General features: G+C 31.6%; 3 protein-coding genes across 5 annotated transcripts in view; all 3 read left to right on the plus strand.

Annotated features, from left to right (window-relative positions):
- Positions 1-12,397, plus strand: part of LOC147810643 (putative inorganic phosphate cotransporter) — a 13,077-nt gene extending 680 nt beyond the window's left edge. The window contains exons 2-9 of the mRNA XM_087160350.1: positions 651-884; positions 2,138-2,321; positions 2,400-2,527; positions 3,865-4,014; positions 5,594-5,726; positions 7,497-7,652; positions 7,834-7,919; positions 11,955-12,397. Coding sequence (XP_087016476.1) covers positions 651-884; positions 2,138-2,321; positions 2,400-2,527; positions 3,865-4,014; positions 5,594-5,726; positions 7,497-7,652; positions 7,834-7,919; positions 11,955-12,170 — 1,287 coding nt within the window. The 3' untranslated portion in view covers positions 12,171-12,397. The remainder of the gene's footprint in view (positions 1-650; positions 885-2,137; positions 2,322-2,399; positions 2,528-3,864; positions 4,015-5,593; positions 5,727-7,496; positions 7,653-7,833; positions 7,920-11,954) is intronic.
- A 29,750-nt stretch (positions 12,398-42,147) lies between these two features.
- LOC107441704 (uncharacterized) lies at positions 42,148-60,150 on the plus strand. Of its 2 annotated transcripts, XM_087160631.1 has the most exons (6): positions 42,148-42,282; positions 50,266-50,505; positions 53,864-54,106; positions 56,705-56,926; positions 58,281-58,520; positions 59,943-60,150. In XM_087160631.1, exons 2-6 carry the CDS (start codon positions 50,368-50,370, stop codon positions 59,949-59,951), a joined length of 852 nt encoding a protein of 283 aa, XP_087016757.1. In that variant the 5' UTR covers positions 42,148-42,282; positions 50,266-50,367; the 3' UTR covers positions 59,952-60,150. The 2 variants fall into 2 exon arrangements, with proteins under 2 accessions (XP_087016757.1, XP_087016756.1); XM_087160630.1 differs by lacking the exon at positions 42,148-42,282 and having other exon boundaries at positions 50,272-50,505.
- Positions 60,151-62,352: 2,202 nt separating this feature from the next.
- The window catches only part of LOC147810644 (uncharacterized), a 15,033-nt gene continuing 5,296 nt past the window's right edge, over positions 62,353-72,089 (plus strand). Inside the window, exons 1-3 of one of the 2 annotated variants that reach the window (XM_087160629.1) lie at positions 62,353-62,505; positions 68,167-68,508; positions 69,489-69,731. In XM_087160629.1, the coding sequence (XP_087016755.1) occupies positions 62,448-62,505; positions 68,167-68,508; positions 69,489-69,731 (643 nt within the window). In that variant the 5' untranslated portion in view covers positions 62,353-62,447. The remainder of the gene's footprint in view (positions 62,506-68,166; positions 68,509-69,488; positions 69,732-72,089) is intronic. The other variant, XM_087160628.1, reaches the window with a different exon arrangement.

Raw genomic sequence — 72,089 nt, forward strand, 5'->3', positions numbered from 1 at the left:
ATACCTCATAGTTTCGTATGGAGCATAGTGCATTTTCACGACTCTCCATCTCAACGTGTTGGTGGCCAAACACTTTATTTCTCTCTATGTTTTGTCCATTTTATTCAATTTGGAAACCGTCGTTGAACAGTCGACCCAATTTTGGGATTACGACTGCTAATGAACTTCTTACTAACTAACGCAGATACTTTTTTACGTCGCACAAGACGTAAATAAAATTCGTCTAGTCGTCAATATAGTCAATGCACAATGCTGCACAATAGGCTATCGCAGGCGGTTTGGCAAGCCTCCCTGAGGATGATCCGAAAACATACTTTTGAAGCTTTGCAGAGGGAATGGCTTCCTCGCTATGGTACCCCGAAGACCTGTGTGCAAAATATACTTTAAGGTAAAACAGTTTAACGAGGACTTATGCCGCTCACTTTCGGTACCTAGTCAGGCTGATCAAAGTAGTCACCCACCCCGCTAATTGACCTAAGTCAGTAATGCTTGAGTTCTTTGTTCTACAAGAACTGTGTCTTTACAATCAGTCCACAGCAGACGAAAGTACATTCATTACTTGCTAATTAATAACTTGATCACAATTTATATTGTCTTGGCAGTAGATATTTTGTTGCATTATTAAAAACAAGAATACATTTTCTTTCCAGGGAGACAAATACAACTGGAATTCTAGAACTCAAGGTGTCATTCTAGGTGCATATTATCATGGATACGTTGTTACTCAGTTACCAGGTGGCATTCTGGCTGAAAAGTTTGGCGCTAAATGGGTGTTTGGCGGTGGTGTGCTGGCAACATCAATATTTTCCTTGTTAACTCCGTTAGCTGTCAGTTGGGGTACAACTGCTTTTATTTGTGTTCGAGTGCTTCAAGGTTTTGCTGACGTAAACATACTCATCATTAAATTTTCAATCCTTACCCATCTGCATTTTGCGCAAAATTTAATTTCTACATCTAAAGAATTTGAATGATTTTTATAATCCATAGTTTATGAAATACTGCATGAAACACCTTAGCCTATTTCTTGAGTTAGAGGTATAATCGTCCAAGTACACTTCCAAATAGTAATTCTTCAAATTTGTGCTAAGAGATTAGTGCTAAGAGAAACAGTTATTCCTCTTTGAAATTTATTTAAACTAGTGGGCTGCTCCCCGTGCTCGCTAACGCTCGCCAACCCCCGAAAATTGCTACGCAATCTTATATGGTTTGCTTCGTAAACCAAGCTCGCTTCTAACTTAGGTACATTGCAAATGCATAAAATTCTAAGAATTCAAAACAATAATTCAAATCCTTATAACAACTTTTTTTTAGAAAAATTACATCTTTTTAGTAAAAACTAAGTGATTAAATTAAATTTGAATTCAAATAAATGGGATATTAATACAAATATAATTGCGATAATATATATCAGATATTTTAATAACTATTTGATTTTATTATTATTACAAAAATATCAAAATATATTTTACTTGTTATTAGAGAGTCAGAAAAAATATATAAGAAAGACGTCGGCATCCCATCTGCATCAAGGATGAAAAGGAAATGTAATTCGATTCTAGGAGGTCAAAACTTTTAAGCTGAAACCCTAAAATCAGAGTAAAATTAACCATTTGGACTCCGATGCCCTCTTTAATAGATGTTGCCAACGGATATTATTAATTGCAGCTCGATTTGAGAATCACGTAAAACAAATATATATAAATATTTTTAGGCCTAATATGACGCTATATCACCATTTAAAATTAAAATAAAGCTAAAACTAGAAACCTTCATGCAAATTCAACTAGAAATTTTCTGCAACTGTTTTTTGTTTTAAAATATTTTTGTAGCTTATCTCAGTGTCTCCGGGCCTAAGCCTTTGAAAAATAAAATTGTGGAAATAAAATTTTAGTTAAAATTTGTGTATAGTACCATGTTTTACAAATTACAGGGGATCTATCCCCATTTTCGGCTTGAAACTTACTTTAAATCGATGAGTACTCACAACGGGCGTCATAAAATAATAAAAAAACGAAGGAATTTCTCCTCAATTTTTTATAAACAAGCAATAATAAGAGAGACTTAAAGTAAACAAACAAGTTTCCAAATATTTACTTAACTATCCGAGACCTGAACTAAGTTTCCTTGTTCTTTACAGGGTGTAACAGCACCTTCAATTCAAATCGCCATAAGCAAGTGGTCGCCAAAAATGGAACGTAGTCGAGTTTCAACAATTATTTTCTCAGGAGTCATGGCTGGTGAAGTTATAGCGATGACACTTTCAGGGTTGCTATGCAGCTTAGATACGTTTGGCGGATGGTCATCTGTTTTTTATTTGTTTGGTAAGCATATAAAAATACTGATAAACTCTGATAGAAGTTACCTTATTAAAATAATTACAAACTTATCTTGTATTTCAGGGGGGATTGGTGTTGCATGGTGCATGTGTTGGTTTCTCTTTATGTATGAAACACCAGGTATGCATCCAAGTATCTCCAAAGAAGAGTTACTTTATATTGAACAAAACCAAGATGAACCATCAGAAAAGGTTTTAGTGTTTATAATATGTATCTTTAAACATAAATTTTCAAAAGTGCTTATGTTAGAAAGCAAAAGATATTGTGACGTTTATAGTCACTCAAAATTAAAATCACGAGAAAGGGCTACAATTAGAGTTCTAGAACATCACAAAGTCTTAAGTGACCTCAAAAAATGTTTGAGGTTACTCCCTCGAACCATTAAGAATGAGACGTAGTAAGTGAAGATCCGACCATAAGATCAAAAATTATTCAGAGAGTTGTTAGTTTTTTTTTTTTTTTTTTTTTTGCTCGCGGCAAAAAATTTGGTTTTGAAAGTTTCAAAACCAAGTTTTACTCACTGTTTGAAATCAATAATTCAAACATATATTTACAAAATTTCCTTTTTAGACACTTATCCTTTGAAGTAAACCATCGGTGAGCCATTTTTATTCTGAATACAGCTTCAAATGCGATTTTTAGAAAATGGACACAGCTCAGAAAATGCCTCTTTTCAATATTAAACCCAAATTTAACAACTATTTCAATCTAAATCCAAATAATTGTTTTAATCCAAATTTCACAAAGAGTAAACTTTCGTACACGCTTTTTCAGACACTAAACATAATCAATATGGGGTAAAACTTCAGCCTACGGGATCAGGAGGGTTCATACGTATCTTTTCAAGAATCTCTTCGTACTCAGAATCGTAAACGATTAAGTGATTTATGAAAAAATATTTAAATTTGTACAACGGCAATTTAATAACACTATTATGAATAAGATTCTTTTCAACCTTTCAAGAACTCCTGACTTTTTATATCTTTTCAACAGAAACTAATTTTAAAATGATGTTTAGATAAATGAGAAACATCAACTTACGAATTCATTTAGATTTACTCTATAATAAAAGAGCAATCTTCATACGAGAATTTATATATATATATTTTGAACAGCAGACCCAATTTTAGGTTTACGACTACCGATGTCCAATTCCGCAGCCTTGTAATTTTGAACCCAATCCAAGAGACAAGGGAACTCCTGGAACTATTGGGAGAAAATTTCCTTCGTAGAGGATTTTTTGATGAAACTTACCCGCATTTGCGTTACATTAAGAGGAAAACCACGAAAACCTCCCATGGTTCGCATGAAGACAACCCGTAAATCCTATATTCACATTTTTAACACGCATTTTGAACTGTGTTCATTTTTTTAAAGGCTCATTTCAGCTTTTTCTAGCAAAAAAAAAAGTTCTCCGTCGAAATTATTCTTTCTCTGATATTTTTTATTTATTTATGAATTTATGGACTCTTTCCCAATAACCGTACTAAGCTGGAAGCTTTGTAATTATTTAATTTTAATATTTTAGAAAATCCCAATCCCTTGGAAAGAAATAATAATGTCCGCACCTGTATGGGCTTTTACCTTTGCTATGATAGGACACAGTTTCGGCTACCTCATGTTGATGACAGAGTTACCAACTTATCTAACCACAATTCTTCATTATGATTTGGCAGCGGTAAGTGATTTTAACATGTAAAAGATCCTTCTCTTCAAAATACGAAATAAGTTTTCTTTACATTTACAGGGCTGCCAACTTCTTAAGCTTTTTGTAAAAAACAATTTTCAAGTGATATCTAAGTTTATGCTTTAATTCATTATATTTTTCTTAAACTAACTTATTTTCCGGACCACTACGTATAAATGATTTAAAGGTTCATATACAACGCCACTTAGAGTACGAGCCTTTAATTTGTTAGGAAAATTACCAAACATTTTGGAAGATTTGGTTATTAAATGTCTACTACTCTATAAAATATTTTGCTGAAAATGTAGTAGTTTGCAGGCATGCATTTAAACTTGCTTTACGGAATGATCATCATTTTTATCTCCTTTAATAATTATTTTGATTAAAATTAATTTTTATTTCCATTAAAAAATTTTCATAGTTTTAAATAGTTTTTCTTATTTGTTTAACAAATTTTATTTAAGGTTACTTTTAATAAAATAATTCTGCTTTTTTTTATTTTCCAATGTTCTAATGTGGAAAGTTAAGTCGAGGTAAATTACGCAGAAAATAAGTTACTTTCATTATAGGTTGACAGAAAAACAACAACTTGATCACATATAATACAAAATTACTATACATAAGACAAATTTAAATATCTATAGCCCATTGTGAAACTCTAGTGTGACGTTAATAAAGTACATACCTTCTTACAAACGTATTTGGATTCATAATCCTCAAATAGGTGGGAAGTAGCCACAATCTGGAAAGCATAATCCTTATACTTTCTAGCTTCCTTATACTTTATAGTTTAAGCAGGAGTGCTGTCCTTTATTGTTAATCACATAGTTGAATTCATTGATCTCTATTTTTGAGAAACTATTTAACCGATTCTTTTCAAATTTGGATTTAATCATTTAAAATTGTGTAGGTTTAACTGGTGTAAGAATTTACTTATCTTCATTTAAAAACTTTTATCACCCTTAGTAAATTAAATAATACAAAAAATATTTCTTCATGAAATTATATTTGGGTAATCGAGTTTTATGTTCGACGTCAAAATATATCAATTGGCTATAATAACTCCTTATGAATGTTGAAATAAGGAGAAACTATAATCAACATCTAGAGATCTAAAGTTTCGGTGGTGTTGAAATATGCCGAAAGTGTAATCAACATTAGGAGATATAAAGTTTAGATGTTGAAACACGTAGAAAGTGTAATCAACATTAAGAAAGCCAAAAATTCTATTTGAAATACGCAGAAGTTGTAATAAACATCTAGAGATCCAAAGTTTTGACCACCCTCATGCCTAAATTATGGGTACCCTATTTTCCAGAAAACGACTACCCTTCCTCTAACAGTTCAAAGGTCAAGTATACAAATCCATCGAGAAAAATGTAAATTTAATCAGAGAAGGTTTGTTTTTTGAGTCTGATTCTTCAACTTAAAAGTTAACACAAATTAATTCGCATATTTGAGGTTAGGTTCTTGAATCATTATCACTGAGTTCCAACACGTGAAACTCCGATCACTAGATCGTAAGTTATTTAGGGTGTATATTTATGAGCATTTGTATTCAATTCTTTAGAATGGGTTCCTGTCTGCAATTCCTTTTATTCTACAATTGTTTGTTTCATGGATTGCATCATGGGCTGCTGATAAACTAAGGAAGGCCAACAAGTTTTCCATCACATTCATTCGAAAATTGTTCAATACTATAGGTGAGAATTCAGTATTTTATTTTATTTTAATTTTTTATTAATAGTACAGAACACAGTTCGTAACACTTTTACACTCATTATCTCCTCTACATGTAAGGCTACAAAACTTCAAAAAAATCGCTCTAAATTAACCCTTTGCAATCGGGGGAACCTCTCCGATGCCTTAACTCCACTCTGAATGTTATAATTTATATATTTTATTGTTTAGTTGTTGTTGCTATTGTTGTCTGTCATTAAGGCAGAGGGGGTGCGATTATTCTTTTTTTCTGTGGCGCCATCTATGGGCAAGAATGCGTCTTCTGCCACACCCGTTAATAGGGCAAACCTATTTATACATTCATTCATTCGTCCACAGATTATAATTTGACCTGAACTAGAGAACGATTAATTTCCAATTCAGTACCCCCAGAGGTATTGGTTTGTAATGAGAAGATGTAGAAATTTGTAACCCGACAGATTTAACGTGCACCAGTCACTATTTACTATACAGGGAGTATTCAGCAGGCTGGATTCGAACGCCAGTTCTCACAAACAGGAATGTAGGTCTCTGCCAACCAGGCTGTTCCGACCCTTATCATTTAGTAACTAAATTATTTCATGGTGTTATATGATGATTATACTATCTGCAGATTTTGTCTTGTAAGCTCTTCATAGTTACATCCATTTTTATAATTGTATATGGAATCTCAAAACGGTTGAATGTGATTAGTAAGGGTGCATAGCCCTTATGTAGAATTAGGCTTTTTTAGGTACATATATAATCCGTACGCTTACCCTTCTTTTGACGGAAATGGGGATGATTTGAGGGGAGATAAATGAAGTGAAACTTCTAATGCGACTTCCAACAAGGTTGCGTTAAATGTTTAACGCTACCATGGCAACGAGCGGCCTGTGATTCTTGCAGGAAATTTTAATGTGAATTTCTCGCTACCTGAAGCTGAAACATTATTAACCTTCCTTAAAGACAAATTTGGATTGGAAATGATAAATGGTGGGAATGATCCAGCAACCAAAGGGGGAACTACCATTGATGCAGTTTTTGCAAGAAATATTCAAAAAATAGAACTCAAATATTTCGTATCTTACTTTAGTTATCATAATCCCATTGTAAATGTTATAGATTTGGATATTTCTCCACTCGAAAATGATAATGATCGCATCTTTTAGATGCGATCAATTGCGAATTGTAAGCAATGTTAATAAAGTTTGTCTTAAAGAAACAATATGATATCACTAAAAATCAATTTCTACCCCTTCCTATTTTCATTTCCACATTACGAAGTTTCACTTCTTCCGGGCTGAGAGACTCCACGCACAATTTTTGATTTAACGTTTCTGATGTATTTTTTCACGATGAATTGAATAAGAGAATCCCGTAATGATCAAACTAATAGTTTAAAAGTTATAAACGTTTCACGTACTAAAAGCAATATACAAAAATAATCAAATAAGCAACCAAACAATTTTTTATTTGTTTACGAACCTGTCATTATAATTAAAACAAGTGAGGCTTTGCTTCCTTTGCCTTTTTTATCACTGAATTAAATGAGACTATACACAAGTCAATAGAAACAAATAGTTGTAGTAAGAGATTTAATGTATAAAAAATACTATTTTGGCACTAACTTTACTGTATTAATTATAGTTAATTTTTTTATATACTAAACATTATTGATTAATAGGAATTGATTGATTTAGGAACTATTTGTAAAGAAAACATTTTGTAGTTCAGAATGTTCAAATTAGGTTATTATAATTAATTTTTCTTAGGTATGACGGCGCCAGCTATTTGTTTATTGGCTATAACACAATCTGGTTGTCGTCCCGAACTCATAGTTGCCTTACTGTCCATTGGATTAGGAATTGATGGTTGTGTATTTTCAGGATATAACATTACCACTGTGGATATGACGCCTAACTTTTCTGGTAAGTTCAAGATAAATGAAGCATTTTAAAAAGGAAATTTGCATGGGATGTTATAATGGAAAAATTTAAACTTATATGTTAGTTTGTTTTTCCTACTATTTTAGATTATAAACTTCATGTCTTGTTTCAAGTTAGTATTACTTTTAAAAACTTTATCAAATATATTGTTTAATCGCTTTAGGAACTATTTATGGCATAGCAAACACAATCGCTAGCTTGTCTGGTGTTATAGCGCCAATGGCGGTAGCGTATTTCCTACATAGTGGAGTAAGTTGGATTTCTCTTATATTATCAATGCTAAGAAAAATAATAAAATACGGGGTAGAGCGGCTGTAGTTCAGGGATGGAGAGTTTGCCTCCCAAAGAAGTGACCCAGGTTCGAATACCAACAGGGACTGGCTGATACGAATTCTGCTCTCGACTGGCACTGGCTAACGTGAAATATCCTCAGTGGTAGCAGGATCATGGGTTAAGGTTTCGTTGTTCTCCTCTTCATTTAACGCAAAAGAGGGTTAGTTCCATCAAAAAGTCCTCCGTGAAAGCTAGTCTGTCCCAATCTTGATCCAAGAGTTCCCTCGTCTTTTGTTTTGGGTTGAAAATTATAAGGCTATAAAGTTGATCATTGATAGTCGTAAACTCAGAATTGGGTCTGCTCTTCAACCCAGGTTAAATAAAAAAGTTAATAATTATGGGTATGACAGGGATGTAAATAATAGAAAGTTAGCTATTGTAGATTAAAAGAAGAATAAAAAAAATTGATTTTATTAAAATTGTTTCGGTCAATAATTATGAAAACAAAAAACAATTTGCACAATTAAACAAAATGCGAAACAAATTACACTATTTAAATATTTGGAACAAATATATTTTTTAAAATTTATTTCCTTAACTGTTACGTTTAAGTCCTGCAGTGGATTGATCGTAAAGACATGAATTCCCTTTTGAGCATCAAAGTCAAGCAACGCTGGCTGCTGTCAGTAAGCTAGTGGGAGACTTTGATCAGTCTGCCGTAAGAACTGAGGGTGCGTGGTATTGGTCCACGTTAAACTGTTCTACCGTAAAGTGCTCGACTTCGCGCGCTGGTCGTCGGACTACCAAAGCAAGAAGGCCATCAAAATTGTGATGGCATGTGATAGCAATCTCTGTGATGTTTTCCAAGCCGTCGCCAATAACCCATTGTGTAGCTCTAGTGAAATATAAATAAAGTACCTACCTACCTGTTACGTTAAAATACGAAATATAGTTATTAAAAATGCCTTTTAATTTTAACGTACATAAAAAATAAAATAGAAAAAAGATAAGCTCTGCTAATGTTCTTTAATATTTCTTTTTTCATGCGAAAAATAGTCAATATCAGTCAATTTTATACTATGCATTAAAAATTAATTAAAAACAATCACATAAATTTATTATTCATGATTATAAAAAATGCACTAGATTTATTTTTACTTTTTTCTACAATGCTATAAACTAAATATGAACTAAATTTGAAAAATAAAATAAAATATAAAGGAAACTCGTCTGATTTCCGTTAATTTCTGTTTAATATTCGCCATGTTTTCTCGCAATTAGTTATTTTCTCTCTAAATTATTAGTAACACTCCATAAGTTAAGTTTGGAAATGCTTTTTTAAGTATTTTTGTAGCAATAAACTTACAAAACAATACACTTACAAAGCACACTAAGCTCATTTAAGCTACACTAAAAGTGGCATAGTTTCAATATAGGTCACTGGAATATTATCCAGTGGAAGTTTGGAGTAAATTCGACTGGTTAGAAAACAATATCACGCTGGCTCCAGCTAAAAACAGAGCATTCACACAAAGGTCATAGCATGGATACCAGCTTAGTACGCCACTCGTACACACAAGTCATCGCGTGGATGCCGTCTTAGTACGGCACTCGTACTCACGAGTCATTGCGTGTAGGACTGCTTTGTATGGTTCTCGTACGCACAGATCATCGCATGAACGCCGGCTTTGTATGGTTCTCGTACGCACAAGCATATATGGCAGTACTTTTACTTTCGTTACTTGTACCGCCGGTACAAGTAAAAAGTACGTACTTTTACTTGTACTTCGTTACTTTTTAAATATAGTACTTTTACTTGTACTTTCGTTACTTTTTTAGGGAAAAAGTACAAGTATTTGTAACGGAAATCTCGAATGAAATCGTTACTTTTTTCTAAAACTCGGTAAACTTTCCAAAAAATTTTAATATCTAATTATTCATAAAAATGTTATACTTCATATAAATTTTAATATCTAATTGTTTTCTATTTATAAAATAGCATTTTATATTTATTTGAAAAATTTTTCATTCATTAAAATATGTTAATTAAAAATTTTGTTAACAATGTGTGCGCATTGGATGCTTTTATAAATAATTTAAATAACTAATTTCATATTACTATTACAAAAAATTTTGGCGCAAGTTTTACATTTTTTAACATTAAAGTATTAAATTATAAAAACAATGCTTTATTTAATGGAAATATATTATGCATTAAAAAAAATCGAAAATATTATAATTTTTTTTATTTTGCAACAAAATATTTTTTTTGGAATTATATTTAACGTAACATATATACTATTACGTAAACGCATTAGTTATTCATATCATAAAATTTTAAAATCAAACTTTTGTTCATAATTTTTGATTATGAGTGGATTTAGTATTGCACATCGTTATTACAAATCCAAAAATTGCAGTTATGAAATTATATTTGAAAACAAAATGCAATTTGTAGTTTATTGGATTTATAGGGGTTTCCTGTATATGAATGCATTTTTTTTTAAATTTATTTTCTAACATAAGTTATAATGCTTATTAAATTTATCGAACAAATTAATTTATTTATTAAATAAAGTTTCCGAAAATAAAAACAAAATTTAAAAAAAAAATTTTATGGTTCAAAAATTAACATAAATGTAAGCTCCTTTTTATATGTTAACAGATAATTTTGATTTCTGGTTTGGTTGCTGGGTATTTTAAATGTTCACTATTGAAGGAACTTTGTAACATTCGAATTAGATTTTGTTCCGTAATAATATGATTTCTACCACTTTTATCTTTCTTTTTAAAATTTAAATAAATTAACAAATATTTATTTTGAATTAGCAAAGATAAATTTTTATTTAAATTGAAAAAAGACTCTCTTTAATTTAATATAAACTAGGGAATAGTTAATAAGACTAGGAAAAGAATAATGAACAGTAGTTTCCGTAAATTTTGATATACATTTCTCATTAATCAACTATATTGAGGTTTATGAATTATAATTGTGTACTATAGGTCGCGCCAACGATATTTTAAAGTTAGAGGGACTTGCTTGCTCGTAAAAATTTAACCAGTTTATTTCTTTTCTTTGAAGCAGTTTTCAAATTTTAGATAAAATTTCTTTTTCGTGCAAATCCATAAAAAGTTTGATACTAAAATTATATTTGATTTTAAAATTATATTATACGATTATATAATAAAATTATATGATAATATTCTTCCGAATTTAAAAATAAATTATTGTCCATAACTTTCAAAATTAAAAATAATTAAATAAATAACAACAATTTTTCAAAAACATTAAAGAACATAAGAATATTATTCAATAAAATTTCAGGTCATTTTGAATTTTCGATTTCCTAGAAATGTACTTTTAAATCGTTGCTTTTTTGTTTAGTACTTGTACTTTTACTTGTACTTTTTACTCGTTACTTTTTAAAATAAGAACTTTTTACTTTTTACTCATTACTTTTTTTAAAAATACTTGTACTTTTACTCGTTACTTTTTAAAAGTAACGTTGCCATGCATGCGCACAAGTCATCACGTGGACGCTGGCTAAATACGGCGCACGTACACATAGATCATCGCGAGGATGGTGACTTAGTACGGGGCAAATACTCAAAAGTCATCACGTGAATGCCTGCTTAGTACGGCACTCGTACAGGCAGTTTAGCGAGTGGACGTCGATTTCGTCCGGTACAAATACATGACGTGGACGCCGGTTTAGTACAGCAAACAGGTCATCGAGTAGATGTCGACTAAATAAAGTGGGCGTAACGAATAGGTTAAATGTCGATATTTTTGCTCTGCATCGCAAAATATAAAAACCGCTCTTATTGGCTGTAGGGATCATAGATCGTATTGGCGACAACTCGGAACAACAATCGCCAACACATGTTCCCTTTAACCAATAAAAGTCAGTTTTTTTTCTTCTTAAAAATTCTTTTCTTTTCGGCTAAAAACATGTTTTAACCACTTTTTTGCAAAAACAAGTAATTTATTAACATTAATTTCCTCTTCAGACCACAATAGAAAACTGGAGTAAAGTATTCTACACAACTGTGGCTATTTATTTCATTTGTTCTGTCACATTCATTGTTTTTGGATCTGCTGAACTGCAACAGTGGAATTCTGAAAAAATAAAGGAAAAGAAGATAAAGGACAACACTACGTGCGTCACGAATCCTACTTGTGTTCTAAATCACAGAGCATCATCTCTGGAAACATTTAGGTGCTGATGACGAAGCAATGAACCTTGGTTGAATTGTCTACTTCTAAATCACAGCTTTAGTAGCATAGCTGTCCACCCAGAAGAAACAGAACATTTTAAGTGGTAGCCAAATGACAATAAAGCTAAACTGAATTACTATTGCCTATCCTGAAAAACTTCTCAATATAATAAGTTGTGTATCTGTGTTTAAAGTATTTGTATGTAGTGATGGAAAAAATCATTCTAACTTTAATTTAATAAAGCAGTTATAAAGTATTAAATCGTAAAATTTTAATAAACATTTGTAATGAACTTTCATGAAGGGGTGTTAAAAAATTTTGACTTGCAATGTGGACGTTGAGATTAAAAGGGGTTGTGGAACCTATGCAGGGATGTCTACTGCTCCGCTTTTTGACACAGTTTTAATAAACTGGTAGCGAATTCTACAGTAAAATTTGCAGAATACAGGACTAAATATTTACGAAGTTTTTATTTCCATATTCGGAAATATAAGTGATTTCAATTTCATTAATTCAGATTGACATTTTATTTTAGAACGTGTGGTAAAACAACTAACGTCAGCAACATCGATGTCTGTGTAAAGTGTATTAGATTTGAGGACAAGGCGAAAAGATTTTAATCCTGGATGATGATCACTGGAAAAAAAAGTGACGAATTATTGGGTGAAAAAATACCCCTGTTCCATCGCATACAGTATTTTTAATATCTTTAAATTTGATGCTAATTGAAAACCTACAGCTAAATCATACGAAGAAATGAGCAAGTAATAAGCGATAAATAACAGAGTGTACAGTCTTAAGTTTTGTTGCTCATTTCTAACAGTTTTTCATACAGATACATATATCTGCATGTAAAACCAAGAAAACCTAAGAAACCAACCTAAGAAAACCAAACTTTTTCAATTTGTTTTAATGACATAACGATTTTTCTTCTATAATTAAACCTTTTAAATGCAAATAGAGTTCGGGTAAATCTCTCGATTTTAGTTTATTTTGAGAGGGAAGATCTATCGTTAGGGATTCCAGGGCTACCAACTTTCTACGTTTTCTGCAAAAATTTATTCTAGTGGTATCTAAGTTAATGTTTTAATGCTTTACTTTTCATTCATTTATAGTTATTTTCCACGCCACTACATATAAATGATATAAAAATTCATATGCAACCCCACTTTATTGAAGCTTTATCGAATAAAGCTACCATAATGTTGCTCAACACAAAATGTTTTCATGCAATGATTATAAATTATTTATCACGATGTAGGGTTAGGGGCCGCTGCGTCGCCCAGGCACCCAATCTTTTCGTAAATAAATAAAGAAAGAGGCTCTATCGCAATGAAAATTTTAAAATGCTGGAAAAATTACCAATACTTTTGGAAGCTTCGGTACATAATTGTCTCATCATCATCATCATTGTTGGCCAGGCAGCCCAATGTGAGTTAAAGCCTTCCTCTGAAGATTTTTCCATGACGACTTCCGATATATTTTAGATCTCCAATTTTTTTTCATTAATTGCGAGAAAACCAAACTGCACTGAGTCAGCCCATCTCAATCGCGGCCTTCCCCGCTTTCTTTTTCCAGTGGGTCCAAAAAGCAGTATCTTTTTTATTGTGTTGTCGTCACGCATTCGAATAACGTGGGCGATCCAATTCATTCTATTTATTTTTATGTATTTAATAATATCAAGTTGTTTATAAATTTTGTACACATCAATGTTAAATCTCCTTCTCCAGTTAATGTTTTCATTTAAACCACCGTGTATACCCTGCAAAATCTTTCCCTCAAATATTGCGATACAGTTTTCATCCTGTTTTAACATTATCCAAGCTTCAGAGGCGTGTGTCAAAACCGGCCGGACAAGAGTTTTGCAGGTTAAGAACTTTGTTTTTCTAGAAAGAAACCTAGATTTAAGACGTTCACGCCGCAGCGGGTCACCGGTGGCCCGCGCTAGATTGTTTCAACGGGCGGCGCGTACCACAGGTGGCGCACCGGAGTAAAAACTGGTAACAAATAAATTTCATTCTTTAGTTTTTTTCCGGGAATAATTAAAATCCATAACTACCAATTGTTTTTAACGGATGCAATTTTTTAATTGAATTGCTTCTTCGCCGTGATAAATTTCCTTACAGTGAATTGTTGTTGTTGAGAACAGATTAACTCCTCCCGAATATTATCTAATATTGAAATAGTTCTTCTACCAGTATTTTTCTCTTTTCCGTCCCGCTTTCAGGCGCAACACCCGGCGTGAACGTGTTAATAAATCTTCTCAGCCCATAATTGTCTACCACTCTATAAAATCTTTTACAAACATAACATTAACGCAACTTTGTTAATTCTTTTTCTTGAAAATGGGGGAAGGTCCAAAATTTATTTTACTTTTTTGTGTGTTAGCAGATACATTTACCTGTAACGTGGAACAGTTAGTTTTTCAGAGCAACAATGCTGTTTTAAAAGAAGCTAAATTTTAAATAAAAGGAAAATTTTGCATTGTTTGAATGGCTACTAACAGCTTGAATAACCCAAGAAAATGCTGGATTACAGTACCTGTTCTAATAGTGAATTTTAATAAATAGTAATAACGAAAAGAATCGGAACTTGTTGTTTAACTTAGACTTTCAGATCAGAAATACCCCCAAATACTGCATTTTTCACTAACTTTGAGCATAACTCCAAAAGGCAACAATTTTCCAAGGTACACAGAAATTCCAAGGTACATGTCCATAACTAGGCAGCGATATATTAGCATTACGGAAAACAAAATTTTGGGACATTGTTGCTTTCTTATAAAACGTAAAAAAAATACAGAATGAAGGATATTGCTGGCAGGCAGACAACAACATGTTTTTTTTAAAATTTCAAATACAACAACCTTGGTGATTCTTGCTTGCGCAAAAAGAGTTACATAATGCTTTAAGCCAGCGGTTCTTAACCTATGGGTCGCGACCCAAAATTGGGTCGCGAAGCATATTTTTTGGGTCGCGCTGAGTCGAACCAAAAAAGTTAGTAATACGCCAAATAATAAGGCTTTGATCGATATTTCCCTGCAGACAATGTTTTCAAATATAATTGGGTTCGAATGCCATTTAATTTTGGTGTAAGTGATTTGCATGAGGAATTTGTTAATATTAATCAATTTCAAGAACAATTAATAGAAATACAAAGTGACCAAGCACTTCGATACAATTTCTACAAAAACACTGAATCTTTATGTGCTTTCTGGTTAAAATTAAAAACCGAAAAGCCAATAGTAATTGTTAAAGAAGCCCTAAAAGTATTATTGCCCTTTTCAACAACATATATGTGTGAGGCTGGTTTTTCGACTCTGTGTGTAATCAAAAACAATTACCGGAACAAGTTAAATCCTGAAATAGATATAAGGTGCTCCTTGACAAGTATTCAACCGAGGTTTGAAGATCTTTCAAAATGTATTCAAGCACAAGGTTCTTATTAAAACTGTATGACTTGCATTTAAAATTCAAATTTAAAAGATTTCACATATGTATTGATATTTCTTTTTTTTTCAGGATTAAGTTAAAATGTCAATTATTTTCAAAAAGTTATAATCATATTTTAATTTGGTCAATAAAAATTATTAAAAACACTAGATTATTAATTAAATTTTCCTTGGATCGAAAAGTACTTTTGTTTATCTTTATTATTAAAAAAATAAATAATAAATTTGTAAGTTAAAAAAATCATCATCAAAGGATTGAAATTTTTTTAAAAACACGATCTAAAATAAAGCAATGAAAAAATTTTGACTTTTTTTTGGGTCGCGACATGAACATATTTCTCAAATTTGGGTCACGGCTTAAAAAGGTTAAGAACCACTGCTTTAAGCGACCCGTGATGGCTCACGGGACAGAAAGTTCGCGTTCCAACGAGGTGGTAATTATTATTAAATAATTGTTTCACCATGCGAAAAGTTTAAAAAAAGAAATTGAATGCAACAAAATGGTTAAAATATTAAATCTGAAAATCTTAAGGGTTTCCTAATTTTCCTTTGAAAATTATTTCGCGCTTTAAAAGGAAGGAACTAACAAATGGTAACTTATTTCTCATTGGCTGAGAATGATGATTTCGTGTGCAAAGGGGAGTAGCTATCGCTATGACGCAAAATGGGCGGAGCGAGGGGACTTTGGATCTGATTCTTTAACGACGACGACCTGCTCCTTTCTTTCTCGGATAAAGTTAGATAAGGGTTGTGACGTAGTCAAAGGAAAACAAATATATGAAAATACAACTCCTATTTTTTCTGATAGATGGCAGCACTAAATTAAAAATAATTTCTAGGTAATTGAAATTTTTGTTGCCCTTAGAATAAATGTTTTTTTCCTCGTATATTTTTTATTTATTCAAATATAAAAGTATTTAAAATTTCTTTTCATTTAGGAAAGCAATATGATTAACATTATGTAAAAAAGAAATGTTTTCGAGTTGTTAACTGCGGTTAACAAGATTCTGAAATGCATTAATAAAGATAACGGTTTTCCACATTTCTTTTTTCCTCAGATTTATACATAAATAGAGGTGGAGGGAAATTTAAATATCATTATTTCTCTGTTGTGCTCTTGGCGGTTGCTCATAAAATTATTCTTCAGGCTTCCATTCAAAATGCAAGAAACGTTTGGAATAAACTACGAGGAGGTTTTCGTTTTGTAAAATACGAGCCATGTTGACGATGACGACAAGAACATATGACTAAAATAATTGCAACTGGAATAATACATCTTATTTTCGAGTGATAATTATTATCTAATCTTTTCACGTGTGCTAATTAATAATGGCAGATAAAAAGCCAACTTGATAAAACTGGACGAGAAACTGTTGCTTTCCGAATAATATTATGCCATAAAATATACAACCTTTAAAAATTTCAGTATCATTAACAAATGTGTTGTGCATAAAAAAGAAGATATCAGCATAATTATGATGTCAATAAAATATACTATTTTAAGTGAAAATTTCCTTTTAGGGTAGTATATTCAACCAGTGTTTTCATATGACCTCAGAAATCAAGACATGATAGGTCGGGTGACCGAGGAGGCCATATAATTTTTTCAATGTATTATGTATATAAATATATATAAATATCATATATATATATATATATATATATATATATATAAACTCAGCGGCGCGACAGCCCAAAGAGGTCAAAGGCCAACTGTGCCCAGCTCAGTTCTCTTGACCTTTGGGTTAAGGGGTGCAGGAGCATATGTTCCGGTCAGGTGGTCAGTCAAACGCGGAACCTCCAGTGTTAGTTCCCAAGCATGCTTGGTACTCATTTTATCGACCCACTGAAGGGATGAAAGGCTGAGTCGGCCTTGCCCGGCCCAAGGATCGAACCAAGGACCTGTGGCACGACAGCGCGAAGCGCTACCGCTCAGCCACCGGGCATATATATATATATATATATATATATATATATATATATATATATATATATATATATATATATATATATATATATATATATATATATATATATATATATATATATATATATATATATATATATATATATATATATATATATATATATATATATATATATATATATATATATATATATATATATATATATATATATATATATATATATATATATATATATGAAATGGTAATATAGTGAACGAAATGTTCGGTCCCGTGCTTTGCTATACATGGTTAATGTTATTTTTTGTGGATATAGTGCACCAAAAAAGTGAAGAAATTGCATATAAAGAACTTTTTTCTGTCTTCAACTGAATTTTTTTGTAATAATTTTGAAATTTCTACTTAAAAAAAAATACATATGCCGATTTTCAAAACCATTTATAGTGGGGAACGTGCATTTTTTCTTGTTTGCTTCTTTTATCTCACTTTCCCATCCCTAAACAAACAAAGCAGATGTTTCCAACCCAGGTTGGATCAATATGCATTTTCTGTCAGAGGGAATGAGCAATTATTCATTATTGGTCAAAGGGTTGGACACTAATATGTGTTGATAAGGCCCTCATTTCAACTTCTTTTTGCTCTCAGTTCAGTTTAAAAAATCATGCAAACAAGTGTCTCAAATTTAACTATGGCGAACAGTAAACGTAAAACGTTCGCCATTGATGATAAATTGGGCAAAATCAGAAAATTAAAAATGGATGCAATCAAGCTGATATTTGCAGGGAACCAGACTATGCCGGCGGCTCTATTTTCGCCAAATTACAGTCCCTGGCCATATTATTAGAAGCACTGTCGGATTTTATGTCAAATTATAATTATCGGTCGATGTTATACAGCTGTATAATCTTTACTCGAATGAAGCCGGTTTAAACATGGAGGACTTAGTGACTCGACAGACATAACGTGATTCGGTCACCATTTACTCCACGGGGAACCTTCAGTTGGTGGGGATCGAATCCACGACCTCTTGCACATTATTAGAGTTAAAACCTAATGCCCGAGAAAAAGTTTTACTAAGTTTAAAGGTATAACATGAAGAACCTATTTAAACTTTACATTCCATAGTTTTAAGAATCATATTACTTCAAACATTAAAATTAGCAAAAAGTATATATAAGCCTCATAATTTTATATAATTTAATTAAGTAAAAAAAGTTTTTTGACAACAGTTTTTATCAAAAAATTTTAAGTTTCAATAAAGATCCTTAGTTAGAAATTAAACAACGTAAGATAAAGAATACTTACAAAAAAAATTTTTTAAAAATTCTTCTCATTAGAATAAAAAACTTTCATGCTTTTATTTTTTTTTAAATATATAATTGGACCTAGAAAACCATTCTATAGAAAATTATAATTAAATAAGAAAAAAAAATTACAAGTAATATTCTTTATTTTTTAAATTATAACACTTACCTGCTTTATAAATAGAATTCCAAAATGATATGTTCTTCATTTGAAAACTTTATTCTCAAATAATATATACACAGATTAACTTTCAGATGACATACCACACAATAAAATTTTGTAATTGCAAGATCTCGATATGAATTCCAATATGTAACTTAAAAGCAGAACAGCTAAATTCTCGTTGAATTTTTGGCATAACACCAGAGCAGCAGAAGTTGCTCTAATGCGCCAATAAAGAGAAATCCTGTTGTTTGCACACAGTTATCTTTTGGATTCCTTGTTGCCTTGTTTTCTGATTTTTAGGGCTACGAAAAAGCGTCTTTGGGATTTGCCAAAAACAGAACAAGAGGCAAATTTATTTTTTCAGGAGCGAAATATTTTACCAAATTCCCATGACATGAAACTTTATCTTGGTAAAAAAAGTTTTGGAAATGTTATTTCATTTGGAATCCTATTTATTAGAGTTCATATGGCGACAGCATCAGGTGAAAGAAAATAGAGATTGTTTTGAGTCTATATTAAACTCTATATCGGCCCATTGTCCACCGAAATCCGATTGACTACTTTGATTTAAAATAAAGTGTTTTATTTTATGATTTGTAGCAAAAATTTTAGGCGTAGATTGGCGGCACTTAAAAACCGCCAACTGTATAGCTACGGTAGCTTTAATACGTACGTATCGAATTTTTATTTCATACTTTTCTGAATCATATTACTTCAAACATTAAAATATACAAGAAGTATACACAAACACATGATGTCATACGATTTAATTTTTCAAAAAAATATTTTGACAACAATTTTTATTGAAAAATTATAAACTAAAAAACGTAAAATAAGGAATTCTTAGGATAAAAAAACGATTTTATAAATTCCTCATATTAAAATAAAAAAAACTGTCATATTGTTTCTTTTTTTTATTCTTATAGTTCTAAAGGCCTGGTTTCTTAGGACAGGACGCCGTCAGCTGGAAATCAGCGCTAACCTTTGATTGGTCCATTTGTGAGCTTGATAGTATACGTCATCGAACGCTCATCTTGAACTACAATTGCCGTCCAACTCAACTGCAGTTGGATTACAACGTGACGTTAACCACAGAAGCAATGGTGGACAACATCCAACAGCACATTGAAATCAGCCAAGATTTTGATTTTGATATTAAACATAGCTTCTTCATTAAACATAGCACTCTTCATTTAGCTCAGCTATAATGTGTTTTTTCTTGGACAAAGTCATTATTTACTCTCTAAAACACTGGTCGACAATAACAAAATCAATATAAATTCAAAATAAATATTTGTTTACGTTATTAACGCATGCGCAATAAGAGATAATGTCTGCGTTGGACCAACTGCTCACGCTGAGCTAACAAAAAAGTATTTTTTTGGCGTCAGCTCTACGTCAACTTTCCGCTGACGCCCAGATAAGGCGCTAGTTCTAAGAAACCAGGCCTTGAGCTAACAAACCAGTATTTTGTTGGCGTCAGCGGGACGTTGACGTCACGCCGACGCCCAGATAAGGCGCTTGTCCTAAGAAACCAGACCTCAGACATATAAAACCATTCTGTAGAGAACTATCATCAAATAAGAAAAAATATTATTCACAAAAATAATTTTTATTATAAAAATCAGAACACTTACTTGCTTTATAAATCCGCAGAATTCCAAATGAAATGTTCTTCGTTTGAAAATTTTATTTTCAAATAATAATATATATATACATAGATTATCCCTTCATTACTTTTAGATAACATACCACACAGCAAAAGGTCATAATTGTAAGATCCCGATATGAACTTTAACATGTAACTTAAAAACAGAATAGCTGAATTCTAGTTGAAATTATTCTTTCAAAAGTAACACATACTTACCAAGAAAACAATAAAAATTTATTAATAATCAGCATAAATGATAGTATTTCAAGTAATTCGGATGATTTTTAATTGTTGTTTTCCGAAACATATAGATACAGAAATATATACTATTCTATAAAGAAGAAGAATATTCTATAACTATTACAGTTCTATACTCTCTGAATTCACATTCATTCATTGGAATGACGAGAGCAATGTTGACTTCGCTTTAATTTGTAATGAATTGAAGACAGAAAAAACTGTATTTTACCGTAATACACACATCTGTAACATTATGCGATCCCGCAATCGGAAGCTATCAGTTGCATGTTTTTTGATAAGGGAAATTAAAAATTATTGAGGAATTTTTCTTCAAATGTTCGGTGTGTTCTGTTTCTGATAGAGTTACCAATGTCTTGGAGACTTTTTTCAAGTTCTTTGGCCTTTTTCTGCAAAAATTTATTCTAGTGGTATCTAAGTTAATGTTTTAATGCTTTACTTTTCATTCATTTATAGTTATTTTCCACGCCACTACATATAAATGATATAAAAATTCATATGCAACCCCACTTTATTGAAGCTTTATCGAATAAAGCTACCATAATGTTGCTCAACACAAAATGTTTTCATGCAATGATTATAAATTATTTATCACGATGTAGGGTTAGGGGCCGCTGCGTCGCCCAGGCACCCAATCTTTTCGTAAATAAATAAAGAAAGAGGCTCTATCGCAATGAAAATTTTAAAATGCTGGAAAAATTACCAATACTTTTGGAAGCTTCGGTACATAATTGTCTCATCATCATCATCATTGTTGGCCAGGCAGCCCAATGTGAGTTAAAGCCTTCCTCTGAAGATTTTTCCATGACGACTTCCGATATATTTTAGATCTCCAATTTTTTTTCATTAATTGCGAGAAAACCAAACTGCACTGAGTCAGCCCATCTCAATCGCGGCCTTCCCCGCTTTCTTTTTCCAGTGGGTCCAAAAAGCAGTATCTTTTTTATTGTGTTGTCGTCACGCATTCGAATAACGTGGGCGATCCAATTCATTCTATTTATTTTTATGTATTTAATAATATCAAGTTGTTTATAAATTTTGTACACATCAATGTTAAATCTCCTTCTCCAGTTAATGTTTTCATTTAAACCACCGTGTATACCCTGCAAAATCTTTCCCTCAAATATTGCGATACAGTTTTCATCCTGTTTTAACATTATCCAAGCTTCAGAGGCGTGTGTCAAAACCGGCCGGACAAGAGTTTTGCAGGTTAAGAACTTTGTTTTTCTAGAAAGAAACCTAGATTTAAGACGTTCACGCCGCAGCGGGTCACCGGTGGCCCGCGCTAGATTGTTTCAACGGGCGGCGCGTACCACAGGTGGCGCACCGGAGTAAAAACTGGTAACAAATAAATTTCATTCTTTAGTTTTTTTCCGGGAATAATTAAAATCCATAACTACCAATTGTTTTTAACGGATGCAATTTTTTAATTGAATTGCTTCTTCGCCGTGATAAATTTCCTTACAGTGAATTGTTGTTGTTGAGAACAGATTAACTCCTCCCGAATATTATCTAATATTGAAATAGTTCTTCTACCAGTATTTTTCTCTTTTCCGTCCCGCTTTCAGGCGCAACACCCGGCGTGAACGTGTTAATAAATCTTCTCAGCCCATAATTGTCTACCACTCTATAAAATCTTTTACAAACATAACATTAACGCAACTTTGTTAATTCTTTTTCTTGAAAATGGGGGAAGGTCCAAAATTTATTTTACTTTTTTGTGTGTTAGCAGATACATTTACCTGTAACGTGGAACAGTTAGTTTTTCAGAGCAACAATGCTGTTTTAAAAGAAGCTAAATTTTAAATAAAAGGAAAATTTTGCATTGTTTGAATGGCTACTAACAGCTTGAATAACCCAAGAAAATGCTGGATTACAGTACCTGTTCTAATAGTGAATTTTAATAAATAGTAATAACGAAAAGAATCGGAACTTGTTGTTTAACTTAGACTTTCAGATCAGAAATACCCCCAAATACTGCATTTTTCACTAACTTTGAGCATAACTCCAAAAGGCAACAATTTTCCAAGGTACACAGAAATTCCAAGGTACATGTCCATAACTAGGCAGCGATATATTAGCATTACGGAAAACAAAATTTTGGGACATTGTTGCTTTCTTATAAAACGTAAAAAAAATACAGAATGAAGGATATTGCTGGCAGGCAGACAACAACATGTTTTTTTTAAAATTTCAAATACAACAACCTTGGTGATTCTTGCTTGCGCAAAAAGAGTTACATAATGCTTTAAGCCAGCGGTTCTTAACCTATGGGTCGCGACCCAAAATTGGGTCGCGAAGCATATTTTTTGGGTCGCGCTGAGTCGAACCAAAAAAGTTAGTAATACGCCAAATAATAAGGCTTTGATCGATATTTCCCTGCAGACAATGTTTTCAAATATAATTGGGTTCGAATGCCATTTAATTTTGGTGTAAGTGATTTGCATGAGGAATTTGTTAATATTAATCAATTTCAAGAACAATTAATAGAAATACAAAGTGACCAAGCACTTCGATACAATTTCTACAAAAACACTGAATCTTTATGTGCTTTCTGGTTAAAATTAAAAACCGAAAAGCCAATAGTAATTGTTAAAGAAGCCCTAAAAGTATTATTGCCCTTTTCAACAACATATATGTGTGAGGCTGGTTTTTCGACTCTGTGTGTAATCAAAAACAATTACCGGAACAAGTTAAATCCTGAAATAGATATAAGGTGCTCCTTGACAAGTATTCAACCGAGGTTTGAAGATCTTTCAAAATGTATTCAAGCACAAGGTTCTTATTAAAACTGTATGACTTGCATTTAAAATTCAAATTTAAAAGATTTCACATATGTATTGATATTTCTTTTTTTTTCAGGATTAAGTTAAAATGTCAATTATTTTCAAAAAGTTATAATCATATTTTAATTTGGTCAATAAAAATTATTAAAAACACTAGATTATTAATTAAATTTTCCTTGGATCGAAAAGTACTTTTGTTTATCTTTATTATTAAAAAAATAAATAATAAATTTGTAAGTTAAAAAAATCATCATCAAAGGATTGAAATTTTTTTAAAAACACGATCTAAAATAAAGCAATGAAAAAATTTTGACTTTTTTTTGGGTCGCGACATGAACATATTTCTCAAATTTGGGTCACGGCTTAAAAAGGTTAAGAACCACTGCTTTAAGCGACCCGTGATGGCTCACGGGACAGAAAGTTCGCGTTCCAACGAGGTGGTAATTATTATTAAATAATTGTTTCACCATGCGAAAAGTTTAAAAAAAGAAATTGAATGCAACAAAATGGTTAAAATATTAAATCTGAAAATCTTAAGGGTTTCCTAATTTTCCTTTGAAAATTATTTCGCGCTTTAAAAGGAAGGAACTAACAAATGGTAACTTATTTCTCATTGGCTGAGAATGATGATTTCGTGTGCAAAGGGGAGTAGCTATCGCTATGACGCAAAATGGGCGGAGCGAGGGGACTTTGGATCTGATTCTTTAACGACGACGACCTGCTCCTTTCTTTCTCGGATAAAGTTAGATAAGGGTTGTGACGTAGTCAAAGGAAAACAAATATATGAAAATACAACTCCTATTTTTTCTGATAGATGGCAGCACTAAATTAAAAATAATTTCTAGGTAATTGAAATTTTTGTTGCCCTTAGAATAAATGTTTTTTTCCTCGTATATTTTTTATTTATTCAAATATAAAAGTATTTAAAATTTCTTTTCATTTAGGAAAGCAATATGATTAACATTATGTAAAAAAGAAATGTTTTCGAGTTGTTAACTGCGGTTAACAAGATTCTGAAATGCATTAATAAAGATAACGGTTTTCCACATTTCTTTTTTCCTCAGATTTATACATAAATAGAGGTGGAGGGAAATTTAAATATCATTATTTCTCTGTTGTGCTCTTGGCGGTTGCTCATAAAATTATTCTTCAGGCTTCCATTCAAAATGCAAGAAACGTTTGGAATAAACTACGAGGAGGTTTTCGTTTTGTAAAATACGAGCCATGTTGACGATGACGACAAGAACATATGACTAAAATAATTGCAACTGGAATAATACATCTTATTTTCGAGTGATAATTATTATCTAATCTTTTCACGTGTGCTAATTAATAATGGCAGATAAAAAGCCAACTTGATAAAACTGGACGAGAAACTGTTGCTTTCCGAATAATATTATGCCATAAAATATACAACCTTTAAAAATTTCAGTATCATTAACAAATGTGTTGTGCATAAAAAAGAAGATATCAGCATAATTATGATGTCAATAAAATATACTATTTTAAGTGAAAATTTCCTTTTAGGGTAGTATATTCAACCAGTGTTTTCATATGACCTCAGAAATCAAGACATGATAGGTCGGGTGACCGAGGAGGCCATATAATTTTTTCAATGTATTATGTATATAAATATATATAAATATCATATATATATATATATATATATATATATATATATATATATATATATATATATATATATATATATATATATATATATATAAACTCAGCGGCGCGACAGCCCAAAGAGGTCCAAGGCCAACTGTGCCCAGCTCAGTTCTCTTGACCTTTGGGTTAAGGGGTGCAGGAGCATATGTTCCGGTCAGGTGGTCAGTCAAACGCGGAACCTCCAGTGTTAGTTCCCAAGCATGCTTGGTACTCATTTTATCGACCCACTGAAGGGATGAAAGGCTGAGTCGGCCTTGCCCGGCCCAAGGATCGAACCAAGGACCTGTGGCACGACAGCGCGAAGCGCTACCGCTCAGCCACCGGGCATATATATATATATATATATATATATATATATATATATATATATATATATATATATATATATATATATATATATATATATATATATATATATATATATATATATATATATATATATATATATATATATATATATATATATATATATATATATATATATATATATATATATATATATATATATATATATATATATATATATATATATATATATATATATATATATGAAATGGTAATATAGTGAACGAAATGTTCGGTCCCGTGCTTTGCTATACATGGTTAATGTTATTTTTTGTGGATATAGTGCACCAAAAAAGTGAAGAAATTGCATATAAAGAACTTTTTTCTGTCTTCAACTGAATTTTTTTGTAATAATTTTGAAATTTCTACTTAAAAAAAAATACATATGCCGATTTTCAAAACCATTTATAGTGGGGAACGTGCATTTTTTCTTGTTTGCTTCTTTTATCTCACTTTCCCATCCCTAAACAAACAAAGCAGATGTTTCCAACCCAGGTTGGATCAATATGCATTTTCTGTCAGAGGGAATGAGCAATTATTCATTATTGGTCAAAGGGTTGGACACTAATATGTGTTGATAAGGCCCTCATTTCAACTTCTTTTTGCTCTCAGTTCAGTTTAAAAAATCATGCAAACAAGTGTCTCAAATTTAACTATGGCGAACAGTAAACGTAAAACGTTCGCCATTGATGATAAATTGGGCAAAATCAGAAAATTAAAAATGGATGCAATCAAGCTGATATTTGCAGGGAACCAGACTATGCCGGCGGCTCTATTTTCGCCAAATTACAGTCCCTGGCCATATTATTAGAAGCACTGTCGGATTTTATGTCAAATTATAATTATCGGTCGATGTTATACAGCTGTATAATCTTTACTCGAATGAAGCCGGTTTAAACATGGAGGACTTAGTGACTCGACAGACATAACGTGATTCGGTCACCATTTACTCCACGGGGAACCTTCAGTTGGTGGGGATCGAATCCACGACCTCTTGCACATTATTAGAGTTAAAACCTAATGCCCGAGAAAAAGTTTTACTAAGTTTAAAGGTATAACATGAAGAACCTATTTAAACTTTACATTCCATAGTTTTAAGAATCATATTACTTCAAACATTAAAATTAGCAAAAAGTATATATAAGCCTCATAATTTTATATAATTTAATTAAGTAAAAAAAGTTTTTTGACAACAGTTTTTATCAAAAAATTTTAAGTTTCAATAAAGATCCTTAGTTAGAAATTAAACAACGTAAGATAAAGAATACTTACAAAAAAAAATTTTTAAAAATTCTTCTCATTAGAATAAAAAACTTTCATGCTTTTATTTTTTTTAAATATATAATTGGACCTAGAAAACCATTCTATAGAAAATTATAATTAAATAAGAAAAAAAAATTACAAGTAATATTCTTTATTTTTTAAATTATAACACTTACCTGCTTTATAAATAGAATTCCAAAATGATATGTTCTTCATTTGAAAACTTTATTCTCAAATAATATATACACAGATTAACTTTCAGATGACATACCACACAATAAAATTTTGTAATTGCAAGATCTCGATATGAATTCCAATATGTAACTTAAAAGCAGAACAGCTAAATTCTCGTTGAATTTTTGGCATAACACCAGAGCAGCAGAAGTTGCTCTAATGCGCCAATAAAGAGAAATCCTGTTGTTTGCACACAGTTATCTTTTGGATTCCTTGTTGCCTTGTTTTCTGATTTTTAGGGCTACGAAAAAGCGTCTTTGGGATTTGCCAAAAACAGAACAAGAGGCAAATTTATTTTTTCAGGAGCGAAATATTTTACCAAATTCCCATGACATGAAACTTTATCTTGGTAAAAAAAGTTTTGGAAATGTTATTTCATTTGGAATCCTATTTATTAGAGTTCATATGGCGACAGCATCAGGTGAAAGAAAATAGAGATTGTTTTGAGTCTATATTAAACTCTATATCGGCCCATTGTCCACCGAAATCCGATTGACTACTTTGATTTAAAATAAAGTGTTTTATTTTATGATTTGTAGCAAAAATTTTAGGCGTAGATTGGCGGCACTTAAAAACCGCCAACTGTATAGCTACGGTAGCTTTAATACGTACGTATCGAATTTTTATTTCATACTTTTCTGAATCATATTACTTCAAACATTAAAATATACAAGAAGTATACACAAACACATGATGTCATACGATTTAATTTTTCAAAAAAATATTTTGACAACAATTTTTATTGAAAAATTATAAACTAAAAAACGTAAAATAAGGAATTCTTAGGATAAAAAAACGATTTTATAAATTCCTCATATTAAAATAAAAAAAACTGTCATATTGTTTCTTTTTTTTATTCTTATAGTTCTAAAGGCCTGGTTTCTTAGGACAGGACGCCGTCAGCTGGAAATCAGCGCTAACCTTTGATTGGTCCATTTGTGAGCTTGATAGTATACGTCATCGAACGCTCATCTTGAACTACAATTGCCGTCCAACTCAACTGCAGTTGGATTACAACGTGACGTTAACCACAGAAGCAATGGTGGACAACATCCAACAGCACATTGAAATCAGCCAAGATTTTGATTTTGATATTAAACATAGCTTCTTCATTAAACATAGCACTCTTCATTTAGCTCAGCTATAATGTGTTTTTTCTTGGACAAAGTCATTATTTACTCTCTAAAACACTGGTCGACAATAACAAAATCAATATAAATTCAAAATAAATATTTGTTTACGTTATTAACGCATGCGCAATAAGAGATAATGTCTGCGTTGGACCAACTGCTCACGCTGAGCTAACAAAAAAGTATTTTTTTGGCGTCAGCTCTACGTCAACTTTCCGCTGACGCCCAGATAAGGCGCTAGTTCTAAGAAACCAGGCCTTGAGCTAACAAACCAGTATTTTGTTGGCGTCAGCGGGACGTTGACGTCACGCCGACGCCCAGATAAGGCGCTTGTCCTAAGAAACCAGACCTCAGACATAAAAAACCATTCTGTAGAGAACTATCATCAAATAAGAAAAAATATTATTCACAAAAATAATTTTTATTATAAAAATCAGAACACTTACTTGCTTTATAAATCCGCAGAATTCCAAATGAAATGTTCTTCGTTTGAAAATTTTATTTTCAAATAATAATATATATATACATAGATTATCCCTTCATTACTTTTAGATAACATACCACACAGCAAAAGGTCATAATTGTAAGATCCCGATATGAACTTTAACATGTAACTTAAAAACAGAATAGCTGAATTCTAGTTGAAATTATTCTTTCAAAAGTAACACATACTTACCAAGAAAACAATAAAAATTTATTAATAATCAGCATAAATGATAGTATTTCAAGTAATTCGGATGATTTTTAATTGTTGTTTTCCGAAACATATAGATACAGAAATATATACTATTCTATAAAGAAGAAGAATATTCTATAACTATTACAGTTCTATACTCTCTGAATTCACATTCATTCATTGGAATGACGAGAGCAATGTTGACTTCGCTTTAATTTGTAATGAATTGAAGACAGAAAAAACTGTATTTTACCGTAATACACACATCTGTAACATTATGCGATCCCGCAATCGGAAGCTATCAGTTGCATGTTTTTTGATAAGGGAAATTAAAAATTATTGAGGAATTTTTCTTCAAATGTTCGGTGTGTTCTGTTTCTGATAGAGTTACCAATGTCTTGGAGACTTTTTTCAAGTTCTTTGGCCTTTTCCGTTGAGAAATTTTGCTTCTTATTTCCTGCTTATAAAATGACGTCTGACTCGGCCAATGATTCTGATGGAACTAAATGAAATCTCAATAAATAAATGCCTGATATTTTCAGGCTCCAGGGAGAGGGCGAACTCAAGCATTACGATCGCGAATATAAAATAAATAAATATTTAAATGTGCGCAATAAACTATTTTTTTGTTCAAATAGAGCTATAGGTAATTATCACTAATGTTATTTTTAAAATAAGTGAAAAACTGAATCGCTTTTAGTAAAATTTTAAACAATGACTAACGCTTGACCCACCAGAAAATTCCATTTCGTTTTTCGCTCATCCCTATTTAAACGAATGAATGTTTGAAAAAAACTGCACTAACATCAAATGTCATCGACTTCAAGTTTTAAAAAAATGTATTCGAATTTGAGTGGAAGAAAAAGAAGTATTTTTAATAATGATGGAAAATATGAAAAAGATATAGGGAGATGATGAACTAATAGTAGGAATTTAAAAATAACAATGTTTTGATAAAAAAGTGTTAAATTTTTTTTAAAATTTAAATTTATTATTTTTTTGAAAACATAATTTTAAAAAAATTGGAAATGAATATTTATTGGAGGATGGAATTCAGTCCACTGATTTTTTCTCAGGATTGAAGAGTGGCACTCATGTTGTATATAGTTTGTCTAAAGGTAAGAACTCCCTTATCCAGAACTCCTCCTATGGCTAGTGTGACGTCAGCCTAAACGCCATTATGAACTTAAGTGGCCATTTTGCCTATATAGGTGACAATACTTTTTAAAAATTAATTTTTAATCTTTTTAGGATGAAAGGTTTGAAACCGCAATTTTGTTTTTTTGCTCCATTGAAAAATGGTGTCACAAACATTTTCGTGAGAATAAAAATAAAATTATGACACAAGGTTGACAAGACAAAATATGAATGCAACGGGAATTTCATACATGATATATAACAGTTGGGTAGTTCTTAAAGAATTGTTGATGCAATCAGTGTCTTGAGATTTCAGACAAAGAGAAATCTTATACATTATGAACCGTTTTATTTTGCACGTTTTTCTAAATGTAATTCAAAACAATAGTTAGTATGATCATATCATTTCTTACAATTTCACAAGAAAAATATTTATTTCAAAATTGTAAAGTAATTTATTAAGTTAATTATTTAATTAATTTGAGCTAATATTTAAGGACCGTGCTAAATTATTTCAGAAATAGTGCATAATCCAAACGTCTGTCAATCTGAAGTGGTGTCTGCATCGGTAAACTTTTTACTAAAATGGCGGCTGAAAAAAAAAACTTGTTTTAACTTTATTTCATAAGAGACACATTAAAAATTATTCTAACTATTTTTTATATTTTTAAGTTGCTGACATTTTCTACGAGTGTCCTTTTTGAATAAACAGTCAAACCCCGCTATAGTGAACCCTCAAGGGACCGAAATTTTCGTTCACTATATCCGTTAGGCAGGCAATTTAACTAATGGTTCCCAAATTCCTCCCTTTTATTACACGTTATTCAAATAAATGACTGAAAAATATTATGTAGTAGCAAAAATTTGTTATTTTTTATTACTCTTCGTCCTGCGTAAAAAAAAAAAATTTGTAATCTTCAGCTGTTGACCAACCTCAACATCAGATAGGGAAACATTTCCCGACTCTCAGATAATTTTTCCTGAATTTCTGTTAGTCCACTTTTTAAACTTGTCTAATCTGCCATTCGAGCACATAAAAGTAATCTCATAAAATCGCTTAGCAAATTCATCGACATTTGTCCAGATACTGGAAGATTGCGTCTTCTTTGAATGATGAACCACTTCAGTAATGCTTCTTCAATATCCTTGTGATCTGCTTTTCTCAATTTTTTTCTGCCATTTAAATTTTTTTCATGGGCAGAAATTGTTAATTGCCCATTTTTCCATATGTTACGAACTGTAGATTTGGATAGTTTATATTCCCTGCAAATATCAGCTTGATTACATCCATTTTCAATTTTTCTGATTATGCCCATTTTATCATCAATAGAGAACTTTTTACTTTTACTGCTCGCCATAGTTAAATTTGAGACACTTGTTTGCAGGCTTTTTTTTAACTGCACTGAGAGCAAAAAGGAATTGAAATGAGGGCCTTATCAACACATATTAGTGTCCAACTCTTTGACCAATAATGAATAATTACTCATTCCCTCTAACAGAAGATGCATATTGATTCCACTGACACTTAACAGGGGCATCGTCTGCCTGGGTTAGAAACATCTATTTGATTTGTTTAGGGATAGGAAAGTAAGAAAAAAAAGCAAAGAAGAAAAAAATAATTATGATGGTTTAAAAAATCAGTATATGTATTTATTTTGAAGTAGAAAGTTCAATATTATAACAAAAGAATGAAGAAAAAAATCAGTCGAAGACAGAAAAAAGTTCATTATATCCAACTTCATCACTTTTTTGGTTCACATATCCACAAGAAATAACATTATACGGGTATAGCAAGGCACGGGACCGAACATTTCGTTCACTATATCCGAGAGTTCACTATAAACCGTGTTCACTATAGCGGGGTTTATCTGTATATTCTATCACTTTACATTCGAGTAAAATAATAATCTAAATAGTAAAAATTGCAGTAAAATGATAATTTTTTTATTTTTATTAATAGTAACTTTATAGTTATAGTGTGTAATAATAGTTTTTTGTTATTGTTATTAAAAGGTGTTACAAAATTTTTTGCTTCAAGAGATTCTCTAGAATTTAAATTTATGAATTGGCAATATAAAATCATCTTTTTCTGAACTGCCTGCATCTATCTATGGTACAGTATATTTTGCATTACAGAACTATTAGAATATAATGATATTCAAAAATTGTATACTTTATCTAATATGTTGCTTTAAACTTTACATGGAGCAGTTTAAAAATAATTTTAAAATGCTTTTCAAGTGAAACCCACGCAATTGGTACATGAAAAATTTCTCCCCATTTTCTAACTTTCAATAAAAAAAATAAGTACAGTTTGATATTAATGATACTTTTTTTTAAATATTTATCATGTGATTTAGTCTTTATTAACACTAGAAAGACTGAAACTTAATATATCCCTATATTGCCCAAAAGCAATCAAAATGACTGATTTGTGAAGGAACAACTAATGTGTAAAAAAAGAATTCAAATTACTTTTTAATATTTTTTTATATTATTTACAGTTATATAACAACTTATTAGTAAATATAAACAATAAAAAAATTACTTCGCTGGAAAAAAAAATTGCATTACTATTTGTACATTTTTTGCAAATGAAAAAGCAGATAAAATGACTTCCTTCGGCAATCTAGTGTTATAAACTCCCTATCACTCGACTTGCTGTAGAAAAAAATAGAATTTTGGTGAGATTAGACGTATAAGTAGTTAAACTTTTCTTTGTTTGTTTTTATCAAAACATTTTAATTAATTTCCGGTTCCTGATATAATCCGTAGTTGGACTTCCTCATTTAATGCTTGTTAAGGAAAATCATTATTTGCTATTTTTAAAATATTAACTCAATTGTAATTATATTGTCCGATCAATTATATACAATGATTCCACACATAATAATTGCTTTGTTAATCTTCGTTGTAGTTTCATCAGCGCAAAGTAAGCTACTTTCACGTTTGATTTATATTTAAATATTAAAATATATGTTTTAAAAATGTTTTTGAAGCGAAAATGAAATAATTTTTTGCTGTTTAAAAATGAATAGCGTATGCCCCATACAGGGGCCAATCAAAACAAATTCAGGACCAATGCCTACCAAATTTTCCGGGCCGCTTACGAAATATTTTGAAATTAATTTTTTAAAGAGTAGTCCTAATAATAAAAAATAATCTATTCAACTGCATGATTCAAGAGAAACATTCTAAAAAATTTTTAAAGCAGACGATTGAAGATCATTTTTCTAAGATAAAGTTCTCGTATCTATATATTGAAGCAAAATATAAAACAACAAAACAATGTTATGCCAAAACAAAAATAGATTGGTGACCACAGACAGTTGAAAATCAGTGATTTTTGCTAAAAGTAGAATTATTTTTTATAGTTAGCTGTAATTATTTTTTTTATTTAGTACTTAAACCAACACAAAGCTAGCCGACTTTTCATTAGATTTAACGATACGTTCTGCATGTATGCTAAAGTATTAAGGTTATTATTTATAATTTTTATTAAAAAATGCACACAAAAAATATTCTAAAGAGCCAAATTTGTAGTAGTCATAGAAAATATAAAACACATTTAAATAACAGTTTATTTAAATATAACACTTTTAAAAAATTTAAATGCATATTCAGTACATTTACTTTAGCTGTTGACGTAAAAATTGCACCAATTCAATTTCAGCTGCACTTTCGAATTCGATTAGTGTCATGTTGACACGAGTTTGGTTTATCACAGTAGAGAAAAAAATTTTTTAAATAAAATTGCATAAAAAAGTGAAAAACGGTTTCTTTCATTTTTTTAAAAAAAAATAGAAATATTGTAAAGTTTTACTAATATTTGAGGCCCCCCAGAAAGTGTGGGTCCTTGACCCATACCTATTGGGCCTAGACTGCCCTGGTCCCATCACTTATGAAAGACATGGAGGAGTTTTCAGAAGTGATAGACCTGAGATCCAATAATCCTTTATACTGCCATCTTTTTTTCCAAATTTATACTATGATTAAATATTTTTGGGATTGTGATTGATTTATTAAATAAATATCATTTAGTTTATTACCCAAAAGCAAATTTGATTTTTTAAAATATTTTTAGGGGTGGATGGAATTTAAAACTATTCCGATTAAAAAGTGTTGGTAGTAAATTTGGATGTAGAAATAACGGCAATTAACGAACAAGAGAAAGTAGCTCTCTAGTGTTGACCTCTTGATCACACTCTAACCTTTATTGTTACCCGCATTTATGTAAAAGAAAAACCTTCTTTGTATTCCCTGAATTTATCTGTGGATGGTCGAACAAATCTTGGTTTCTCATTTTTATTTAAAATTTGAAGTTAATATACTGACCACAGCCTTATAAAGGGCTAAATAGGAAAAGGCGATTTTTACTTAAATAGAGGAGAGTGGGGTCAATTGTAACAGGGTACGATTGTAACAGAGCAAAAATTTCGAGTGTCGGGTTCAAGATTTGGTTTCTAGGTGGCGCACAAGGTCTATTTAAAAAATCTACATGAACATCCCTGCTGGCAACCATTTTTATGTACTTTTGAAAGAGTTACATCACAAAAGGTATTTTCACGCTACGTAAGTACTTTTTTTGCTATTAGAATAATATATTGTAACAAAGTAATTTTGTTTAAACAAATAAAAATTATTAACCGAATATGTAAGTGGACACCTTAATTAACATTTCAAAAAAAAGATTAGTTTTAACAAATGAAGCTAACTAGCATTGTTTTTAACAAATGAAGCTGAAATAGCGCCTTAGGACGATTGTAACAATAAGTAAAGGGACGATTGTAACAGCTGAAAATAAATAATCCTATGTTTACAAACCATTACTTAAGTCTTTAAGAACCACCAATAGTTTCCTATATCATTTATATTATGTTCCATATGCATTATTTTATTTGTCACCTTTCACAGCATAAATTAAAATTTTTAACCCCTTAAAGTTAAAAGCTTAACCCTTTAGGTCACTGCTCATTATTATTTTTACTTCTAAAATATCACTACTATTTCGATTAATAAAAAAATATATCACATCTATGATAATATGTATAATTAACTATGTTTTAGTTGAATTTATGAACTGTTGCAATTGACCCCGTTAGTGAGGAAAATTGTAACAATTGATCCCGTAAGTGGGGAAAATTGTAACAATTGCACGACTGTCAAAAATTGTTAATAACTAATATAATGACATTTAAAATAAGGTATTTATTTTTTTTCTAGTAGAGGATAGTCTACTTTACTCGTCTGTCAATTAATACTAATAAAGTAAAAAATTTTAGAATTGAGCCCACTCTCAGGCAATTAAACTCATAAATGCGATGAAAGTTTTTTTTAATTCAAAATTTTAACTTCCTTTTTTTTAGTCATGTTTAATTATTACATAAAAATGATTCATTTTAGTTTTTAGAACTTTTGTGCCCAATATCGGATATTTTTCTTCACATTTTGATTGTGAAGCTCAAATCATAAGTAAGGTGCTTGCATGTCATCAAACTGCTCGAAAGATTGCTTGAATAGTATCTTTTTATTTTTCTTATAATTTTTCTTTGTCATTAGAAATCCTGACCAACGAAGGTAAATTGAAATAAATTTTTATATAGTGTAAAGACATACAAACATAAAAAATGTCTTAAAATATGTTTCCTCTTTTTTTTTCCTTGTCTTTTACGTTATAAAATTAACCAATTTTATCAAGTTACAATTTATTGGACGCGTTGTCTCACGCGGCTATTATGAAACTGCACTGAACTTTTTTCTTTTTCTGTCTGTTAAAAATATATTTATTTTCCTTTTTTAGGCTTTTAGAAAAATGTATTTTAATTTTTTACGTTCTTTTCTTTTCCTTCTTCTTTTCTTTTCTTTCTTTTTAGTCTTTTTAGAAGAATGAGTTTTAAATTTTTACTTTCTTTTCTTCTTCCTTTTCTTTCTTTTTCTTTCTTTTTTTCTTTTCTTTCCCTTTAGTTTCGTGTCTGTTTAAGTAACCGATTGCCGACAAAGCAAAAACTGTCAAAGTTTTGATTGGTGATAAAAAGGCTGGAAAGTTCGCTTGTATAATTTAGGAAAGAAATGCAACTAGCATCGGCTTCATGATCAGTTCGAAATTTAAGTACTCTCGCTAGAAAATTTTGTCGAAATTAAGATTGACGATAAATAATAAAAAATCATAGAACTTTATTTAAAAAAAATCAAAAGTTTTAGTTCTAATACCTATTATTAGCCTACAGTTCTGTAACTGAAATCGATATTTAATTTAAAGAATTTATTTTTTTTTATTTTTTTTGTTACAGAATGTTCGTTGTTCGAATTTCAATGCGACGATGGAAATTGTATTAGTGATGAGCATGTTTGCGACGGAGAGGAAGATTGCGAAGATAACAGTGACGAACGCGATTGTCATTCCAGAGTTTGTGACTCAGAACACTACTTTCGATGTAGAAGCGGGCAATGCATCTCTAAATTCTATGTATGTGATGGAATGTATGACTGTGCAGATTACAGTGACGAAAGCGATTGCCGTGCATGTGACTTAGAAACCGACTTTCGATGTAGAAGCGGGCAATGCATCTCTAAATTAAATGTATGTGATGGATTGTATGACTGTGCAGATGGCAGTGACGAAAGCGATTGCCGTGCATGTGACTTAGAAACCGATTTTCGATGTAGAAGCGGGCAATGCATCTCTAAATTAAATGTATGTGATAGATTGTATGACTGTGCAGATGGCAGTGACGAAAGCGATTGCCGTGCATGTGACTTAGAAACCGACTTTCGATGTAGAAGCGGGCAATGCATCTCTAAATTCTATGTATGTCATGGAATGTATGACTGTGCAGATGGCAGTGACGAAAGCGATTGCCGTGCATGTGACTTAGAAACCGACTTTCGATGTAGAAGCGGGCAATGCATCTCTAAATTAAATGTATGTGATGGATTGTATGACTGTGCAGATGGCAGTGACGAAAGCGATTGCCGTGCATGTGACTTAGAAACCGATTTTCGATGTAGAAGCGGGCAATGCATCTCTAAATTAAATGTATGTGATGGATTGTATGACTGTGCAGATGGCAGTGACGAAAGCGATTGCCGTGCATGTGACTTAGAAACCGACTTTCGATGTAGAAGCGGGCAATGCATCTCTAAATTCTATGTATGTGATGGAATGTATGACTGTGCAGATGGCAGTGACGAAAGCGATTGCCGTGCATGTGACTTAGAAACCGACTTTCGATGTAGAAGCGGGCAATGCATCTCTAAATTAAATGTATGTGATGGATTGTATGACTGTGCAGATGGCAGTGACGAAAGCGATTGCCGTGCATGTGACTTAGAAACCGACTTTCGATGTAGAAGCGGGCAATGCATCTCTAAATTAAATGTATGTGATGGATTGTATGACTGTGCAGATGGCAGTGACGAAAGCGATTGCCGTGCATGTGACTTAGAAACCGACTTTCGATGTAGAAGCGGGCAATGCATCTCTAAATTAAATGTATGTGATGGATTGTATGACTGTGCAGATGGCAGTGACGAAAGCGATTGCCATGCATGTGACTTAGAAACCGACTTTCGATGTAGAAGCGGGCAATGCATCTCTAAATTAAATGTATGTGATGGATTGTATGACTGTGCAGATGGCAGTGACGAAAGCGATTGCCGTGCATGTGACTTAGAAACCGATTTTCGATGTAGAAGCGGGAAATGCATCCCGAAATCACAAGTATGTAATGGAAGAACTAACTGTAGAGATAAGAGTGACGAATCAAATTGCGGTAAATAAAACTTTATCTGTAGTTTAAAATATTTGACAGCTCCGAATCTGTTCATTACTTCGCTCCCGAACATTCCAGATAGCAAAATAAGGTTCATTTTCACTCACCAAAACCCTTTTAATGTAAACCTAAAAAGGTTTGTTAGGTGGTTTACTAGTAAGCCTTGTATTCTTAAGACGAGATCAGAGACCATCTGGTCTGTTCCACGCACATTACCCTAATCCGAAACCTTGTAAAACATTCTTCGATATAAAAACCTTAAAGCTAGGTTGACCTAATGTTTTCTAGCTTGAAAACATCCTTTAATAAAACTAGTCTTAAGGTGAAAATAATATTAAATCTAGGTCATTACAAAGTTTCGTTTTGCAAAGTCTTTTATGCTCAGCTGGAATCCACCCTGCCATGAAATTTTAATGGACAATGCAATTTCATCCTTTCGCTAGTGTGATGTCAGCTAAAGTGTTATGATGGACCTAAGATTTAAAAAAAACTTTAAAAAATATTATTCTTAATCCTGAAGGGCTTGAAACTGCAATATTTTTTGTTTTATTGAAAAAAGGTTTTTAATACAATCATTTTCGTGACATTTAGATGAAAATTCCACCACAAGATTGCCGTAAGGTTACTTGTCCTCTGGGTACTGACATTATTTATCTAGTAAAGGATTATGTCGACAGGCTCTCGCTAAAGTTTCTGCAAATGAGCTAGAGTGCTGCTCTTACTGCTTTTGCAGTCACATTTATATGTCAGTTTGGACGATGAATAAGAAATAGAAACGAAAATCAGATAGTTATAAGTGGCTTTTAGATTTGCGAGAGCAGACCCTTGACACAGATCAAATACCGGAAACCCTCATTTATACGTATATATTTTTTTTTCATACGCTCTAATTAATTTTCAAAATTAAATTTTCGACTAAAATATGTGTAGGCAGTTTTAATATAGCCCAAATTAAGTATTCATAATCATTCCAAACATTGAAATTTACTTTTTGTACAGACAAATAGTAAAGTCAATGTAGGAAAAAATATGTTAAAATTTTTTTTAATGTAACTTTTAAATTTATATTTCAGAAATATATCTATAAGAATTTCACCTTACTCTTACATTTTTATCAGACTTAAAGGCTTGAAATTATAGTAAAAATTTTCAATTTGTTGGATTAGTCAGTACTCTTGACAAACTAAGAGCTTATATCTTATCATTTGACATTTCTCAATGTTTGAATAACTTTCAAAACTTAGTTCGTTCCAAAAAGTTTCACAAGGTAATTAGCTAAACTTTTTGTTGTTGTCTTCTTTGATGTTTCTTCTTTCGAAAAAACCAGCCCCATTTTGCTCATACTGCAAAGGTGAACTAAATATACAGAAAAACAAAAATTATGTTTTTTTTTCATGTTTTCGCGTTATTTTGTAATATTACTTCGGAAATATAATTTGTTTTTCATTTTTAATATAAAATTACGAAAGTTATAATATTTTCATTGCTATATTTAATTATTTAAACTTGCTATATTATTTATTTTCATTTTTGCTCGCCATATTTCAGTCGCCATTTTATTTTTGTTGGTATTTTTAGTGTATTTCAAAATTTCAACTGTGAATTCAATTTACCTGCACAAAAAAGCCCCAAATTTTGAAACAAATTTCATCGAATTGCTACTTTTGGCCACGAAACCTTGGATGCTGGCCTACTGTTCTGATGTTAGTTTAGATCCCTTCTTTTTTTAGTATATAAAAATACTACAGAAATCATTTGATACAAAAGAGAAAGTTTATACGAAATATGATTTATGAAATTTCATATAAACAATATGAAAGGATAAATTTATCAATAATTAAGGAAGAATTGAAAACGAGTAAAATAAAGATCAAAATGTCATTTTTTAAAGCAATTTTTTTTTTTAAATAGCTCGATATTAGTAAAAAATATTTCCTGCATGAAATGAAGTTAGTACAGTTTCATACAAAAAAATGATATGAAAACCTTTTTTTTCTACTCAAGGGAGTAAGATCGAAAGTTTATAGTTTAAATAATCCTATTTATGTGGCAAGACAATCCCTTCTGAAAATGTACCATACACATATGGCAAATGTAAAAATGTTTTGGAAAATTTGCCATAGGTTTTCCATAAAAAAATGCCATAGGATATTCCTATGGGGTTTTGTCAATGGTAAAATTTCGCCATATACATGTGGCAAAATTTTTCTATACATGTATGACAAGTATTTGCCATACGTATATGGCAAAAGCGCATGGCAAACTTTTTCCATTGGCAAAACCGCATAGGAAACGGCACTTTTTATGGAAAACCTAAGGCAAATTTTTCTAGGGGATAAATGGGAAGAGAAAAACGAAAAAGAACTATAAGGAAAGAGAAGCAGGCTGTTATACTTCCAGAGAAAATAAATAAATAAAAAAAATCATAGAATATTATATAAAAAAAATCAATAGTTATGGTGTTCTTACCTATTATTAGAATAGCTTTTTGTTCCTGGAATCGATATTTATTTTCAATAATTTATTCTTTTTCGTTACAGATTGTCCACACCGATTTCAGTGCCACGATTCAAGATATTGTGTCAATAATTGGCAAGTTTGCAACGGGGAGAAAGATTGCGAAGATAACAGTGACGAACTCGATTGCCATTCCAGAGTTTGTGACTTGGAATTCAACTTTCGATGTGGTAGCGGAAGATGCATCCCGAAAGCATACGTATGTAATGGAAGATATGACTGTGAAGATAACAGTGACGAATCAAATTGCAGTAAATAAAACTTTATCTGCAGTTTAAAATATTTGGAAGCTCCGAATCTGTTTATTACTTCGCTCCCGAACATCCCAGACCCAGATAGCAAATTAAGGTTTATTTTCACTCACCAAAACCCTTTTAATGCAAACCTAAAAAAGTTTGTTATGTGGTTTTCTAGTAAGCTTTCTGACCCTAAAACGAGTTCTGCGAACATCTGTTCTATTCTTCGCACAGTACCCTAAACCAAAACCTTGAAAAACAACCTTCTGTATAAAAACCTTAAACTGAAATTGACTTAGGGTTTTCAAGCATAAAAAAATCCTTTAATAAAGCTAGTCTTAGGGTAAAAATAATCTTAAATTTAGGTAATTATAAAGTTTCTTTTCGCGAAGTCTTGTACGCTCGGCTAAAATCTACCTTTGTCATGAAATTTCAATGGACAATGCAATTTGATCCTATCTCTAATGTGACGTCAACTAAAATGTCCTTATGGACCTAAAGGTCTGGTTTTTTAGGACAAGCGCCTTATCTGGGCGTCAGCGGAACGTCAACGTCCCGCTGACGCCAACAAAATACTGGTTTGTTAGCTCAAGGCCTGGTTTCTTAGAACTAGCGCCTTATCTAGGCGTCAGCGGAAAGTTGACGCAGAGCTGACGCCAAAAAAATACTTTTTTGTTAGCTCAGCGTGAGCAGTCGGTCCAACGCAGACATTATCTCTCATTGCGCATGCGTTAATAACGTAAACAAATACTTATTTTGAATTTGTATTTATTTTTTTATTGTCGTCCAGTGTTTTAGAGAACAAATAATGACTTCGTCCAAGAAAAAACACATCATAGCTGAGCTAAATGAAGATTGCTTTTGTGGTTAACGTCACGTTGTAATCCAACTGCAGTTGAGTTGGACGGCAATTGTAGTTCAAGATGACCGTTGGATGACGTATACTATCAAACTCACAAATGGACCAATAAGAGGTTAGCGCTGATTTCCAGCTGACGGCGTCCTGTCCTAAGAAACCAGGCCTTTAGTGACAATTTTACCCAAGTGATAATCCTTTTAAAAGAAAAAAGCTTTAAAAAATATTTTTTAATCCTTTTAGGATGAAAGGTTTGAAACTGCAGTATTTTTACTTTATTGATAAAAGGTGTTTAGTTTAAACATTTTCGTGACAATAAGATGAAATTCCGATAACTATTTTACTTCCAGTAAAAATAAATAAATAAAAAAAAATCATAGATAATTATTAAAAAAAATCAAAAGTTTTGGCCCTCTTGCCTATTATTAGCCTACCTTTTTGTAACTGGAATCAATATTTATTTTAAAGAATTTATTTATTTATTCATTTTTTTTTGTTGCAGATTGCCTATACCAATTTAAGTGCGGCGATGGAAATTGTATCAGTGATTTGAATGTTTGCGACGGAAAAAAAGATTGTGAAGATAAGAGTGACGAACGCCTTTGCTATTCCAGAGTTTGTAACTTGGAATCCTACTTTCGATGTGAAAGGTTTACACATGGGCTTCTTGAATGCATCCCGAAATCAAAAGTATGCGATGGAAGACCTGACTGTAGATATGGCATTGACGAATCAAATTGCAGTAAATAAAACTTTATCTGTAGTTTAAAATATTTGGAAGCTCCAAATCTGCTCGCTTCGCGCGTGGACTCCCCAGTGTAACTTCGCTGTTATCTTAGTTTTTTCCTCATAAAAGTCTATACTTTACAGGGGGGAAAAAAGATCGTCTCGTGTATAAATACATAAATATTATAATCAATTGTAAGAACATTTTCTTAATTTGCTAATCGTAACAAAATGAACGATTAGTTGCATTAGAAAAAAAAAATCAATTGCAGTTGAAGAAAAAATAATAAATAAATAAAACTTGAAACTTAAGATTATAGAATGCGTGACGCATTAAGAAGTAATAAATGAAATATAAATTCCCCGCTAACAGTCTATAAAGATATGACCTTATCTTGCATAACAGTTCTATTTGCAAATGATATTTTTGCAATCGAGACATTTATATTTTTTGAAATTTTGATAATCATGATCTAGCAACATCTGATTGCTTTTCATCATTTCTTTTCCCTCTTTCATCCATCTTGTTTTGTTAATTTTGACATTAAATAAAACGCGAGGTTACAAAATAATGATTTCTGATTTCGATAATTGAAAACGGCCCATTCAGCATATCAAATCTCTGTCATTGCATTTTAGTGGGAAGTAGATCGGTCAAGATAGTTTTTTTTTCTTTTGACTTCAAGTTCTGTCTTAACATAGTTTATATAAACATTTTTTATTTCCAATGAGCTGCACAATAGGTCTTGCCGATGAGCAGACCTAGTGCGCACTCCAGAGGTGGTATCCACTCTTTCAGAACCACCACAATGGGTGAGATACCGTTGGTCATGTTGATTTGAACGTCTAGTTTCTGCCACCCAAGATGGCAGCATCGAGACTCTATTTTGGATGCTAAAGTTTATACAAACATAACATAGCTGATAAGTCTCAATCGAATAATGTTTTTAAGTCTTATATATCGTGCGCAGCAAAACAAAATGGTTGTTGCACCCGAAACAGCGGCCCTTACGATAATTAATAATTATCTAAACTTAGTTAGAAACTTTGGGAACGCTTTGAACCACACTATCGTGCAAACTGGCTTCAACTCTAATGCGAGGTTTGGTGAACCATATTGTTGTGCGAACTTAAACATCTTATGCATGATCGCAGAAAATTAAAATTGAACAGCGAAGCATGGTTCATTTTTACATATTATTAACAAATTGCAATGAGTTTGCTCCGTATTATGGTTCCATTGACTTAGATTAAGATTTTACGCTGAACCAATTTTTTGAGGGTACATTTACAAGGCTGCGTCTATTGTTTGCCATAGAGGTATTTCGGCTATTTTGTTTCATCTTTGATGGTATAAGTTTCTGAAGCATTCGATGTCGTATTTGCAATAAATCTTTTTAATTTGGTGCTATAAATTATCGTGTTAGTTTATAATTGACCTAGTTAAAGTTTTTTTCCCATTTAATGAAGGATAAAAGAATTTAAAATGCGATAAGAACTTTCAGTAATTTAATTACGTCCGTTTATTAACTTCGGAAATGAGTATGCCCTTGTTTTAAAACGGATACTGCTTCCTATTTCGAAATTATCATTTATTTTTATTTTATCGTGCTTAGCGATATGAAAGGTCCAGAGATATTCCAAATTAAGTAATAACTGAGTAATGTTGTTAAATCAATTGTTTTATTTATCCTATGCACTGATTCCTACGAAACAAGAAAAAAGCGCCGGAAAGCTATGTAGATAACTTTTTTTCTTCTTCTAAATTTGTAATTTAAACAAATAAAACAGAATCAACGCAGCTCACCTAAAATACGAGGAAGTTATGTACAATGTATGTATATAATATATATATATATATATATATATATATATATATATATATATATATATATATATATATATATATATATATACAGTCAAACCCCGCTATAGTGAACTCCCGGATATAGTGAACCAAAAAAGTGATGATGTTGGATATAATCAACTTTTTTCTGCCTTCGACTGATTTTTTTCTTTATTCTTTTGTAATAATATTGAACTTTCTACTTCAAAATAAATACATATAGCGATTTTTTAAACCATCATAATTATTTTTTTCTTGTTTGCTTCTTTTATCTTACTTTCCCCTCCCTAAACAAATCAAGTAGATGTTTCCAACCCAGGCAGATGATGCACCTGTTAGGTGTCAGTGGGATCAATATGCATTTTCTGTCATAGGGAATAAGTAATTATTCATTATTGGTCAAAGAGTTGGACACTAATATGTGTTGATAAGGCCCTCATTTCAATTCCTTTTTTCTCTCAGTGCAGTTAAGAAAAGCCTGCAACCAAGTGTCTCAAATTTAACTATGGCGAGCAGTAAAAGTAAAATGTTCTCCATTGATGATAAAATGGGCATAATCAAAAAAATTGAAAATGGATGTAATCAAGCTGATATTTGCAGGGAATTTAAACTATCCAAATCTACAGCACGTAACATATGGAAAAATGGGCAATTAACAATTTCTGCTCATAAAAAAAATTTAAAGGGCAGAAAAAAGTTGAGAAAAGCAGATCACAAGGATATTGAAGAAGCATTACTGAAGTGGTTCATCATTCAAAGAAGCCGCAATCTTCCAGTATCTGGACAAATGTCGATGAATTTGCTAAGCGATTTTATGAGATTACTTTTATGTGCTCGAATGGCAGATTAGACAAGTTTAAAAAGTGGACTAACAGAAATTCAGGAAAAATTATCTGAGAGTCGGGAAATGTTTCCATATCTGATGTTGAGGACTGCTCGACAGCTAAAGATTACAAATTTTTCTTTTTTTTTTTTGTACGCAGGACGAAGAGTAATAAAAAATAAAAAATTTTTTGCTACTACATAATATTTTTCAGTCATTTATTTGAATAACGTGTAATAAAAGGGAGGAATTTGGGAACCATTAGTTAAATTGCCCGCATAGCGGATATAGTGAACTCCCGGTTATAGTGAGCGAAAATTTCGGTCCCTTGAGGGATCACTATAGCGGGGTTTGACTATATATATTTTACATATTTGGAATCCTTGAAATAGGGGGTCAGACAAAATTTTGAAAAAAATTGATCGAAAATTGGGTCCCAATAAAGGTTTATATAGGGCGGAAGAAAACAGCCAAGAAAAGTCGCCGACGCAAATGAATATTTTAAGTTAGCCCATAGACTGATTCAAAGGAGGAATTCTTAATTTTACTAGGTTGCTAAGCAACCAAGCTCTGACTGTAAAAAAATTGAAATAATGTTTTGTAACTGCCCGGAGAAGTTTAACTAATAGTTAATAGAAAATATCTCGCCGTTTCTAGGAAATGGAAAATTTTAACAATATTCTGTCCAAAAAGTAAAAATGTTTTTAATCTCCTTTGAAAAGACAATTTAAATCGATTTATAAATTATTTATGATTTTCTAAGCTTTTAGAATTTAAATGCATGAATTTTTATCTGACATTATTTAAATTATGTTGTTTTTGCTATATTCATTCTAGGATTTCATGCTAAAATCTAATTAACTTCACTTATTATAGCCATATACAAAATTTTAGGGATAATCATTTTTTACAGCTTTAATCGAGTCTTCTAGGCAAGAGAAATTGAAGGAAAAAAAGTGCTTGAAAAATAAAATGTAGATTGTATAGCAATTCTAATATTCACAAGATTTTCTTTAATTTACGATATTTCTTTTTTCTATAACTGAAGGAATTGCTGACTGTTTAGTGGCATTTTAAAAACATTGAAATATGTTATGTTTAAGAATAAGATAGTGAAATAATATGTTGCATATTGTATGATTCATTGTTTAAAAAATCGCTTCATTATGCTAGATAGTTAGGTTACATGGTTTTCTTTGGATAAAGATGATATGCAAATAGCATCCTCATGTTTCAATACATTCTGAGACTTACGTTCGCAAATCCACCATAAAATGTCGCGCAGCATATTCTTCAATTACGATAAGCTACATTTATCACCAAATACTGCTAATATGATTATTTTTGTTTTCTTATATATATCTGATACTCTCTTTTTAAACAGAGCTCGTAAGGTCCCTAAGATACCGAAATGGGGACATAAAAGCTTAAAAGATAAAATATTTAATTTCATTAACTCAAAATATCTGGTCTCAAAAAGTTAAATATAACTTTAACAATATTGATGATCTTACGTTTTTAAAGACCACATAAATCCTGCTAATATATTAAAATGAATAAGTTTACTTTAACGAGTGTAAAATTCTTATGAAAATAATGATCAAGATCAAAATGCAAAACAGTATAATTGATGATAAAAACTCAACTGTCTTAAAAAAATATGAAGAGGGAAGTATAAGTCGACATGTCTCGAGCGTTCAAATATAAGCTCCCATTCTCAAGACATTGTCAGGCATGAATAAATTTCGTCTCTATTTATTGAATACTCAAAACATGTCTATTTTTATTATCATCTATTAAATTTCAAATCAGGGAAGTTTTTATAGTTTCGATTCAGTTTCTTGAGATTATCCATTTAGTAACAGAACATAATAAATTATTTCACTTGATATAAAAATAAGTTTTACATAAGTTATAGGCACAGGTTCTTAGATTGTATAAAATAATAATTCACTACTTTGTAAAAAAAATCAATGCAGAATTTTTTTTTTTCTTTTTCTGCTGCAAGCCTTAATATTTTTAAGGGCATAAAAATATTCCGTTTACAATTGAAATTTCAAAAGTCGAATGTTAAAATGGAATGTCCCCTAGCACCAGGAATCGAAATTAAATAGTTACAAGGACAGCTATTTCCAAAGAATATATCTATATTCTTTTGCTATTTCGAACAAGTTAGCGTTTCCGTCCTATTCGAAGTTGTTTGAAAAGGTATTTTTTATATATCGATTCCAAAGTTTATTCTACATATATTTTAGGGTATACTTTCGGAGTATTTCGATCGAGTTTATTTTTACACCCTTATTTGCTTAAAATTGTAAAATAATTTGCTTAAAATAAATTATTCAAGCTATATGATTTAATGCATTTATAGTATAATAGTAAACGGGATTTGCATTGCATGTCCTTAACCTTGATACCGCTATCATTAAATAAATGAAATAAGCTTAGATAAATAATAAGAAATAATTTTTTCTCGTTTCCATTTTCAAGGAATAATATGTTTCGATCAAACAGATTTCATTCTGAAAATCTGCAATATCCTCTTTTGACGAAATATAGGAAAAATTGGTTTTCGCAGTTTCTGTAAAAAATATGTTAGTCTTTTTGCCGCATTTTTTTCTCTTTATCAAAATAAGCTTGGAAATTGCGTATTTTTATTGCATTTTTTAGAAAATCAGATGATTCTAAAATTGGAGCGGTTTCGGAATCTTCTTACAAAATTCAATTTTTAGTATTTCCTGCTTAACAAAATAAGACATTTGACGAAATATAGGAGAAATTGGTTTTCACAGTTTGTTTAAATAGTATGTTAGTCTTTTTGCCGCATTTTTTTCTCTTTATCAAAATGAGCTTGGAAATTGCGTATTTTTCATTGCATTTTTTTAGAAAATCAGATGATTCTAAAATTGGCGCGGTTTCGGAATCTTCTTACAAAATTCAATTTTTAGTATTTCCTGCTTAACAAAATAAGACATTTGACGAAATATAGGAGAAATTGGTTTTCACAGTTTGTTTAAATAGTATGTTAGTCTTTTTGCCGTATTTTTTTCTCTTTATCAAAATGAGCTTGGAAATTACGTATTTTTCATTGCATTTTTTTAGAAAATCAGATGATTCTAAAATTGGCGCGGTTTCGGAATCTTCTTACAAAATTCAATATTTAGTATTTCCTGCTTAACAAAATAAGACATTTGACGAAATATAGGAGAAATTGGTTTTCACAGTTTGTTTAAATAGTATGTTAGTCTTTTTGCCGCATTTTTTTCTCTTTATCAAAATGAGCTTGGAAATTACGTATTTTTCATTGCATTTTTTTAGAAAATCAGATGATTCTAAAATTGGCGCGGTTTCGGAATCTTCTTACAAAATTCAATTTTTAGTATTTCCTGCTTAACAAAATAAGACATTTGACGAAATATAGGAGAAATTGGTTTTCACAGTTTGTTTAAATAGTATGTTAGTCTTTTTGCCGCATTTTTTTCTCTTTATCAAAATGAGCTTGGAAATTACGTATTTTTCATTGCATTTTTTTAGAAAATCAGATGATTCTAAAATTGGCGCGGTTTCGGAATCTTCTTACAAAATTCAATTTTTAGTATTTCCTGCTTAACAAAATAAGACATTTGACGAAATATAGGAGAAATTGGTTTTCACAGTTTGTTTAAATAGTATGTTAGTCTTTTTGCCGCATTTTTTTCTCTTTATCAAAATGAGCTTGGAAATTACGTATTTTTCATTGCATTTTTTTAGAAAATCAGACGATTCTAAAATTGGCGCGGTTTCGGAATCTTCTTACAAAATTCAATTTTTAGTATTTCCTGCTTAACAAAATAAGACATTTGACGAAATATAGGAGAAATTGGTTTTCACAGTTTGTTTAAATAGTATGTTAGTCTTTTTGCCGCATTTTTTTTTCTTTATCAAAATGAGCTTGGAAATTACGTATTTTTCATTGCATTTTTTTAGAAAATCAGATGATTCTAAAATTGGCACGGTATCGGAATCTTCTTACAAATTTCTATTTTCAGTATTTCCTGCTTAATAAGACATTTTCTCCAAAACAAATTATACTACAATAATATTTTGGGAATCATGCTAAAGTTAAAAATTAAGCACAATAGTTAAGTATATTATCCGGAAAAAAATCTGCATGGTAACAAAAAGAAAGAGTAAAAGATATAATAATACAATTAGTTGGATAGTTCTGTGAATCACACGTGGTTATATAATTAAACATTTAATTTCACTACTAACAGCTTGGCTTATGCTGTTTATGTCATAGATTCAACATAATTTTATTTTCCGATCCTAGGATGCTTCATCCATTTTTACTTACTTTGCTACTAGGCTGCTTGCTCTTTCTCATTCGCAAACCTTTTTCTTTTTTTTTTACATACTTTATTATCTTATTTCAGTATTATGGGCTTTCAAAACAACGTTTCTCCAAACAATGAAATTTAGAATTGGGAATTATTTGCCGCAAATATTTAGAACTTTATTTTAAAGCAAGTACCATATTTTATATATAGCTCAGTTTCAACAGCTTCCCTTGCCAATTGTCTTGAACAAAATGCCAAACATCAACATATTTTTTTTTGTTTATTAATACATACAAGGAACTAAAGCAAAACATAATACACAAGTTTTAAGTTTGAATTTCAATTTTTTTTTATTTGTAAAAAACATTTAATTTAACACCAGTTTACTATCCCGAGTTATCTCGGGCAAGAGAAAAAAGTTAAATTTTAGTCTTTGTGTGATAGTTTTTAAAACGAGGGACAACACAAATTGATACCTTCCAAACACCAGTAAAGTGATACGCCATTTTAAGTAATAGTAAAAAATTACTCTTTTTTCCTATGTAAATTCAGCAACCATCCTACATACAATTGTACAAAGCACGTGAGCATGCCCGTAATCCATCATAAAAACTCCCAAACAAAACTTGGCAATCACAGCAGATTGTTTTTTTTTACGAGAAAAGCGTGTTAAAAGAAAAGGTACTGACGAATTCTCCCGAATATTCTCGGGATAATATTTGCTATAGATACATACAGCAGGGAAGCAGAATAGATCAGGGATAATAAATAAGTGTTGTGAATGTAGGGAAATTCTATGAATTTGTTGTTCCAGATATAATTTTCATTCTTGAGTTAAGTCATGTTCAGTTTAAGTGTTTATCGAGTGTTTCCCTCAGCCTCTTTAAACCCTAATCCAATTTTTTGAGTCATATTTTTTGTGATCCATGTAAGCCGATTTTGTGAGCCATATTTCTTAGTGTCTTTAAATTTTTTAAGTAAGTAATAATTCGTTTGTTTCATTACATTTAGCTGCCTCAACCTGCCAAGGTTTTTTCTGCAGAAATGAAAGTATGTATTTTCCATCATGCATACCTCCTTATGAGAGATGTGATCACGTAAGACATTGCTTTGATGGCTCTGACGAAGAAGGTTGCCCTCCATGGTGCACTGAAAAAGATCGTTTCTGGTGTGGGGGTACTTGCCTTCACAGACTCCAAGTCTGTGACGGACGTAATGACTGTTATGATCTTTCCGATGAGAGAGACTGTGGTAAGAGAAATTTTTAAAGTGCAACCTTTGATCCCATGATTAGGTTTCTCACGTACTAAGATTTAAGGGGTTGTACTTTGTTAAAATATTTGTTCAGATGATATTTTAAGCTATAGAGTCAGACTCAAAAACCTCAAAATATGACGCAATCTGGAAAATATGATTTCACTAGTTTATTCATGAGAGATTGTTTGGGCTTCTTAATATTCATTTATTACAAATGCCCAGAAGATTGGCTATGACGCCATTAGTTCCTTGGCCATCCAATATCTCTGTACATAACACTGTAAGGACTGTTTGCATCAATGCCTATACCTAATTGGGCCACGCTTCGAAACTTTTTTTTTCGGAGCGAAATGGAATACTCTGCAGAATTGGCCAATTCATATGGACTTATGAATGTATGAGTCCGAAATTTCGATTTTTCGAATTAGAACACCAAAATCGTCACCAACTTTATTTAAGCTTAAGTGGTGATATTTTTGGGATAGATTGAAAATTCTCACCCCACCCTAGTTTTAGGGCATACGATAACAGTCCGACCAGTCGCCGTGGCAGACCCGCTCAGGAAAGGAGGAGCAGACTCAGTCTGAGCCATGCGGGGAACCCGGCAAAGCCCCAACGTAGCATTTATTAAAAACCAAAAAAGTTGAAGTATTCTAAGCAACAGCCCGATACATAGGACAATCAACGGGAAGGATATTAACATAATAGGCTTGGCTCAAAAATTACCAATCTTCTTATGCTACTGTAGTTGTGCTCAAGCTAACAATATCAACATTAATTCAAAGACCCAATAAAGTAACTTAAAATATGAGATAGTGACAAACATATTTTTAAAACAACAAAGACAAAAACTTATTCAAAATACAAAAACAGAAAACAAACACTCACGAAAAAATGGAATAGACAATGAAGATTACAGAGTTTGACAGTAAAAAGACCAAAAGACCCTTATAGTGATTTAAAATCAATAAAATGAGGTCAACAGACCCTTATAAAATAGCATCATTTGGGAGCTTAAAATTTACTAAGACAAAAATTAGTTAAAAGCAACGCTAAAAAAATAAGCAGTCGAAAAAGTAGTAAAAGTACTCATACAATTAAAATTGCAAAGTTAAAATATGCAATCAATAATTAAAGGGATTGTTAAAATCAATTAGAATTAAAGTTGTGAAATGGCCAAGCAACACTGAAACATTAAATTATTAAAAGTGACAGTTAAAAGTAGAATTAAAAGATAAACATGTAAAATTTACAAAAGATCAACATAGTATGAAATATTAAAACAGTACTTTTAAAAGCAATTAAAAAGTACAATTGCAATTACAATAAAATTAGAGCAAGTAAAAGTAGAAAAGTTTATAAGAGACATAATAAAAGTTACAAAACCATAAGCTCATTAAAATTGAGACACCCAAGTTGAAACGAGCCATTAAAGACCGTCCCCCAATACATCCTCTAAAGTTTGTTTGATAATATTTTTTATAATATTTCTGCATGTCAGGTTAGCATAGCATTGATGATAACTAAAATTATTAAAGTGATTGCCCCAGAGTGTCTGGAATTGAGAATAATTCATTAACAAGTAGATATTTTTGGGTTAAGAAACTTGGTTTGACTCCTTAAAATACAAGTTGAATATCCTTAAGATAACAAAGCTCTGGGAGTTGAAGCGATGCGCAAACTTGGTACAACTCTTTTCTTACTTGTCCTCACATTGACTTCGTTTAACTTTAAATGATGGGGGCTTTTCAAGTATTGTTTTGAGCATACCAGACGCGTGTAAAAATGGAGGGTGGATACATTTTTGTCAACACATGCAATTCAATCCCAGATAGCAAAATAAGGTTTACTTTTACTTAGCAAAACCCTTTTAATGTAAACCTAAAAAAGTATGTTATGCGGTTTACGTGTAAGCCTTCGAAACTGAAGCGAGATCTGTTACCACTCGCTCTATTCTGCGCACATTACCCTAATCCAGAACCTTGGAAAACAATCTTCTGTATAAAAACCTTAAACCGAAATTGACTGAGGGCTTTCAAGCGTAAAAAAAAATCCTTTAATGAAGCTAGTCTTAAGGTAAAAATAATCTTAAATCTAGGCAATTATAAAATGCCACCTTCGTCATGAAATTTTAATGGACAATTCAGTTTGATCTTATGACGCTAGTGTGACGTCAGCTAAAACGTCATCATGGACCTAAGTGGTCATTTTACCTGAGTGACAATCCTTTTAAAAAAAGCTTCAAAAAATAATTTTCAATCATTTTAGGATGAAAGGTTTGAAACTGCAATATTTTTATTTTATTGAAGAGAGATTTTTAGTACAAATATTTCATGACCATAAGAAAAAACTTCTGCCACAAGGTCGCCGTAAGGTAACATGCATTCTGGGAGCCACATAAAGTAATTTTCTTGGTTTCCTAAGACAAGCGTTTTCTCTGTACGTCAGCGAGAAGTTGACGTACCGCTGACGCCAACAAAGTGCCATTTTGTAAACTCAGCCAACGCCTCCTATAACTGAAAGCCTCCACACTGTCAAACCACTATGAAGGTAAACCAGTTTACGAATAAGCCCTGTAATAGTAAATCTATTAAAAATTAGAAAGAGGTGGCAAATATATGTCTAAAAATGTGTTTAATTTATGAATATAATTGGTTTGTTTTATTTACTTGTCAACCACTACAGATTCAATTCTCAAATATATATGATAAATTTCTCTCAAGTACTTTTTAAATAGAATTTGGGTTCATGTGCACAAGCGGTTCGCTTTTTAAATAATCTGCGCAGACTACTTATAGGAAACCGTGTGAAGGCTTTCTGATGTAGTTGGTGATGGCTCAGCGCGAGCAGTTGGTCCAACGCAGACATTATCTCGCATTGCGCATGCGTTAATAACGTAAACAAATGTTTATTTTGAATTTTCATTGATTTTGTTATTGTCGACCAGTGCTTTGGAGAGCAAATAATGACTTTGTACAAGAAAAAAACACATTATTGCTTTGCTAAATGAAGAAGAAGAGGAAGAAAAAGCTATGTTTAATGTTAAAATCAAAATCTTGGCTGATTTCTATGCTCTGTTGAATGTTGTCCGCCATTGCTTTCTTCGTGAACGTTACGTTGTAGTCCAACAGCAGCTGATTCGGACGCCAGTCGTCGTTCAAGCTGAGCGTTCGATGACTTATGCTATCTAACTTACAAGTTGACCAATCAGGGATTAGCGGTCGCTTCAAGCTGACGTTTTGTAACGCCAATTTGTCCTGAGAAACCATGCATTTTAGATATATGAACTCTACAGCTACATGGACTATTACCAAAAATACTTTACACTATGCGAAGCCTTTTTCTGTTTCAGATTTCAATCCATCCGAAGAATGCTCACCCCAACAATTCAAATGTAACAATGGTACTTGCATTTCGTGGCTTTGGATCTGCGATAGTATGGAGGATTGCTCTGAAGGGGAAGACGAAGATGGCTGCAGACCCAATTCTTGTGAGGATGGGAAGTTCCAATGCAAGTCTGGACAATGCATCCCAAAAGAGCAAGTTTGTGACGGTAGTTATCAATGCTTCGATAAGTCTGATGAAAGAATTTGCTGTAAGTTTTATTTTTAATCGTTTTTCATGAGGAAACTATACCACGGGAGAAACTTTTCATGACGAATTCTGTTTCATCTCTAATTGGTATTTAATTAGAACAGTTAGAGCCGTGATGGCTCATGTGATAGAGCGTTCGTCTTCCAATGAGGCGAACCGGGTTCGAATCCCAGCCCATACGAATTCCGCTTCCGGCTTGCATCGACCGCAGTGCCGACGTGAAATATCCTCAGTGATAGACGGGTCACGGGTTAAAGTCCCTTTGCCGTCAGGCTAACCATGGGGGTTCTCGTGGTCCTCCTCTCCACGTCACGAAAATGCGGGCTAGTTCCATTAAAAAAAGTCCACAACGAAAGTAACTTTTTTCCAGTACTTGATCCAGGAGTTCCCTTGTCTTCTGGATTAGATTCAAAATTACAAGGCTACGAAGTTGAACGTTAGTAGTCACAAGCCCATAATATTGGGTTGGCTGTACAGCGACGGTTATAAAAAAGATGGAACAGTTTAACGAAGACCGATACCGTGCACCCTCGGTCCCTGCGCAGGTCTGATCAAAGTGGTCACCCACCCGCTTACTAACCGCAGCCAGCGATGCTTAAGTTCAGTGTTCTACTGGCTGTGCTTACTAACAGTTCACTGCGGGACTTCAGAATTTAAAACTCTACGGTTTAGTACAACTACTTTTTTCAACTTTAAAATACCAACGCAGATGAGAGAGAATTTTTCATGAAGTTTTCTCGTCATTAGTAAAAATACTTTTGCATTTAAGTAGGTTGTGATTACTACTGACAGGTGTTATCAAATCACGGTATCATATATGCTACCATCAGTCCTTCTCTGTAAATGATCTAACAATTAGATTTCATATTGGCATAACTATCGTTAGAAATTATTTATTATCATACTTAAAATATGCTAATTAATCAGGGCAAAAGTTTTATGACGTAAAGTCAAAATAGGAAATACTAACGCAATTCTTCTATAAAAACAACACTATTTCGATGAATTTGGATTTTTGATCTGCCAAAATGTCAACGCTTGTTGCCATCTGAAAATGTGACTACTAATTTAGTTCAGAGTTCATTCTATAGTTAGATACGGTAGTTTAGTTAGGTTTCAGATCTTTGGCCCATATTCAAAAACCGCACTTAAGCATGCATTTATGAGTAGTCTTCTCAAGGTCAAATCATGACATCAATTTAAATTTTAAGCTATGGTAGCAATTTGTGACAACAACAATTAAGCCAATCCGACAATTTGTCCTTATAACGGACTAATATTTAAATTATTATTCAACTGTTTAAATTATTAAACACTTAAATAATGAGCAATTATTAATTATTAAACTATCTAATAATAATTAAATATTTATATATTTAAATAATAAACATTTAAAAAAAATTATTAACCTGCTTAAAAGCAAACAACAATTTGGAGATATTTTTCTACTTGGAAAAGGGCTAAATTCAACTAATGCACCAGAGGTTTGCAACTTACATGTTGCTGGGGGCCGCAATTAAAAACACCAGTCAAATGGAGGGCCACAACATTACCAAAATTTTACAAGACTCTTGCATGTATGAAGAAACATTAAATATTACTGACAAATTTTTATCAAAGTTTTTTCAATATTAAAAAGGAAAATAAAAAGAATTACAAATAATGCTGATTGAGTATCTATTCATTTTGAACCTTCTCTTAATCAGAAACTTAGTCGCAAGCTTTTTGTTTCTTCTTTTAAATTTAATTATGTGATAAATTAACTTTTTTCCGTCTTATTAGGAATCATAACAACAAGAACAAAAAAAAATCTCGAGCATATGAATTTTTTTCCCCTCATGCGATATACAAGGAATTTAAATAAAACATGATATTCATTCCCTTTTTTATGAGTTTTAAAATTTACAATTGTAAATAATTTCATCCAAAATGAGTAGTATCAAAAAGTTAAATCAGAGAATTTCTTCGAGAAAATTTCTAACGCGCACGTGCCAAATTATATTTTCAAAATACGAAAAAAAACGAAATCCAAAAAAGCAACATACACGATTATTTTTGTATTTGAATAAATATTTTCTTGGATGCAAGACCTGAGAAATGCATTTTTTTACACCGTTGGTATGTTAAATTTCACAGAAACGAAGAAATTAGGGTTTTTTAAGCGAAAGAGAAGCATTTTAAACACATATAGATTTTTTTACAAAAATTGTCCGCAGAAAAAATATAACTAATATATTTTACTTAGCGGGCCACAAAAAAGGCTTCGCGTGCCGCCAGTTGGCAAACACTGCTCTACATCAATCATCAAATCACAGCCAAATTTTAGGTTAAAAGGTTTTTGTTGAGTGAAAAAGAAACTTATTTTGCTATCTGGGTTTTAGGTTTATGTTGTTTCTTATCCCAGATAGTATAGCTCAACTACGCAAGATCTCCACAAAACAAAAAAAATCTTCCAAAAGTCCAAAAATAAATTCTTTAAAATGTTGAAAACAGTAATGTTTAAGCATTTAAGAATGCAGTTGGCGGAATCATTTTAAGTTCATTATACAGTGAACTCAAAGTAGAATGATTTTTTACTCTGTGTTTTTTTTTTCATCAGCACAATCAGAATGCGGAGGGTTTTATTGCGGCAACAAAGAATGTATTCCTCAAAAATATAGGTGTGACGGAAAGGAGGCTTGCACAAACGGAAACGATGAAGAAAACTGCGAGTGCGACGAGGAAACTCAGTTTAGATGCGATGAAAATCGATGCATTCCTAAACGATATGTTTGCAATCGTCAGAGGGACTGTTCAGATGGAAGTGATGAAGATAACTGTGGTAAATAAAGTATTACATGTTTTTAATAAAACCGTGAACCACGAAAATAATAAAGAAGAATGGGTGTAAAGGACTTGTTTCTTTAGACAAGGACCTTCTGTGGGCGTCAGCAGAAAGTTGACGAACCCTGGCCCCAACAAAATACTGTTTTGCAAGCTCAGCGTGAGCAGTCGTTCCTACTCAGACATTATCTCACATTGCGAATGCCTTAATGACGTAAACAAAAATCTAATTTGATTTTGTAGCTCATTCCTATAACTTTATATGTGTCAATCAGTGCTTAAGAAAGGAAAAAATGATCATTTAATCAGTAACCACAGATTATTTAAAGCACGGGATCCATTCCGCCATTTTGTCCGCCATTGTTTCGGTAGTTAACGTTACGTTGTAAATCAACTGCAGTTAATTCGAACGGCTATTGTCGTTCTAGCTAAGCGTTCGATGACGTATGCTGTCTAAAGCGCAAATTGAATAATCAAGAGGTTAACACTCACATCAAGGTAACGTTTTCTAACGTCGACCTGTCCTAAGAAACCAGGCCTTAAGATTCGGTGCATACTGCTACGGAAAACCAATTTTTTTCGTTGTGATTTAACCAAAGCAAAATAATCGTTTCATTTCTTACGTTAAATATCAATTACCATTCTCTGACGTGCTCATGCAGGTCAGCCACGTGCCTCAAGATCAGTTAACAATATTAATCGATTTAGCCATGTTGCAAATTGGATTAGAATTAATTATAAATTAACCTGCTCTACGTAATCTAATAAAATTAAGATTTATTTAGACGGATTATAAATAAACCTTGAGGTTCTGGTTACCGGCCTGCACGTGCACTATCGTTTTTTCCTAGCTGAAGAAATAGTATAAAGCATAGTCAATAATGAAAGACTAATTCATATTTTAAATGAAAATGTATTGAAACAAAAAACTCTTGGATGCATGTAAAAATACATACGCAAACAAATTCTACTTAATTCAATAATTAGAATACATTAGATATTCAAAATATCGGTGCTACACCTAATAAAATTTTTTTAACTATTTTGGCGAATTATTTTAGGAAACCATTTAGTATCTGAGCAAAATTTGGCTGGATTAAAAATAAATTATTACACACGTGGTTTTAAGTTTATGTTGCTTCTTTTCCCAGATAATATAGCTCAGCCATACACCATCTCCATAAAACGAAACAAAAAATCTTTAAAAATCCAAAAACAAATACTTTAAAATGTTGAAAACAGTAACGTTTAGGAATTTAAGAATGCAGTTGGCGAAACATTTTAAGTTTATTATGTAGTGAACTCTAAGTAGAATGATTTTTGACTCTGTGTTTTTTTTTTTTTTTCATCAGAACAATCCGAATGCGAAGGGTTTTATTGCGGCAACAAACAATGTGTTCCTCAAAAATATAGATGTGACGGAAAAGAGGATTGCAAGAAAGGAAATGATGAAGAAAACTGCGAAACTTATGAGTGCGACGAGGAAACCCAATTTAGATGCGATGAAAATAAATGCATTCCTAAACTATATGTTTGCAATCATCAGAGGGACTGTTCGGATGGAAGTGATGAAGATAACTGTGGGAAATAAGGTATTACATGTTTTTAATAAAACCACAAATTACAAAAATAATAAAAAAGAATGGATGGAAGGGACTGGTTTCTTAAGACAAGGGCCTTCTGTGGGCATCAGCTGAAAGTTGAAGTACCCTGACCCCAACAAAATACTGTTTTTCAAGCTCAGCGAGAGCAGTCGTTCCAACTCAGACATTATCTCACATTGCGCATGCTTTAATGACGTAAACAAATATCTATTTTGATTTTGTGGTTCGTTCCTATAACTTTATATGTGTTAACCAGTGCTTAAGAGGGGGAAAAATGACCTTTTAATCTGTAACCACATATTGTTTTAAGCACGGGATCATTGATTTACATCTTACATTTTACAAATTAGGTCATCTTTTAATTTTGAGAGATTAATTTTTCCTCGCGAAGATAGAGTCAATGTGCATGATAAAGTCAACAACGAAAATTATAGAATAACGTTTACGAGATTTTCAAACGAAGAAAACCTTTAAAATATGGGACGCACATGGTTAGGCGTCAGTTGGCGTCCTGAAATTTTTTAAGGAAGAGCCAGCATCGAGGTTTGTAACATATGCCTTGTAAGAGGCTGACGCTATGTAGCCATGATGTAAATTTACGTCATACCAGAATTGCTGCTACTATGTGCGCTGAAAGATATCGTTTGGATGCAAGATGACGCACCTCAACATATTTTATTTTAAAATCGTCGGTGAACAGTTGGCCCAATTTTAGTAGCACATATCTAAAACTATATCGTAAAAACTTATCTTCGAACTTTGTTCAATATTGTTGCGAAATATTGTACTATATAAAAATGAACCCCTTTGATAACGTATATGCAATATCGCGAAACAATATTGTTCGATATTGTAAAAAACGTTGTCGAATATTGTAAAAAAGGAATTTCGACCAACATTGTCAACACGATATTCAAAAAACGAATGCTATGAAATGCCGATAATTGACAAAATTACGTTAATTGTGAAATAAAAATTGGTTTTTGAAAATATTCATGCCTGTTTGTTCCTCGAAAAAGCTGATAAGGCTAATAAGATTAGCTTGTTTAAAATTAAATTAATTGTTATTACCAAAACTTATAGAATCTTAAAAATTGCAACTTAGTCATTTTTTTATTGCTTTTAAACTACCAATGTTCAACTCCGTAGTCGTGTAATTTTAAACCCTATTCAGAAGACAACGGAACTCCTGCATCAAATATTGGAGGAAATTTTTTTTTGAGTCCTTGAATAAAAGGGCAGGCAAAACTTCAAAATTAAAATTTTCAAAATTCCCATTAAATAAGTTGCATTAAATGCATTTCATATCGAATGCATTTCATATCATCATTCATTGTCTTCTGATTTTTAATCGTTGGTTTAAAAATGGATGAATTTTTTTTTTTATAATTAGATTTTTGTTTCATTTAGATGATGTGAAAAAGGAGTCTGATGATATCGACAGTATTATTGATGAACTGGACAATTCAAGTGTGGTTTTTAAAGACTTTTTCCTTAACATTTTCATGCGAAATTCAATCAAATCTTAATATTTCAAATTCAAGATTCTCAAAATGTTTTATTCTTTTTAATTTAAATATTTATTGCTATTGATGTTTAATCAAATGAACTTTTTATGTATTTGAATTTAAATAAATAATTTAATGAACAAATAGGAAATGATAGATATGTTTGAATTTCTATACACTTATAGTTAGTACATTATTTTCAAAACAAAACTTTATGTTTCATAAAGCCCTCACTAAAGTCTCCTGGAATTCACTAAAAAATTCATGTTCGCATAATAATTGGCTTAGTTTTAAAATTTTAATTCATCAATGTTTCATTAAAAATCATTTTTTGAAAAAGATTATTGTTATTTGTCCTGTTATTTATTGTTACTTTTCTCTATAAACCTTTGAATTATATCAAAAAGAACGATTTTCTCTTTAGGAAACAAAACTCGGGCGTTTTTATATTATTCTTGAGAACGCATACATGGCAGCTTTAGTTATGTAATATTATCTAAACTGTTTCTTAAGGAATCCGTTAAAGCAATATTTTGTAGTAAGCTCACTCGAATCACTCTCTTCTTCAGAAATCACGAAGAGTATTATTTTTCCTTGTGTGGTCTCGATATCAGTTTTATTATGTTAGACAGTTAATCCACTTGGTTTCGTACGTATCCAATTTAAGCCGCCAACGCAGGATTTTATGATGCAATTCTTTGCGTGTATTTCTGAGATTAATTCGCTATTCCAAAGAGTCAATTAAATTTTTTATGGGATTCAAATCAAGTGATTTTTCAGAGTAAATGAAATGCAATAGGGCAAGTGTCCATCAGTCACACATTTTTCAAGTTCAATTGACTGTACTATTGTTTAGTTATTTGTTTTAAGAAATCGAAATATAAATATTTTATCTTCAGCAGTAATTAGAATTATATGTACATAATGTTCTACAACTAGACTTTCGATAATTATATTTTATCTTACAAATAAGCAAACAACTCTCATTCGTTAATTTATTACTATGACGGTTAACTTCATTTTTCAAATTAAATTTGCAGAAAGGAAACTTTAATTAGTTAAATATGAAATTATGCACAAGTGCTCTAATTAGAAAATAAAAAATTATTAACAGTGCATGTAGTTTTCACGTGACGCAGACATCATATTTTTACACAGGAAGCGAAGAACTGCAGTTTCCATCATAAATTATCCTGCAATGTTCGGCCATTTTCAGATTTAGGGACGCCTATTGATACAGAATGTTAAAATAAACATGCTAGTGGTACTTTAGTGAATCATCCAAATCATTCACAGACTCATCTCTGATTTCAGGAATATAGTCCATTTCTTTAGTGATTATTAATTAGCTAATAAGTAAGCAATTACCTAATATTAACTTTTTGTAAACCAATTTGAACATTCATGTGACACTTTGAGTCACTAGTTTACAAGAATAATCTTGATTAATTTCTTTTGAAGGAATGCTTCCATAAAATTGCCATCCTTCGATATTGAGAAACGATAAACCATAGAAAAAGAGAACCCCAGACACTGCCAGACTAAACAATTTTTTCTCTGTATGAATGAATGGTTTTTAGAGTTTGATGTTGGAGTCCAACAAAGATTTTTCATATATTCTTTCAATCTATCTATGCATCTATCTGTGGTACAGTATATTTTGCATTACAGGACTATTAGAATATAATGATAGTCAAAAATTGTATACTTTATCTAAAATGTTACTTTAAACTTTACAAGGGACAGTTTAAAAATAATTATGAAAAACTTTTCAAGCGAAACCCACTTAATTGGTACATCAAAAATTTCCCCCCATTTTATAACTTTCATTTAAAAAAATAAGTACAGTTTGATATTAATGAATTTTTTTTGTTAACTTTTTATCATGTGATTTAGTCTTTATTAACACTAGAAAGACAGAAAATTAGTATATACCTATATTACCTAAAAGCAATCAAAATGACTGAGTTGTGAAGGAACAACTAATGTGTAAAAAAAAATTTCAAATTACTTTTAAGTATTTTTTAAACATTATCTACAGTGATATAAAAATTTATTAGTAAATATGAATAATAAAAAAAATTACTTCGCTTCAAAAGAAATTTGCATTACTATTTGTACTTTTATTGCAAATGAAAAGCAGATAAAATGACTTCCTTCGGCAATCTAGTGTAATAAACTCCCAATCACTCGACTTGCTGTAGAAAAAAATAGCATTTCGGTGAGATTAGACGTATAAGTAGTTAAACTTTTCTTTGTTTGTTTTTATCAAAACATTTTAATTAATTTCCGGTTCCTGATATAATCCGTAGTTGGACTTCCTCATTTAATGCTTGTTAAGGCAAATCATTATTTGCTATTTTTGTAATATTAACTCAATTGTAAGTTGACCGATCAACTATATACAATGATTCCGCACATAATAATTGCTTTGTTAATCTTCGTTGTAGTTTCATCAGCGCCAGGTAAGCTACTTTCACGTTTGATTTATATTTAAATATTAAAACATATGTTTTAAAAATGTTTTTGAAGTAGACTTGGGCGAAAATGAAATAATTTTTTGCTGTTTAAAAATGAATAGCGTATGCCCCATACAGGGGCCGATCAAAACAAATTCAGGACCAATGCCTACCAAATTTTCCGGGCCGCTTACGAAATATTTTGAAATTAATTTTTTAAAGAGTAGTCCTAACAATAAAAAATAATCAATTCAACTGCATGATTCAAGAGAAACATTCTAAAAAATTTTGAAAGCAGACGATTGAAGATCATTTTTCTAAGATAAAGTTCTCGTATCTATATATTGAAGCAAAATATAAAACAACGAAACAATGTTATGTCAAAACAAAAATAGTTTGGTGACCACAAACAATTGAAAATCAGTGATTTTTGCTAAAAGTAGAATTATTTTTTATTGTAAGCTGCAATTATTTTTTTATTTAGTACTTAAACCAACACAAAGCTAGCCGACTTTTCATTAGATTTAACGATACGTTCTGCATGTATGCTAAGATATTATGGTTATTACTTTTAATTTTTATTAAAAAATGCACACAAAAAATATTCTAAAGAGCAAAATTTGTAGTAGTCATAGAAAATATGAAACACATTTAAATAAGAGTTTATTTAAATATTACACTTTTAAATAATTAAAGTGCATATTCAGTGCATTCACTTAAGCTGTTGACGTAAAAATTGCCCCAATTAAAATTCAGCTGCACTTTCGAATTTGATTAGTATAATGTTGACACGAGTTTGGTTTATCACAATATAAAAATTTTTTTTAAAAAAGTACATTTTTTTAAGAAAAAAAACTGTTTCTTTCAGTTTTTTTAAAAAAAATAGTCATATTGTGCCCCCCCCCCCCAGAAAGTGTGGGCCCTTGGTATTGGGGCTAATCGACAATCAGGCCCTGGTCCCATCATTTTCGAAACACATGGAGGAGTTTTCGGTAGTGATAGACCTGAGATTCAATAAACCTTTATACTGCCATTTGTTTCGAGTTCATGTTATGATTAAATATTTTTGGGATTGTGATTGACTTATTAATTAAAATTAATTTAGTTCATTACCCAAAAGTTAATTTGATTTTTAAAACTGTTTTCTTTGGGTGGTGGAACTTAAAACTTTTTCTACTGAAAAGAGGTGGCAGTAAATTTGGACGTAGAAATAACGGCGCATAAGGTACAGGAGAAAGTAGCTCTCTATAATGTTGACCTCTTGATCTCACTCTAACCTTTATTGTTACTCGCATTAATGCAAAAGAAAACCCTTCTTTGTATTCCCAGAATTTATCTGTAGATGGTCGAACAAATCTTGGTTTCCTATTTTTATTTAAAATTTGAAGTTAGTATACTTACCAAAGCCTTATAAAGGGCTAAATAATAGGAGAAAAGGCGATTTTTACTTAAATACTGTACCTCAGGCAAAGTAAATTCATAAATGCGATAAAAGTTTTTTTTTTTTTTTGAAATTCAAAAAATTAACTTCCTTACGTTTTAGTCATGTTTAATTATTACATAAAAATGATTCATTTTAGTTTTAGAACTTTTATGATTATTTTTCTTCACATTTTGATCGCGAAGCTCAACTCAATACTAAGGTGTTTGCATGCCATGAAACTGCCCGAAAGATTGCTTGAATAGTATCTTTTTATTTTTCTTATAATTTTTCTTTGTCATTAGAAATTCTGACCAATGACATTATTGAATTAAGATTTTATACAGTGTAAAGGCACACAAACATAAAAAATGTCTTAAAATATATTTCCTCTTTTTTTTTTCCCTTGTCTTTTATGCAATAAAATTAACCAATTTGATCACGTTGCAATTTATTGGACGCGTTGTCTCGCACGGCTATTATGAAAGTGCATCCAACTTCTTTCTTTTTTCTTTGTGTATTAAAAATAGATTTATTTCCCCTTTTTAGACTTTTAGAAAAATGTGTTTTAATGTTTTGCGTTCTTTACTTTTCTTTATTTTTTCTTTTCTTTTTTCTTTTCTTTCTTTTTTCCTTTCTTTTTAGTCTTTTTGAATAACCTCTGTTTTAATATTTTAAGTTTCTTTTCCTCCTTTTTTCCTCTTTTCTTTCTTTCTTTTCTTTCTTTTTAGCTTTTTTATAATAATTTTTTTCACATGCTTACTTTCTTTTCTTTCTTTTCATTCTTTTTATTTTAGTGTCTGTTTAAGTAACCGATTACCGATAAAGCAAAAACTGTCAAAATTCTATTTGGCGACAAAAATGGCGCTCGCAATTCCGCCTGCAAGTGAAAGAAAGAATGAAGCAAGCCTATTCAACTAGCACAGAACACCAATTCAAATTTGAACTATTTTCGCAGTCTGGTCAAAATTGGTTGTGATGAAAATTTCATGATGAATTCTGCTTTTAACGGTCAGAAAATGTTAAAATTCATCGAGAACGCACCTCCAGTACATGCTTTAGCAAGTCGGATTCCCAGGTTGCAAAATAAGGTTTATTTCCACTAAGCAAAATCCTTTTTATGTAAACCTAATAAGGTTTGTAATGCGGTTAACATGTAAAGTTTCTAACCTTGAAACGAGATCTGTGACAACCTGCTCTTTTCTACACACATTATCCTGATCCAAAACATTGGAAAACAACCTTTTATATAAAAACCTTAAATCGAGGTTGTCTAAGGGTTTCCCAGCGTGAAAAAAATCCTTTAATAAAGCTAGTCTCAAGGTAAAAATAATTTTAAGTCTAGGTCATCATAAGGTTTCTTTTCGCGAAATCTTGTATGCTCAGCTAAAAATTTTTATTGCACAATGCCATTTGATCCTATCACTAGTGTGACGTCAACTAAAACTTCCTTCTGGACCTTAGTGACCTTTTTACCTAAGTGAAAATCCTTATTAAAAAGGCTTTAAAAAATTTTTTTTAATCCTTTTAGGATAAAAGGTTTGAAACTGCAGTATTTTTTCTTTACTTAAAAAAGGTTTTTAGTTCAAAAATTTTCGTGACAATAAGATGAAATTCCGACAGGTCACATGCTTTCTGGGTACTGACATAACTTATCTAGTAAACGATTATGCCGACAGGCTCTCACTATAGTTTCTGCAAATGAGCTAGAGTGCTGCTATTAATGTTTTTGCAGTCACATTCATTATGCCAGTTTGGACGATGGACAAAAAATGGAAACGAAAATCAAATATTTTTAGATTTGGTGCGGCAGACCCTTGACGCTGATGGAATACTGGTGACCCTCATTTATATATATAAAAAAATTTCAGAATCTCATATGACAAGCAAAAATAAATTTTTATGCTTTTTCACTTATTAAAAAACAGGCAATCCATTACTAAAAAAAATCAATTACATTATCGGAATTATATTTATCCTAAAATGTAAAATACAAAATAAAGTAGCATTAATTTTTTTTCATTCATATTCAAACATTTATCAATAATTGACTTTTTAAAACTAAAGAAATTTCTATGTTGAATAACTATTTTCTTCAGAGTCAAGTCATAGCAAATAAGTAAGGATTTAAAAAATCATTGGAAGTGAGCTGTGTTTAAAGATTCTCAGAAAAAAACACAGCTTAGAATACTCGGAAAAATACACAGGCGTTTCATTCTGTATTTCATAACTATGTATTATCAAATTGCTAAATATAATATTTTTCACTTATTTTGACGTCCCGCAGTGGACTGATCGTTAAGACACGGTTCCCAGCAGATCACCGAAGTCAAGCATCACTGGTTACGGTCAGTGTGCGGGTGGGTGACCACTTGGATCAGTCTACGTAGGGACTGAGGGTGTGCGGCATAGGTCCTCGTTAAACTGTTCTACGTTAAATTCCTCGACTTCGCGAGCAGGTCGTCGGGCTACCGAAGCAGGGGTGCCATGCCCTCTGCAGAGGATCAAAATTGTGATGGTATGTCTTCGGATCATCCTTAGGGGTGCTTCCCAGACCGTCGCCAATAGCCCATCGTGCAGCTCTAGTGCGACGCAAATTAACTACAACAACACTTATTTTGACCTAAATTAATACAAAGTAACGAAAAATATTTTTTATGAAAATTCTGCTTTAAAGTGTTACGGAAAGGAATCTGAGAAACATAAAAAATCCTCTCTGAGTTAAGTTTAGTTCCCTTCTTTTTTTAGTATATAAAAATACTACAGAAATCATTAGATACAATATATGCTGCATTAAATTTCCTATAAACAATAAAAACGGATAAATTGATCAAAATTAAGGAAGAGTTGAAAACGGATAAAATAACGTCAAAATGTCATTTTTTTAAAGTAATTTTTTTTACATGTAAAATAACTAGATATTAGTAAAAAATATTTCCAGCACGAAATGAACTTAGTACAATTTCATACAAAAACGATATGAAAATATTTTAATTGTTTTGATCTAAATTAACAAAAAATAGTGAAAAATATATTTTTTTTATTAAAATTCTGCGTCAAAGGGTTACGGAAGGGAATCTTAGAAACATTAAAAATCCAACTTGAGACGAGTTCGGCAGTGCGCGTATTCCCTTTTTATAGTTAGTTAAGTTCCCTTATTTTTTAGTATATAAAAATACTGTGGAGGTTTCAGACAATATTAACCTTCATCTATGAAAAGGTACCCTTTTACAGATTCGAGTTAACATGATTTATATACTAATGAATTAGAATTGTATTTTTGTGGTGGTAGATACATTACAGTACTCCCCCACCAGAATTATATATGTAATGGAATTCAATGAACAGGCACCGCTAGTTGATTCATTGCTGTTTTGTGAGAAGCCGGTAGAGCCGTATTAAGATCACCGTACTTTTTGCTGATCGTGAGATCTGTATTAAGTTCGCGGTTGCCATTAGCAGTCAAGTGTATGCAGGCCGACGTTGTGTGACTGAGTGGCAACAACCCGAGCAGTTGGATAATGTCACAGACACAAGTCAATTTTCAATGTGGACCACCCATCGAATCTGGCATGTTCAGATCGAAGTGGGCATTACTGTCAATAATGGCGTGTTCAGATCGAATGGGAATATTTGATAAGGTAGGCGAGTTCACATCAGATCCGAAAGTTACTTACGTGGAGGTAGTGTAGATAACAACAATGTTAAACTTCATCTATGAGAATTAGGTAGCCCATCATAGAATCGAGTTAACATTTCTTACAAACTAATGAATTGGAATTGTATATTTGTAGTGGTAGATACACTACAATACTGCAGAAATCATTGGATACAAAAAAGAACGTTTATACAAAATATACTACATTAAATTTCCTATAAACAATAAAAACGAGAAAATTGATCAATAATTAAGGAAGAGTTGAAAACTGGAAAAATAACGTCAAAATGTCATTTTTTAAAGTTATTTTTTTATATGTAAAAAAACTAGATATTAGTAAAAATGTCTCTTGCACGAAATGAACTTAGTACAATTTCATGAAAGGGGAAAAAAGAAAGCGAACTATAAGAAGAGGAGCAAGCTAACGGATTTATTTCCATCGAAAATAAATGATAAATAATAAAAAGTAAGAATTTTATTTTTAAAAAATCAAACGTTTTGATTCCTGTACCTGTTATTAGCCTCAGTAACTGAAATCTATATTTATTTTAAAGAATTTATTTATTTTTATTTTTTTTTTTTGTTACAGATTGTTCGTTGTTCGAATTTCAATGCGACGATGGAAATTGTATCAGTGATAGGCATGCTTGCGACGGAGAGGAAGATTGCGAAGATAACAGTGACGAACGCGATTGTCATTCCAGAGTTTGTGACTCAGAATACCACTTTCGATGTAGAAGCGGGCAATGCATCTATAAACTCAACGTATGTGATGGAATATATGACTGTGCAGATGACAGTGACGAAAGCGATTGCCTTGCATGTGACTTAGAAACAGACTTCCGATGTAGAAGCGGGCAATGCATCCCGAAATCACAAGCATGCGACGGAAATTATGACTGTAGAGATAAGAGTGACGAATCAAATTGCGGTAAATAAAACTTTATCTGCATTTTAAAATATTTGAAAGTTCCGAATCTGTTTATTACTTCGCTCCCGAAAATCCCAGACCCAGATAGCACAATAAGGTTTATTTTCACTCACCAAAACCCTTTTAATGTAAAGCTGAAAAGGTTTGTTATGTGATTTACTGGTAAGCCTTCTAAACTTAAAACGAGATCTGAGACCATCTGCTATATCTTATCACTTGACATTTTACAACGTTTGAATGACTTTCAAAACTTAGTTCCAAAAAGTTCCACGAGGTAACTATCTAAACTATTTTTTGTTGTCTTCTTTGATGTTTCTTCTTTCGAAAAAACCTGCCCCATTTTGCCCATGTTGCAAAGGTGAACTAAATATACAGAACGTTTTCGCGTTTTTTTGTAATATCACTTCGGAAATATATTTTGCTTCTCATTTTTAATATAAAATTACGAAAATTATTATATTTTCATTGCTATATTTATTTATTTAACGTACTATATATATATATATATATATATATATATATATATATATATATATATATATATATATATATATATTTTGCTCGCCATATTTCAGCCGCCATCTTGTTTTTTTTTGTTGGTATTTTTAGTGTATTTCAAAATTTCAACTATGAATTCAATTTACCTGCACTTGAAAACACTAAATAAAAAAACCCAAATTTTGAAACTAATTTTATCGAAATACTAATTTTGGCCACGAAACCTTGGAAGCTGCCCCACTGTGCGTTGTAATCCAACTGCAGCTGATTCGGACGTCAGTCGTCGTTCAAGCTGAGCACTCGATGACTTATGCTGTCTAACTTACAAATTGGCCAATCAGGGGTTAGCTGTCTCTTCAAGCTGACGTTTTGTAACGCCGACTTGTCTTAAGAAACCATGCCTTTTAGATATATGAACTCTACAACTATATGGACTATTACCAAAAATACTTTACACTATACGAAGCCTTTTTCTGTTTCAGATTTCAATCCATCTGAAGAATGCTCACCCCAACAATTCAAATGTAACAATGGTACTTGCATTTCGCGGCTTTGGGTCTGCGATAGTATGGAGGATTGTTCTGAGGGGGAAGACGAAGATGGCTGCAGACCCAATTCTTGTGAGGATGGGAAGTTCCAATGCAAGTCTGGACAATGCATCCCAAAAGAGAGAGTTTGCGACGGTAGTTATCAATGCTTCGATAAGTCTGATGAAAAAATTTGCTGTAAGTTATATTTTTAATCTTTTTTTATGAGAACACTATACCGCGGGAGAAACTTTTCATGACGAATTCTGTTTCACCTCTAATTGGTATTTTAAAGTTCAGAAACAAGTGAGTTTATCGTTATCTTGAGTAATCTTTGCAATAGTTTATTCGTATTTAGATAGTCTAAAAAAAATCTGCATTTTTGATAGATAGGTAGTATACTTTATTTACGTCGCACCAGAGCTGTGCAATGGGGTATTGACGACGGTCAGGGAAACATCCATAAGGATGATCAGAAGAATCGTGCGCGTGAAGTCGTGAACTTTACGATAGAACAGTTTGAGCCGTGATGGCTCATGTGATAGAGCGTTCGTCTTCCAATGAGGTGAACCGGGTTCAAATCCCAGTCGATACGAGTTCCGCATCCGGCTTGTATCGAACGCAGTTCCAACGTGAAATATCCTCAGTGATAGACGGATCATGGGTTAGAGTCCCTTTGCCGTCAGGCTAACCGTGGTGGGTTCTCGTGGTCTTCTTATCTATGTCACGCAAAGGCGGGTTAGTTCTATTAAAAAAAATCCTTCACGAAGGCAAATTTCTCCCAATACTTGATCCAGGAGTTCCCTTGTCTTCTGGATTAGATTAAAAATTACAAGACTACGGATTTGAACGTTAGTAGTCGTAAACCCATTAAATTGGGTCGGCTTTTCAGCGACTGTTATAAAAAAGATGGAACAGTTTAACGAAGACCGATACCATGCACCCTCGGTCCCTGCGCAGGTCTGATCAAAGTGGTCATCCACCCGCTTACTGCAGCCAGCGTTATGCTTAACTTCAGTGTTCTACTGGCTGTGCTTACTAACAGTTCAATGCGGGACCTCAGAATTTGAAACTCAATGGTTTAGTACAAATTTTTTTTTTTCAACTTTAAAATACTAATGCAGATGAGAGAGAATGGACCATGAAGTTTTCTCGTCATTAGTAAAAATACTTTGCATTTAAATAGTTTGTGATAACTGCTGAAAGGTGTTATCAAATCACGGTATCATATATGCTACCAACCATCAGTCTTTCTCTGTAAATGATCTAACGATTAGATTTCATATTGGCATAACTATCGTTAGAAATTTATATTATCATACTTAAAATATGCTAATTAATCAGTGCAAAAGTTTTATGACGTAAAGTCAAAATATGAAATACTAACGCAATTCTTCTATAAAAACAGCACTATTTCGATGAATTTGGATTTTTGATCTGCCAAAATGTCAACGCTTGCTGCCATCTGAAAATGTGACACTTTACTAATTTAGTTCAGAGTTCATTCTATAGTTAAATACGGTAGTTTAGTTAGGTTTCAGATCTTTGGCCCATATTCAAAAACCGCACTTAAGCATTCATTTATGAGTAGTCTTCTCAAGGTCAAATCATGACATCAATTTAAATTTTAAGCTATGGTAGCAATTTGTGACAACAACAATTAAGTCAATCCAACATTTTGTCTTGATAACGGACGAATATTTAAATTATTATTTAACAGTTTAAATTATTAAACAGTTAAATAATGAGAAATTATTAATTATTAAACTATTTAATAATAATTAAATATTTATATATTTAAATAATAAACATTTAAAAAAATTATTAACCTGCTTAAAAGCAAACACCAATTTGGAGATATTTTTCTACTTGGAAAAGGGCTAAATTCAACTAATGCACCAGAGGTTTCCAACTTACATGCTGCTGGAGGCCGCAATTAAAAACACCAGTCAAATGGCGGGCCGCAACTTTACCAAAATTTTACAAGACTCTTGAATGTATAAAGGAACATTAAATACTAGTGACGAATTTTTATGAAAGTTTTTTCAATATTAAAAAGCAAAATAAAAAGAATTTCAAATAATGCTGATTGAGTATTCATTTTGGACCTTCCTTTAGTCAGAAACTTAGTCGCAAGATTTTTTTTTCTTCTTTTAAATTTAATTATGTGATAAGTTAACTTTTCTCCGACTTATTAGGAATCATAGCAACAACAACAAAAAAAATTCTCGAGCATATTAATTTTTTTTTTCATCTTTTCCGTTCATGCGATATTCAAGGAATTTAAATAAAACATGATATTCATTCCCTTTTTTATGAGTTTTAAAAGTTACAAATTTAAATAATTTCATCCAAAATGAGTAGCATCAAAAAGTTAAATCAGAGAATTTCGTAGAGAAAATTTCTAATACGCACGTGCTATATTATATTCACAAAATACGAAAAAAACGAAATTAAAAAGAGCAGCATACACGGTTATTTTAGAATTTGAATAAATATTTTCTTGGATGCAAGACCTGAGAAATACATTTTTTTGCACCATTGGTATGTTAAATT

Source organism: Parasteatoda tepidariorum, chromosome 4 (assembly GCF_982258835.1).
Source record: "Parasteatoda tepidariorum strain Cologne lab strain chromosome 4, Ptep-v5.0, whole genome shotgun sequence".
Classification (NCBI taxonomy): Eukaryota; Metazoa; Arthropoda; class Arachnida; order Araneae; family Theridiidae; genus Parasteatoda; species Parasteatoda tepidariorum.

What these genes read in the sequence shown, in the direction of transcription:
- LOC107441704 (XM_087160630.1), top strand. Translation starts at nt 50,307, where the DNA reads ATGTATTTTCCATCATGCATACCTCCTTATGAGAGATGTGATCACGTA. An exon ending in GTCTGATGAAAGAATTTGCT is followed by an intron (nt 54,107 to 56,704) that starts GTAAGTTTTATT and finishes TTTTTTCATCAG; the next exon opens with CACAATCAGAATGCGGAGGG. An exon ending in AAGTGATGAAGATAACTGTG is followed by an intron (nt 56,927 to 58,280) that starts GTAAATAAAGTA and finishes TTTTTTCATCAG; the next exon opens with AACAATCCGAATGCGAAGGG.